This window comes from Argiope bruennichi, chromosome 5 (assembly GCF_947563725.1).
Source record: "Argiope bruennichi chromosome 5, qqArgBrue1.1, whole genome shotgun sequence".
Lineage (NCBI taxonomy): Eukaryota > Metazoa > Arthropoda > Arachnida > Araneae > Araneidae > Argiope > Argiope bruennichi.
Genome location: NC_079155.1, coordinates 107,689,684 through 107,752,940, shown reverse-complemented (window position 1 = coordinate 107,752,940; position 63,257 = coordinate 107,689,684). Strand labels below are relative to the sequence as shown.

Sequence of the window (63,257 nt, the reverse complement as noted above, 5' to 3'; positions counted from 1 at the left end):
AAAATATTTCTACTTTGTTAGAAAATGATTTTGATAGCAAAGACTATATTGAAGTTTCTGAAAATAGATAACTCGGGACAGATTATTGAATAGAAATCAAATTTGATAGAAAATAAAATTATTTCCATTCCAAAATTCGACCAACTTTTAGGCCCAACACATAATTTACAAATATCGGAAAGTATGTAAAAATAATAAATTAAAAAAACAAGTGAATTAAAATGCTTATTGTTTCAGAAAACTGTGTTTAAAATAGTATTAAGTATTTTTCGAGGCTCAATCTTCTCCCTGCCAGTTCTTGAAGCAGTTTTAATTATAAAATAACAAATTAAATATTCCTTCCTTAAAGAATTTTGTAAATCATTTGAAAATTGGCTGATATTATATCTTTTGTGCATTGCTTAAATCAACGAACATAATTTTAAAAAAATGCTAGCAAACGTTCTCTTCTAACTATTATTGTGGGTATGCAGAATCGTTTGGAAGTGAAATAAGAGGTTTTGATTTGGATAATTTTGAGAGGATACCTGCAAATTTTAATTGGTATATATCGACCAAAAAAAATAATATTTTTTTCCATAAAATATTATTTACCCTGTGTTACTATTCTATCATTTTAAATGAATAAATTTAGTAATTTTTTAAAATTTACATTGTTAATGAAGTTATTTCTTAGATTTGAATCTACATATATCTTAATAAGTTTTCAACATTAGAATATTATTCTCTTTATATTCTAATAAATAAATGCAAGCAATTGCTTTGGGAATTAAGTAATACAAAATTAAAATTTATAAGAATTAAGTACTTACAGTAAGTTATTTATATCAATAACTTTTAAAATAAACAGGGAAAAAAAAGACGAAAAAAAAAACACCTCTCGAATGATTCAATTTTCTGATGCAGCAATGATTTTAATAAATATGGAAATATACTATTTCAATGTTATATTTTAACATCAAACGCGTCTTTCCGTAATTAATAAATTATAATCAAACACAGCGATAAAAAAAATGGAACGTCTGGAAAATCTTTAGGTAAAACTATAAAGTATTATTAAATTTTGTATGAAATTTCTCTTCTTATATAAAGTCTTGTCCTGATCGATGCTTAGCATAAAGCCATTGAAATTAGGATCATGAAATTTGGGAAGTTATTTTTTGCACGTTAGAGGCATACTAAAAACGGATTTCTCAAACTTTTAATTCAAAATTTACTTTAAAAAATAGAATTTTAATGTGTTTTTATCAAAACATCAAAGCATATTATCGCATAAAAATTATTTTAACACCGTTTTAAAGGTTAAAAAAGAGTCGCATTTGAATAATAAAAATTTTGTTTGGTTGAATGTAATTTTTTAAAAATAATTTCTGAGAAATAAGTGGACACAGTTTATAACAAATACTTTTATTATAATGAAATTCAAAATGATATTTCTTCTTCGAATCATTGAATCGTATTATTTTGCTGCTGTTAAAATAATTATAAAAGAAGAAAAAGGCTTTTATTCTTATTGCTATTTGGTTAAAATTGCTTTTATGTTATACGCAAAAGCACTGTGAGCTAGATGGATGAAATTTGGTATGCGGTCTTCACACCAAACTTGTAGATTTCGATCAAATTTTCTGCAACATCTGTGTATAGGAAATCTGTCTATCTGACTGTTTCAAATATAAGTTAGCATGGTAACTACAAAACGAAGAGAGCTAGATAGTTTGGTACACAGATTTAGTATCTATTGTATAAACATCTGTCAAATTTTATGCCAAAACCAACAAGGGATTCACCGTATGTCGGTCTGTACTTTCAGATATATGTAAACGCGATAACTCAACAATAACTAATTTGAACTAAAATAATCAAATTTGGTATGTAATTTTGTGACTATAAGTGTAGTTTTGAGTAAAAATTTTGTTTTAATCATTTCTATTAAAAAGGATTTTAAAAACTTATTTAGAACTTGGCATTTTCCTATAATCAATTTCATGGCAGTAGTTTCAACTAAAGTTTAGTTTAAACTTAGTTTCAACTAAAACTAAAGGTAAGCTTTAGTTTTTAGCTTTATAAGATTGCAAATAAAATTACTTAATTGAACGAGCACTACTTACTTAATAGAATGAGTAAGAATGATTATTTAATACTCTTTCTATCCCAGCCATGTTTGATCATAATAGTTGTTGCTTCTATAAAAATCACACACAAAATTTGTGGTCATATTGAAAATGCATCATTTGTGGTCATTTGTGCTTCTACGTCACTATTGGCATTTTCAGAAATGTTTATGTATATTTTAATTTTAAGAAATGTTGGAAAAGCTCATAAATCTTTATTGTTAATCTTATAAAAGTTTACTTAAATTTTTTGGTATTAATATTTTTTTCATTTGTATAATTATTTCTATGTTTTTGTCAAATCCAAAAAAGCATAATTTTACAATAGAAAATATTGTGCAAATAGAAAAATAAATATTAAAATTTAATAATAAGATTTTTTCAGTAAAAACTATATATTGTTATAAAATTAAAAAAAAAATTCTATGATTAGAAAATATGCAGTTTACATATACATACTTATACAAAGGGGCTTAAAAGTACTTTACTTTTGCAGCAGATTGTCACTACGCACCCTGTAAGGCAAGAACAATCTTTTACTTATCATATTATAAATTATTAAATGATAATTTAAGATATATTTTTCTACTAAAGAGTGAACATAAAAGATGCAAGTAACCATATATAAGAATAAATGTAATAGTATAGCTCTTAAACAATAAAAATCTAATGAAATTTGTGCAAGTATAAAACAATTGGAATATCAAAATTCTAAAAGCTCGAGTTCTAAGCGAACCCTGCCCTTAATTACGTAGACACGACTATTGGCATATATTCCAGGAAGTAAAAATAAATAAATAAAATTTAAAAATAAAAATAAAAGCTGAATAAATAAATATATAACTAAATGATGATTTATAATGTTACTTTAAAATTTATTGAGCAATATTAAAATGATGTAATATCTCGTAAAACGAAATACTTTTATACTTAGTAAACAGAGCTTAATTTTTTTTATGGAATTATCTAAACGTAATAGGAAACTCAGTACTGCCAAAATAACCAATCATGAAAGATATTTCATAATTAAATAAAAAGTAAAAAACGAAAAAAAAAACGCCTTTAAAAAACCATTAATTAACACTGTAATCTCAGGCAGTAGAATAACTGAGAAATGATCAAAATTACAAAGCCTGTTCCTTCATTCCCACCTGCGAGAGGGGAAAAAAATCATTAGACTCTATGAATTCCCCCATTCTCTGCTTCTCAGAACGAACTGCACATGGCAAAATAACAGCGCATGCGCCGAGAAGTAAACACTTACAGTAGAAGTCACCTTTCTTTACGAGACTCAATACAACCGGAAATTTCCGGTTTGGCCAGTGACGCAATGAGTGAAAAGCAACAAAGTCGTTCGTTCTCGAACGAAAGAGCCTAGTTCATTCGTTCCCGAACGAAAGAGCCTAATTCATTCGTTCTCGAACGAAAGAACCTAGTTCCTTCGTTCTCGAACGAAAGAGCTAATTCATTCGTTCGCGAACGAAAGAGTCTAACTCATTCGTTCGAAGAGTCGAAATCGTTCGCGAACGACCTGAAACGAACGGGTCAAATTGGTGAACGAACGATTTTGAGCCGAATCTTTCAAATGAACGAGATTTCCCATCACTATTCTCTCGGCACCGTCTCTCCCCCGGTTCTACTCCTCCACACTCTTCCCTTCAGTTCGTTTTCTGATTCTAATCATCAGCAGCGCCCTCACAATGGCGTTTTTGGAATTATTGCGTGTACATGTTTTTTATAATACACGCTGACAAACTGTTCAACCTCTCATTTTCTCAAACTTTGATAGGCATCTACACTTCAGAGGTTAAAAATATGTACCAAATTTTATCCATCTATCTCTCTTCGTTTTCTAGTTATCCTGTTAACCACAAACGAAGTATTCGAGCAACCGGATAGACATATTTCCTCTGAACAATGCATATCACCTTGTTTTTAACATCATATCAAATACCTTGTCTTTAAAAGAGAGTTTTGTTTTTGATACAATATAATTTATTTGTTTATTTATTGCAGAAGACGTGGTATAAAAGTTCCGTTTTATAATGAAATTCAAAATTATCAGAATCCATCAGTCTTTTAAAATTGTATGAAGGAATGTGCCTAGTCTATTATCGATTTCTTCTTTTTTTCTTCATGAATCATCTCGATTAGAAAAGCGTCGTAACATCTGAAGCCTTATGTTAAAGCTATTTAAAACCTAAAGAATCATTTTCTTTCTAACAAACTTTAATCATTTTTCGCAAAGCCTATTTAGTTCTGTGCAGTGCCTTGTAAAAAACTATCTTCAGTCTTGAACCCACGACCTTCAAAAATACTAATCAACTCTAATGACATTTAAATTTGAGAACATTTATGATCACAGTAGTTATTAAGATAGGTAACTAAATTTAAAAAAAAAAATCGTTTTTTTTTTTTTTTTTTTTTTTTTGCGAAATTATGAATTTGTTTTTATTTAATATTCTTAATGTTTGAACAGGTTTCTTTATAAAATCGTTAGAATTTTATTTCTAAGTCTATTCGGGGGGAAATTATATTGAATTTTATATTTACATTTACGTACGTTTTAATGCTATTTTATGTCTTTAGATGATATTTTCTCAAATATAGAATATGATAGAATTTTCTTACACAAAACTTCATAAATTAAAAATCTAATGCAATTTTTTTTTCCAAATTTGGTATAATAATTTCTTAATATGGTCTGCAGTTCCTGAATTAGAAAATATTTAATCTATTCATTTAGAAATACTTTATAGTTGTTTTAGTGCTTCAAACTGTGAAAAAAAAAAATTGAAATTTTCGTGTCGTTTATTAATAGAATGCCAATGGATAAAGATAAAAATACAACTTAAAGAGTGGATCAAAATACAACTTATTTTTTAGTTCAGGAACTAGATAATATATTCCTTACGTTATCTGCAAAATTGTTAGCAAATTTCTTGTAAAACATCTAAACTAGGAGATTTTTACTTTATAACTCTTTTTTGCCAAAAAAAAAAAAAAAAAAAAAAAGACTTTTAACTGGCATACTTTGGTTTCATAGATGTTTTATTCTGTCCTTTTCATACAAATATTCAAAAATATAAGTTTTCGAACGTTTTAACCTTAGAACAAACTCGGAAGGTAAAAATTCCTGCCTTGTCATGCCTTGATCTGACCATCAAAATTGTGAATATTTGAAAATCTTGTTTTTCAAAAGATTATATTTTTCATTTAAAGAAATATATCAAACTGTAAATATTAATATAAATAGCATTCGACTTATAAAGTAAATTAGTTCTTAGAAAACGCAGAAAAAATTGCTATCATGTAATCCAAATGCATACTTCATTTTAAAAATAACTGGTAGTTAATTCGACAAATCGATAGGATATAAATAAGTATAAAAGGAAAATTCGAAAGCATACATATTAGAAAAATATTCATAAAAGTTATATGCATTAGTATAATTGATAAATATTGAAAAAAATGTGAATTAATTTTATTTGTTAACTAGTTGCCTTTGGCGACCAGCTAGTTCACCGGAAATATTAGTTATATTTATTTCCAATTAAATCCTTGTTGTTTTTAATTGTCTTACATATGTTCTCTTCATTTTGGATATGAACCTTTCCAATGGATATATATTATAATTAAATTATTTACAAAACGTACATATGTGATTTATCTATTTTTTAACATTCACAGTGCTGCAACTTTGCTTTTTTATTCGTTATGTAAACTACCTTTATTAAACACAAGCCTTCTTTTTTAGTTTTTAACAACTGAAAAAAATACCGCGGTTAAATGTTTTAAACAATGGAAATGGTTTGAATTTCAAGGCAACAATGTAATTTATTGTTAAAAATTAGGCAAAATAATAATAAAAATTTTTAAAAATCACCAAAATTTGGTGGAAATTTACACTCATTAATTTGATATCATAAAAAAGAAAAATTAAAAATTTTTCCGAAAGCCAATTTTGGTGTCCATGATATTTTAGGAAACTATCGGAAAAAGAGAAAAAAAAAAAAACAAAAAAAAAACACTGAAATTTCGCTTATTTTTTTTAATTATTAAAATTAAAAAGTGCTCAGAGCTACACATTCCAACCTTTTCAAGCATATTTGCACTACATTTGGTATCTCTGAATGAGACGGTTTATCCTGTAAAGCGCGAGCACTCACACATGCACACTTCTTTCTTATTAATAGAAAAGCACATTATAGATTCGAAAGGAGCATGGTCCTGCTGATTATTCTCCAATACAAAGTATAAGAAAATTTTTTTATTATGATCTAAACATACTATTTCGAGAATGTGTTGAATAGCTTTTTTTCTTGGACATCTTCAATTAAAAACAATTGAAGTTTATTTCGAAATTATGTTTGTGTATCTGTGTGTCTATCTGAATGCATGAGAACAAAATTCCTCTACACATATATGTAAACACGATAAAAAAAACGCAACAAACTGTTTAAATGTGGAAATGTAACAAACTAGCCGCCAATGTCGACCAGCTTGCCCGCCTAGAATATTAACTTTTTATATTATTAAATTTTAATGTGGAATGTATATACATTTTTTTAATTTCATACTGTTATTTGATAAAACCAAAAAATATAAATTAATTGAATAGGTCAAAACAAATCAAATGCAAATTAAAAGATGTATATACTTCAAAATAAAAGCTGTAGTGAAAATCCTACTTCGCAATGAATGCCCAAAGAAAGCATTTTTTTAAATCTTAATTTTAACATTAGTAAAAGAATGCGATTGAATATTTGGATGGGTTTGAATTTCATAAACATCAAAAATTGTTACAAATTTAGCTAAAGATTAATAAAAATAATCAAAACATACCAAATTTGATATATTTAAATCATTACGTTTTGAATCCTTGCATTTACATGTTTCTGAAATTGCAACCCCTTTTTGGATTTAGCTCAAAATTTGACAAGTGTCTACTTTATAAATATTAAATCTACGTACAGAATCTTATCTATCTAACTCTCTTCGTTTTGTAGTTATCGTGAACAAACTATTCGTTTTGTAGTTATTAACAGCCGTTAAACTTCGTTTTGTAGTTATTTGAACAGTCGGACAAACGAGCTTCTTCTCAATAGATTTTACTCAATGTTTGGTAGATATCTGCAAATTTGTTGCAAAGGCCGTATATCAAATTACAACCATCTAGCTCAAAGCGTTTTTAAGTTATTTTTGTCACAGACAGACAGGCGTTTTCCAAAAATGTGTTTTTCGAACTCAGAGAAGTCTAAAACGTGGACATTCGACAAAATCTTGAGTTCGAATTTTTTGACGATTACTATACTTTCTCTATACTACGTATACGAAAAGGTAAAAATAACCTTCCTCCTTTTAAATTTAGAAGCTCTCGATTTGCAGAAAAACTAGATACGGCTTGGAACGAAACTAATTGATTCCTATTTTTCCTGCCTTTAATTTCATCTTTAATCCACCAAGACTTTTTGTTTGTTGGTTTTCTTATTGGCTATTGTTACGAAATTTCCGGGGTTCGTTTGGATAGTGGGAGTTATATGGTGTGGAGAACACTCAATCAGCAGGCGGCAGTAGAAAATGAAACAACGACGTTTATTTACACGAAGACAACAACTATATACAGAACACAATTATCTTCAGCCGAGACGTGCAGACAACAGCACACAATAGACTCTAATGCAGACCGTAGCGCACAACTTAATTCAGCACTCACTTGACTCCGTCGCTGCTCCGCTAATCTCTGGAAGGCCAGTTCTTGCTGTCGATTCCGACTACTCTGCCCTAGCAGCTGTGGTCTTCTCCTTTTATAGGTCCCAGGAGGCGGGGCTTAGAAGCCTCTCAACCAATCAGGAACGTTCGAGGCGTACCTTGGTTCCTACTGGACGGATCGGGAAAATTCTCGATGTTTCGGATATAATCTATTTTGGCGCCAAAGTCACCAAATTTGTCGCCAAGTGGTCGCCAAATTTTTCGCCAAGCTCCGGGAACATCCGACGCGACACCGGACTTCGTCCAATACCGATGACTGTAAAACATTCTTTCCGATGGTGGAACCAACTACGCTGGGAAGCAGCATTACAGATTCGTAACACTATTTATGAATTTGGGATCAAATTCTTGTTGTCTGGATAGAAATATATCTGGCTTATTGAAGATTCATTTTCTTTTGCTAGAGATCACTTTTCGAAGAAAAGGTAGGTGGGTAATTTTCTAAAATGTTATTTAAATGGAAAATTTTTATGATGGATCAATTTTATACATAAAAAACGATGAAAATTGCAAATTAATTATTGTAAATCTTATATGATATTCATTTTTATACAAGCATTATCGGGCAGATTGGTCGAAGATGAGAATGATTTGAGGAGAGGAGTTCTAATACTTCTATCCGCTGAATTATCATTTCAAGATTAATATAAATTTCTAGTGATGAAACAAAGAATTTAACCCCTTACCTGCCGAGGATAACTAGCGAGATTCGGTTCCCAGTGTCACACACACACACACACACACACACACACACACACACACACACACACACATATATATATATATATATATATATATAGTTGCGGGACGTATATATACGCCTGGGGCAGTTAGCACATTGACTAAGGAGACGTATATATACGCCTGGGGCAGTTAACACATTGACTTAAGGAGACGTATATATACGCCTGGGGCAGTTAACACATTGACTTAAGGAGACGTATATATACGTCCGCGGCAGGAAAGGGGTTAATATGTTTGAAATGAAAGAAACTTCATATTTGACTCTCGAATTAAAAATTTAAATCTATTTAAAGATAAAGTCGTTTTTTTTTTTTTAACTTATAATCTCATGATAAATGTTTTTTGCAACAATGCTAATTTCAGATCTGATGAGCCACCGCTGGCTAGAGAGTATGCAACTTTATTTAGGAATATAATTAATTTAATAGCGATTTCATTAATTTTCATAGAAGCATAATTCACATGTCTAATTAATTTTGAAAAAAAAATTGGAATAAAAAAATACTTAAATAAAAGGACATCTCAGAAATAATCTGAAATGACATTAGCTCATACCTCTTTACAAAAAAAGGAAAATAAATTCGAAAAGAAGTGGATGAAAAACGCCATAGAATGAACGCCATTCGAATGAAAAACGCCATAAATCTCTGCATTGGAATCTTTTGTTAAAAGAAAAAAATATTTCATTCATTATATTTAACAGCTAATTTTTTTAGTGTTGTTGTTTCACTATATGGTAAATATTTATATGTACAAATACAAGTGTCTATTTTATTGTTATACAAGTTGATCATAAAAAATTTATCAGATTTGTGAATACCTAGCGGCCTCTCTGTTTCATTCAATCGAAAGAAAAAATTTCAGATATTGAGGATATGCGCTTGTAGGGAATAGCTTATAAGCTAGTTAACAGCTACACTACCCGAGCAATTGCTTTTGTATCGTGGTTATGTTACTGGGCTGCGAACCAGAAGGTCCCAGGTTCTATTCTCGCTCATTTCAATCCGCTACACGCTCGAGGTCGTGTTGATTTAAAACAATAAAGCTGTCACAATTAAGTTACAGTGAAAAAATGTCGAAGTTTCCCAACAATATCCATCATTTTTTTCCCTGAGCAAATTGGTAAAGACATTGAAAGATTATAAATGGCGTTGGAATGATACACGTAGGACGAAAATTGTCGGCGTAAAATATTTGTAATGGATTAGAGATAACACAAAATAGAAGTGCATTGACGCATTTTGCGTAATTCATAGAGATAGATGATAGAATCACCATTCACAGAACACAGTGTGTAAAACAGAGCTTGTGGAAATTTCTTAATAAACAATATGCGAGAATTGTTTCTTCAATCGGATTTCGAATGTGCCAAAAAGATGACACTTACAAGGTAAATACATAAAGCAGTTTTATTTGAATGGAGATAAATAACGTGTAGTTTTCCGCGAAAACTACACGTTATTTGATGTTGTTGTTGTTTCTTGTGGCACTTGCCATGGACAAGCCCGCTGTTCAAGGACAGCCGATTTAAACCTAAGGGGAAACGCCTCTTGTTTTTATCGTAGAGCCAACGTGGGCCAAGAGTACGACTTGACTACTCACGCATCACTCATTCGCTTGCACAACCCCTTTTTACAGGAGGGCACATTCACACATCTCACAAATACAACAAGAAAAACAACCATGCCTAAACCGGTACTCGAACCCGGGAGGCCCAGATAACGGGGAAGATGCGCTACCCCTATGCCAGGACGCCGGCACGTTATATGATGTTGATATTATAGCCATATTCCGTGAAAACTCTAAATTATTAGATTTAAAAAAAATTATAAAAACTGGATGAGCATGTAATAAGCCGCCATCCGGATGATCATCTATCCCTGTTGAAGTTGCTGCGGAAATGAATATTCCGGTTATTACAAGTGTGTTACATATTACAAGAAGTATTACACGCAGTCTGAGTGTACCGAGAAGCACAGTTCATTAGCTTCTGCGCTTTGTTCTGCAGATGATCCGTATCAATTTCAGCGCGCCCAGATATTGCAACTTGAAAATGAGAACAACATTTTGACTTTGCGAATTTTTTTTTTCTTTCCTCAAATGTGATGAAGATAGCAGATGGCCATTGCGGATAGTATGGACGAATGAGGAACATGTACATCTATGTAGCAAAGCATCCGGCAGATTGTGCCGGATGATGCCCCTGCCTTCAAGGCAGTCACTTCGCAAGGACAAGGTCAGAGTTCAGTTCTTCGCAGCATTTTTTTCATTTCTTTCCTTTTAATTTTATTTATCAAAAATATTCAAATTAAATTAACAATTTATTAAACAAACAAATTATATCAATTAATTATTAACATTTTACTCATAATCTAATTTTTAAAAGAAAAATAATTACAAATATAAATGCGTTTTTTACAAGAAATTTCCAAATTATCTCAATTAATTTAGCGTCTTAATAAATATATTACTCATTTTTTAAAGTAAAGTATTACTCTTTTTTTAATTTAAGTATTATAAAAATAAGTATTTTTATAATAGTTAATTTATAATCTAACTTTAAAAAAATAATTATAAATATATATGCACATTTTTTAAGCTCAGATTTTTTTTAAATTAAGTTAACAACTTGCATGTAATTTAAATTTTTATGCTACTCCTTTTTTTATGCAAAAAATAAGTGTTCATTCACCTAATATTTGAATTATAATTTATTTTTGAATAAAGAATAATTATAAGCATAAAATAATGGTATTAATTATTTATATAATTATTCGTATCATAAAAATCAGTATTTCTAAAAATTTATTTTGTATTTATTGATTTTCAATAAGAATAATATTTGTAATTATCGTAAAAATAATCAAAACAAAATATTTTTTTGACATCTTCCACAATTGATAAATCATAATTGCTTCCAAGAACAATGTGTCTTTAAGAAATCTTCTTAATATACTTCATATACATTTAAAAATATTTATCTTTTAACCAAAAGTTGGAACTTTCAACAGAAAGAATACGAAGTGTATCTATCACCTTATAAAAATTCTAAAACACCTGTATTGTGCGTTAAGTAACTTAACACCTGTTTTCTAGTAATTCTTTTCGATTATTAATATAGGGATTGTTTGATTACATATTTTAAAAATTATCAGATTAAAATTAATTAATTAAATATTATAATAAATATATTAAAGCTTGCGATATAAACACGGTTTCGTTGAATTAGAAGAAATAATGTATATTATTAAACTACAAAAACCTTAAGCTTTTAATTTGTTAAGATGATAAAAATAACTTAAATTCTTTATAGCCATTTGTAAATTGGTAATTTAATTTGAATAATTTTAATAAAAATTGAAGCTGAGAAAAAAAAAGATAAAACGCACTCAAGCAGCGGAATCTGGCCTCCGATTTACAGAATGATTGCTTTGACCACCACGCTATTCTGCTCTTAAGAGAGGAGGTTTAATGATTAATTATTAGTATATAAGAGAAGCAGAAAATTTGAAGGCTGTTTTTTCGGAATTGGATGGCTATTGTGCTTTAATGTTTTTGCTGAATATATATATCCTAAATGTAAACAACCGTGATGCTTAATATTTTCTCGAACTCAATTTTCCTACGTGTCCTCCCTGTATAAGGCTCAACTAAATATCCAACAAAGAAAAAGATGAGTTATTTTGTTGTATGGAGTGGCAATACTAAAGAACGTTTCTCATATTGGCTTGGGTTCGTAATTGTTTGTTTCGTTTTTAAATCTGATGCGTAAATTTCATCATCGTATTCAAAGCGCGCCGATTTTTCAGTGAAATATGATTATTTGTATTTCATAATTTATCATCGATTTGATATTACATTTGTACTGTTTCAACAATAAAGAAATAGTCACTACATATAAGTTATTGTGTGCATATTTTGCTATACATATAATGGATCCGAGCGATCACAATCCACCTGATGAAATTGAAAGAAAGTCGGTAAGTCATTTTGTATGTTAAATAGAGCAGCTGTATTCAAATTCTTTAACAATATATCATTCTTATCTGTTTTTATGCAACTTAAATTCAAGATGTTGTATTACATTTTTTTTAGTAGAGCAGAGAAATGTAATATAAAATAAAGATAGTGGATTTTAATGCTTGAATTATATTAGCTTAACTTCGAAGCATTTTATCATGTCTCAATATTACAGTTTTATTATAATTTCAAATAAAAATAAACTAAATATAAAATGCAAAATATCCATTGCCTTTTTTACAAGTAATTAAATTGTTATATAGCTGTAATATGTGTTAATAGGCTTGGACCTTGATCTTTTTATAGATATTTCCATTTGATTTGGTGTTATAATTTAATGTAATAGCCAAATTATGGTCTATATTTTCTTCCATTTAAAGATTAAAGGGCAATTATCTAAATAAGTAGCCATTTAAATAGATATTAAATCATCTAATTTAATGATTTATCCTTTTTAAAATCAACCCATTTGCTTTTAGCCTAAATAAATATGGTTAACATGATTGAACTTTGTTGACTTAATTGAATAGTTTAAGGAGAGTATTATTAACTGTTTGTCAGCAACAATTATTTAAATTAAATTGATTTTTGTTATTTTCATATAATTATGAGCGCTAAATCTCCATACTTCATAAGTTATTTATTTGCTCTTCTTGATAATATTAAATCAAAGGCTACCATACTATTCATTATAAGATTACCTTTCAAAAGCAGTATTAGCCTGTACGATTACAATTAAATTTTATGCTATAAGAATCAGGGTCATTTCAGGTAATAACAGTATCATTTTAAAACAAATTTGCCTTGCCATCTCAGATTTCAATGAAATTTGGCTCAGGTATACTATGTATGTATGTAGATTAGGTAAACTATCCAACTTTATCAATGTATGTCATCTTGGTTTTGAATTGCTGTAAGAGCTCTTCTAATTGAGCTATAAAACTGAGAAATGTTTTTTGCAGCATTTTTCTTGTTTTTACTTGTGATGTATGTAAAATCATATAGATTAATAAAGAAAAAAAATTTCAAAATATGCACATGAAGTAATTAATATTGTTGTAAATTTTCTAACAAAATATAAATTTGGAATGATGATGATGGATTGTTTGTTTTCAAAAATAAAACTGAAGCTTGATTTTTCATTAAATTGTTTGTATTTAGCTGTAAAGAAAATCTACACTTACATGAAAATAAATAAGAATTTTAGTTTGAAGAAAGTTTATAGTAATGTGTCTAAAACAAATTGGTGACTTGCATCTAACCTGGAAAATGACATCTTTCAGTTTGAAACATGTGGGTAGGGTAGATGAAATAAATTCCAGATTACAAAATGTGCCAAATAAAAAAAAATTTAAAAAAGGACTTCGAGAATATATATTAACATTTGTACCAATAAATCATACAGACTTATAATCTGCTTGCAATGAATATTGGCTCAGATTTAAAAAAAATCTTCACATAATGCAAAGTTGAAATGCTCATGCTTTCTTTTATTAAAGTTTATAAAAAATATTAATGAAATTTTAACATCTAAAAATGTTACAACAAATACATTAGTAAAATGTATGCATATAGTGCTGATGCATTACATGCATATAAAAATCAAATTCAAACAACTTTTTTTAATGGGCAATTGAAAATATTACCAATGTAGATGTTGCCCTTTTTTTTTCTCTCTTTTTTCCCCAGCAGCCTGAGAAGAATATGACAAATCAGATTATTCTTGAAAGGTCATTTTTATCAAGCATTGACTATCCAAGGAATACTATGTGTTCATTTCTGAAACTACATCAAAATTATTTTGAATACTTTTTGAATGTTTTGCTAAGTTGAGAAGAGGAAGTGTAAATAAAACTGATAAACTTAAATTAAAAAGTATATCATGGCTATTTTTAAAGAAGACTGATGGCTTCATTATGTTTTACTGAGAAATGAATATTATTTTTCTTTATCCATTATATATTATTCTGATGACTAAGAAATGCTTATGTTCTGTAAGTGTTGTGAACATTTTGACAAAGGTGAATCTTGTGACTCTCACTGGAAAGATGTTATTTTTAAAAGAATGTCGTATGTCAAACAAATGTTGCCTTTTCAAGAAATAATGATAATCGTATCCTACAACTAAATGAAAAGTTTTACTTTAGATTCCTGTAATCTTTCTTCAGGTTTGTGTTTAATTTTTTTTTCCCACAAAAGTATAAAAATTAGTAATCTTGTGTTATTAAGTTGAATACAGAGTATTAATGAAAAATGAAGGTTTAAAAAAACAACCATCATCATCCCAAATTTGTACTTTGCTAGATACTTTATAGCAATACTGATTATTCATGGAGTTAATTTTATATTGTACTCTTTTTTTAAAAAAAATTGTAGTTTACATTTAGATTTTGGCAAAAAAAAAAAAAAAAAAAAGTATATTTGCTGACAGTGAGTGCATTATGTATTAGAAGAAAGAACATAAAAAAATGCTATTACATTACACCTCTCCTAATCCTAATCTCAATTAAAAAAAGCTCCTAGAGCTATTCGAAAAAATTCCATTGACAATTTTTGGATAAAATTTACATAACTAAATCAAAATGTATTTTATAGAAATTTGGCATTTTTCTAAATATATATAAATAGTACACTTATGCTAAATGCTGTGACAATCTGAAGTGTTGAGGTTTTTAGAAAGTGTTAAGGAGCTGATCTGGATCAAACCATCGTATAAAAGCATATTATCATATCTTGGGGAAGCCATAAAAAATTATTGGTGTTTTGGCCTTTTATTTCTTTCAGATTAGAGAACATAATATTGTGTTATTACCAAGTCGAAAATAATTGGCAGTTGTTTGATTTTAACCATGTTTAAATTAATATCAAATTTGGTTAAGTATAATGAAAAAAAGAAATCAAGTTTAGTGTTGGTATCCTGTTCTTAAGTCAAACTTAACTTTCTTTTAAAAACATTATTCATAACTCTGTTGCACTTCATCGCAGAAGCAAATTGAAACTATTTCTTATGAATATAAAAGTCCTTGAATCCTCTGTTAAATGAAAGTTTTATCCTCTTGAGAAGAAACCCTTTACCAGAGCTATTACTTGCAAGGGGAGGGCACAAAGTTGAAAACTGAGTTCAGGGTGAGATTTAATATAACGGTGGTATACATTTAAAATGCTCAACGCCAGTATCTTATGCATTATACTATTTGCGCCTCGGCAACAGTGACACATTTTTAGTACATAAGTTAAGCTGAAAATTTGAGGGCTATTTTCCCGAAATTGACTGGCTATTGTGCTTTAATATTTTCGTGAATGAAATATTCTATATGTATAGTACCATTAAACCAAATCTCATCAATTTTCAACCACGTGCCCTCCCTTTGTTAGATATCTTCTTAAAATGAACGCTCTGTTCGCAGTTCGAATACTTTGGTGGTGGTGGGAGTTATTAGATGAATGTTCTTCCCTTTGAACAATTCATCGAGTACTAATATTTAGCTTTCCTTATTCAGGATGACTAGCCGACTGGAAAACCGGGAGTGGTCAAGGAATTTTGAGATCGGGAAAGCCACGGAAATTTACTCGGAAATTAGAATATCTTTTTTAAAGAAAAAGTCATTCTTACCTGATTTGATAATTCGATAATCTTTTTTCACAAATTATATGAAACAACATTGGCAACAATGTAAGTCATTATTCGCTGATGAGGAAATACAAGGGTATATCACCCAATAAAAAATTCTTCTCACAGCTGTTTTTAATAAAAGCAAAAAGTACGGGAAGTGGTTTCGGCCCACATGCTTTCACGTTGAAAGGTATATTTATTAGAAAAACCTTCATCACCTTCTAATTTCTTATTTTTATTGAAGCATTCTCGGATATTGAAAGATTTCGTCGTTTTCTATATAATTTCAAGCCTCCGGTTATTAAGATAAAACGTTTTTTCTAAGCAATAAAAACAACTTTCATCTGTATATATTGTAAGACCCAGCGTTTTTTTTTATATATATATATACAATAAGTTATTCTTCTATTAAAAGTAGCAAATTTAAATTAAAATAATCACTGTTGAATGAATGAATAGTGTAGATTGTTCCGCGCAATATGGCTACAGGTGCGCAATATTATTCCGTGTATATATATATATATATATATATATATATATATATATATATATTTACTTAATAGATACTTTGTTTATTTTATAAAAGCCTTGAAATTATTCACAAAGTCAGATATCTGAAAGGGAGGTTCAATTAAAAGCTATTGAGATGAGCTGCTGCTACAGGAAGGTAAAAAAAATCAGGAAAAGGACTTCTGGAAAATCACTTTAGGAGGAAGTTCGGTTTTCTCAATTTCCCATGAACATGAAATTGCATAACATGCTTTATAGCTAACCAAACTTTTTTTTTTTTTTTCTGAATATTTGAAAGTTGGCGTGTAGTTTTGCCGAACATAACCAACCGTAGATGATTTCACTCAAGGGACAAAAGTAGCCGGTTTGGATTAGTTGACATTTTTTAAACACATTTTGTCCACGACATTAAAAAAGAAAAAAAAATGATAAGGATAAATCTTAGTTAAGAGAGCGATAAAAAGTAATTAAAATAACATAAGCAATTTTTGAAAAACTTAATTTTACAGCAATTTAATTAAAAAAAAAAAAACCATTCTACAGTAGAGACTAAACCAAATTACAAGATGAAAACGCTTCCGAAAATATTGTGTTAAAGAGGAATGCAACAGGTACTCGCCTTAATACTCTGAGAAAATATTATAATTCTATAGTGGTTTGTGCTTTCAATGCTACAGGAAGCAAAATTTTGAAAATTACAAAGATGGCAATGAGTTTAATTACTCAGTTTGCTCTGTTGTTTCATAAAAGTTATTGTGAGGATGAAAGTTTTGCGAATTTTATCTTATTTATCTTAAATTCGTTCAATAACATTCGTTATTTTGATAATTAATTTTTAGGCTTAGTAAAGCATGCGAATGTCAGATCAAATTGGATTAATAATTACATTCATGTAAGATTTCATAAGAAACGGTGATTTTACTCCTGTTTCACAATATTTTAGCTCTAACTTAATCCCCCGGAAAACTCCCACGCAATGCGCGTACTTACCCGCCGTTATCTTCTAAATTTATTTAATAGAAAATTGATTTTAAAAAAAATAAACTGGATGGACAAAAAAGAACTATTCTCATTTTACACCTTCATGCACTTAACTAAATTTGCATTTAATGAATATGGAAATTTAGTCAGGAAAAAATCACGACAAAATTTATTATTTCAAAATTCTCTTATGTGCGCAGAATTCCCCCTCTCTCCCTGATCAAAACAGAGGCCCTCCGCGTTTCTGCGCACTCCCCAGACGAGAAGAGGCTTCAATTTACGGGGACCGAAATTTCAGCCATATAGAATTAATCAGCGCCATATTGAGTAAGTTCTTTTGATGTGTCTAATTTGTGATGGATGCTTCATATAGTTGTCATGCTATTTTTTATCAACTAACTAGTTCACCACTTATCTTACTTTAGTATTCTATCCATTTATTCTTCTAAAAAATTTATTTCTTCGACGCGATTCCTTTGATAATGTATATTACCTTGAAAATCCAATGGCGCTATTATTAATTCATCATTTTTGGATTGAGTGGAGTTTAAGGCTCTGTTTAGAATATCTGTGTTCCTAATTAAAATAATTAAGAAATTGTGAAGTAGGTATATTAATATTAAGAATTGCAGTGGAGAATACTGGTTAATCAACATATCTAATTTAATGTTAGTATAATTTTTTGGAAAGTTTTCGTTTACCTCCCCCCCCCCCCCCCCCCGGACCTCAAGTTGGTCGATATAATTCGTAAAAATAAGGTTGATCTTGCAATCTGTGAAAAAGGCAGCGTAAAACGAAGGTCCGATTCCCATTACAATTATGATGTCAATCTTTAATTATCTTTTTTGTTCAAAAAGAAAAAAAAAAAAAATTAGATTTTTTTTCATTTACTTAATCGAATTTCGATATTATGTGTAACTAAAATGAAATATGGATTTTGTGTTGCGGATATTCAAACATCTTTTAATAATTAATTTTGCATTAAAATAGTTACAAAAATTGGCCTTGTATTATAATCCAGAAGGGATTTTAATACTGTGATTTTTAAATTTGGTTTACTTAATTTTTATTGGAAGGGATTTTAATAATTTAACAAAAGAAAATTGTCACTTTTCTTTTGTAAAATTACTGCATATGCTATTGCTAATATTTCAACATATTTTATCCTTTGTATTTCCAAAATTTCCCTTATGCTAAACAAAATACTTCTAAATTTTAAAATACTAAACACATTAAATTTGTGATTTGATATATTATAAATATGTATTTTTCATGCAATTTTCCAGAAATAAAGAAATGTTACATTGTTGATTATACGTTTTGATGTATATAAAATTGATGTGATAAAAATTGGCAAGATTTATTCATGCTGTCCCTTTGTTTTAAAGCTTTCTAAAACATTGCCTTTTCTGTGCATTTAAAAAAAAATAGTAGTAAGGAATCAATCCTTTACTTTTCTTTGTAAGATAGGTATGAGTTAAGCATTCTTTTAATGTGTTGATGATTTTTTCCCCTTATGGACAGTAAGCTAAAAGTTCATGCAATTTTGTTATCACTGAATAATTTCTTTTATTTTGATTAACAGCCCTTTTAGTTTAAGAATGCATGGTAATATTGCGAACATTTTCTTGTGGTCATTTTGTGTTTGTAAATTCCCCCCCCCCCCTGCTTGTAGAATTGTTTAGTTTTCATTCATGTGTGGGTAAAAAGTAAGAATAGGGAAGATCCGTGGATGATTCCATTTTTAAACTCAATGTCAATTTGTATGTAATTTCACACTACATCTTTTATGTGTAAATTTCTTATTTATAATTTTGAGAATAATTAGCAATCAGAAAGCTCATCCACATATGTTTTTCTGTTGTTTATATTTGTTAGTATATTTGCAAAAAAAATAGGTAAACATTTATAGCAATGAAACCTATCTGAAAGTTTTCAATTGAAAATTAATAACTTTCAAATAAATTTCAATAATAATTTTGTTTTCTTCCTGAGAATTAAATTTTGTTTATTTTACATTGATTTTAAAAGAAAATAAGAGAACTATTTAGTAGAAAGTAGAACTTATTTAGTTAAGTAGCATTTAGAGTAGAATTTATTTAATCGCATAGAAAGAGGAAAATTATTTTTTCCATACTGCTTACTGTGCAATAAATAAAGTGGGAGGGGGGGGGGAGAGAGAAGAAATGAGACCTTTCTGAAGATTTTAGATACATCCGAAAAAAAAAAAGTAGGAAAATTTAGAACATTTTTTATATAACCTAGAAAAATCTGGGAAGATTAAGCATCATGTGTTGCTAGAATGAGATCTAATGTTTATACATGGTCTTTCTTTATACATTGGATGAAGGAGAGAAATTATTGATGAAATACTATTTTGGATTTATTTATAGTGGTATGGATTGCATATTAATTGCCCTATTCCAATTTAATTTATAAATCATTTACACGTTTTGCATGAGAGAAAGAAACAACACCAATGGAAAAGAAATATAACACAATGCAAAATAATTTGCATTTAAATTTGCAATACAATTTGAATTTACTCATTTATAATATTTTGATCTGACATTTGTACTTACTTACCTCTCAGTAAGGATGTGCTGTTCTAGTACAGAATTTATACTGTTAACTGGAGGAGAGAAAAAAAAAAAATGTAGACGAGCCTTTGATGTTATAAATTTGATTTGCTTGACAGATTTTTTAAAAACTTAACTTTAAAATGTTTTTTATTAAAAATATTAATTACAGAATATTTACATTATTAGAAAAAACTTCTGTTCTTTTAAAAACACAATTCTCTTTCTTCAAAGCATTTTAAATATATTATTACAATCAAGCATCAATTATTTAAATATTTTCATTAAAAAACTGAGGATTAAAGAATGTGGCTTCCTAACATTTTTTAAAGTATCAGTGTAATACATTTTTAACTGTATAAAATTCTTATTCATTGTTATTATGTGTAATATAGAATGAAGCTTATCAGAAAGTGATTGGCCATCTGATGAATAATGCTTTGGTTTTGAATAACGAGTTTCAACAGTAAGTACTTTTTTTATTATAAAATAAATTAGAATTGCTTTATTTTGTGATTGAATTTACAACAGATTGACTTCCTCAGCTTATTACTTACCAATACTTTTTATGAAATTCTAGTTAATTTTATAATTGTCTGAGAGTTTGAAAGCTGTAGTATATCAATTCACAAAGTGTTAATTTATGTTCTTTTCACACTGTTCACATAATGTATAACTTTTGCATATATGTACACTCTCTACTTTTCTATTACGAAATCTTTTCTTTCAAATAATTTATGAATTGAACAAGGTATTTTAGTCCAGTTTGGTTTGGTTTTGGTTATATTAACGTCCCGTTTGAAGCAACACTATGGCTATTTTGGGACGGACCTCGTAATTTTGAACCGCAGTCAGATGACGAGGACGACACCTGAGCTGGCACCCCCCTCTCCACACCACACCAGCGGGAGGACGTTTGGTCATGACCCCCTTATACGACGGTTCTTCGATGGAATCGGGTCATGAACCTGAAACCCTCCGGTTCCGAAGCCTTACCACCAGGCCACCGCAGCCCAGTTATATTTTTAAAATAAATATTTCTAAAGTAAATATTCATTGATTTAATAAATTCTGTATGTATAGTATTAAAGATTTTAAAATTTCCATTTTGTTTCATTATTTGTTAGAGATACAGAGAGCTAAATAAAATACTGCACAGTTTTGCTGAAAAAAAAGTCACTCTTATAAAGCAATGATAATTGCTGTATAAGTGTAATAGTAATAACTCTAGAATATTGATTTTAAAAATTTTAATTGTGGTTATTTTGTTTTAGGAGAAACGAAAATGCTCGAAATGGACATCAAGCACATATCCTTTTTTGTAATAGATTTTGTATGAATTTGTTTAATTTAATTATTTTTCCCATTATTCATTTCAGAAGTTATTTTTATCATCATTAAATTTCTATGCTATTTCTTTCTGTTATTTGATGATTGTTGTTTCTATGATTTCTTTCTGAATTATTTTGATGTTCCTTGATTTATATTTGTTCTTGAATTATTTTCGATATAAAAACCATGTTCAAATAAGTTTAAATTTTAATATTTGTCACAATAAGGAACAGAAAGTAAAATTAGTTTATATTTTTTCAAATAAGATGCATTTTCCTTAATTATTTTTTACTGCTTTTAAAAATATCTAAATCGAATGAGAAGCTCAAACGGGCCAACAGACGTTTAAAGAAGAAGGTCATTCTTCGACAGAAGTAATTTATTTTTTATAACTTTACAGATGAAATCAGAATTATATTATTGCTCCTCTTTCACTGCAAGAGGTCAATTTATATAGCTTAGTAACTAAGAACTTTATTTCCTTCTCCTATTTGTTATTTTTTATCATAAATATTTCATTTGAATAAATAATTCATGAAGTTTATCAAAATTTGCATTGCTAATAATTTTTTTTCTTAAAGCAATAACCATTACTATTAAACCATAAACTTTTTGTATTTATGTGGAAATTCGATTTCTACTTCGCTGTAATTTTTTAAATTTTAGAATATCTCGCATTTCAGTCTCAATTTTTATTTTAAACAATAAACACATTGTCAGTGTTTATTGTTCCAACACATTGTTCGAATATTTTTGCTTCTAAAGGCTTAATAATTGTACAAAAGCTGATTAAAGCAGAGAATGTTATATCTCAATTGAATATCTAAATTAATTTTCCTCAATTACAGCATTTTGCAAAGTAATTCATGAATTAAAGTTAGATATTGGAATTCTACTCTTATTGTTTCTAAAATAATCATTTCTTTTATCTAAATTTTATGAAATTTTATTTTTTATATACTTTTATAGTTTTCTTATCTCTATAGTTTTGTGTCAATTTTCACTAAATATGAATTAATTAGATTAATGTGTCTTTCAGATTGTTGGCAAATTACGAACTAAGACTTGCTAAATCCATGGCTGATCTATTTGCTTTGAGAAAAGTAATTAAAATTTTTGAAAATTATATTTTACTTTATTAAAGAAATTAATTGTTGATAATATAAAAGGGTGTTACTGAACCTTTTAGAACATCATTTCTCTGCAATGCCACTTTATTTCTGTTATAAACAATTATGATGGTCAGTTCTTTTATTTATGGAATCCACTATATATATATATATATCCAAATTTTTACTTTTAATTTTGTTCTTGGGTTATCTCTTTGTCATTGATAGATTTCCAAATATATAAAATATGACTGAAAAGATTAAAGTATAAGCATTTGCAAAGGATTCCGTTAATTTACATTCCACTTTGTCTTAGTTTTGATGATTGTCTGAATGATATATGTAATACTGTAATAAACTTGATAAAAAAGATTTTCCAAATAAATTTGTGATGACTCATGATAGGGGGAGATTTTCTCTCCCCTAATTAGTTAATATATTTTTAAATTCATTAAGAAACAAATTTGATTATAAATATTTCTGTTTTCCCATATGTATCTGAACGTGTACTGGTCATAAAAACATTTCACTGCTGGAAAGTTTTATGTGATATAATTTTTTTTTTCCTTCTAAATAATATATAGATATGACAGATTTCTGTGGAAATGCTGAATTCAGCATTTTTGGAATTAAATTTTATCATTTTTTTTTCAGATGAATGAATTTTATGTAATAATTTACAAAATTTTTAATATCTGAAGAATTTTTGTATTCATTTATTCATTTTACAGTTAAATGAATCATACTGGTTCACAGACCATAATCCACAAATCTTTCTCTTAAGAAATTCAGCTTTTCTAGTTCCGCCATGTCTGAACACATAATTCATCTTTTATTGTAATTTTATCTTTGATCAAAGAATTTTTTTAATTAATAGCTAATTTAAAAAAAGTTAAAAAATTGAAATATTTGAAAGAAAATTTGATTAAAAAATTATCTGTCTCTCAAAATATCATCATTATCTAACAATAGCTACTAAAAATGATCTTAGAGTAACAAGACAGATAATGATTAAAATATGATTTAACTGTTTTAAGTAAAAGCAACATAAAATTAATGTTTTTTATTGATTGATTTAATCCTTCCTTTCTGGTCATAAAATTAAATCGCTTTCTATATCTAATGAATGGTTAATCTAAATGAGGAATGTTTATTATATCTGGAAAGTGCAAAAAAATGCTTGTTTTTCAATACATTGTCTAATTTTATCCTTCTGATTTTAACTGTCCTTTTTTAATTTTTGCAAAAGTATGAGTGAATAAATTTTAACTAATAATAAATGAATATAAGAGACTTGTTTGATAATCCTTGGTTTGCCACACAGTGTAGAAAAGGTATGTGTTTTCATACAGGTATGTGCTAAGTGTTTCTGAGGCTCTTAAAATTTTTGTTATCCAAAAAGAAAATAACTTTTTCTTTATTTTTTGTATCTAGAATGTGTCATGGAATGAAATTTTTGTTATAGCTGTTTCAGAATGAAAGTTTTTTTTAATTTTTTTTTATGCTTAATTTTTTTTCCCTAGGAGTTGGCAAAATTGAAAGAAGTAAAAGAATCTGATAATGCAAGGATTGAAAATTTGGTGGGAAATGTAAAGCGACTTAAGGTTAGTATTTTTGAAATATTTTAGAACGCATAGTATTAATCTTCCAAAATCTTAATTTTGATGTGATTTTTTTTTGTCAAGTTTTTGATGTTGTATATTAATTAGCTCCGAAATCTCTAAGCCTTTCTTGTTTATATAATTATTAATATTGTGTTAATCTATCAGACTAATCAAGGCTTACTGAATTATGTATTCTGACTTCTCGTATGATGGCACAGAAAAGTTATGAAATTGCAAAACTTTTGATTATCAATGCATATGACCTATTGTTTATTTGATTTACACTTAAGCAAATTTAATTATATAAATATCTTTCATTCAAGTTATTTCAGTAACATTTATAATTGTGACTGGATTTAATTTAATTATTTTTATTTTTAATTACAACCATTTCTTTTATATATATATATGTATATATATATATAGAGAGAGAGAAACATATTGGAATCTAAAGTATTTCTTTAAGCCAAAGAAAAAAAAAATCCTATTAAAAAAATGGGAAATATTAGATTATGCAAGGTATGTTAAAAATTTTAGGGCTAATTTATTTGATCCAAATGTTTACCATATCAATGTACTCTTTTTAATATAGAATTTTCATGTCCTATTATTGAGCAATTTCTTTTGGAAGAATTCTTATATTTTGTTCATACCAGCATGATTTTATAAAGGAATTTTACATTATCTGCACACATAATTCTAATGGGAGTTTAATGTAGAAATAATTATCTTGTTATATTGAACTATTCAATTGCATTAGAAAGCATTTAAAAACAGTAAATTATATATTTAATCAAGTTTTTAGACTAAAAATAAGATGACAGGTTGGTAGTACATTTTTCTCTTCAATCTGCCTTGATTAGCATACTGCAATAGTAGTTAATCTTTTTATTCACTTAATCAGTAATCAGTATTATTTGTGTTAATTCATATTTCATTAACATTATTGCTGTAAAAAAAATTTAATTCTGTACTTTTCATTCTTGCTTGTTTTTCAGAATTATGTTAGGATATATGCTAATCATGAAAAAATTTGTAAAGAATCATGAAAAATTCTTCAATTTTTATTAACTGGAAAATGTTTTCTGGTGAGCGATCTCTTGTTAAAAAAAAGTGCCAATTTGTCAGGAACTATGAAGTATCCCTTTGATCTTTATGTAGACCATTTTAGCTAGTAAAAAAAAAAAAAAAAAAAAAAAAAAAAAACATTAAATTAAATACTGGTATTGCCACCAAAATTTTGAAGCATTTTCTGAACTGCACTTCAGTATGCATCTTTTTTCTGTAAATGATAGAGTTAATTAATATTGTGTAACTTTTTAATGCTTTTAAGGGGAAGGTGATTTCAACATAAGATAATTATATTACATGCAATGAAAGTGATGAATACCTCTTATGCTGATTGTAGCTGTAATATTAATAACTATCTCAAAATTACATTATGATTTTGAAAGTTGTAAATTTTAAGTTGTAGAAAGGTTGAAAAACAAAATCATGAAAGTTTTAATGAAATTGTGCATTTTAAATTTAGTCCAACCAGCACTTTTAATACATTTATCTTAAGTTTTTTGGAATATGAAAGGGAAACATAAGAAGGAAAACATAATTTTTTATATTCATAAATTAAATTCATAACGCAGTCTAATAATATTACTTGTTTTGAAATAATGTAATATTCTTTTTTATATTTAAAAGGAGGAAATATTTACTAATTAAAAAAAATATTTTTGGTTTATTTTGTTTATCTTGCTTAATGGAAAAATATTGCGATTACGATTTTGATAAACCTCCCCAAGTTAAAAAGAAATATTTTTAGAATTATGTTTGTTAGTCAGTTGGTTTTTGAACTCATTGATTCAATAAGACAGCTAGCTAAACAGTGGGAATTATGTATATAGTCTTTACATTAAATTTTTGGCATTTTTAGATAAAGCTTATAAATAAGACATACGTCTGTATGCATTGCAACATAATCAGCTTGATATGTGTATATATATAGATATAATTTTGCAAATTAGACTAATATTGTCTATGTATATAAAATTTTTGATTCTGTCTATTGGAAAATTGATAGTTTATCATTGTACTTATTTATATTTAAGTAAATTTAATAACTCAAAACTGTAACAACTTAGGGAAATGAATTTATCATATCTATTTGCCTTATTTATTTACTGAAATTATAGTTTTTAACTAATTTGTTAAAGAGAAGTGGTATAAAATTTTATTTGATTCATTTCACTTTAAGACAAAGCTAAATACAAAATATACAGTATTCTGTAAGTCTATTTGAAAATAGTTTTTTTCTTCTTCATTTTATTGTTGTTACTATAAAATGATGCTAAATATTTTTTTTAACCTCGAACCTTAAATGTCATTTTATGAAAAGTGAAGTCTTACTTCTTTAATTTACATTAGTTAGGTATAAAGACAGATTTTTTTTAAGTAAGAAAATTATAGTTTTAAAAGTTTGTAATGTAATGTGAATTTGCCAGTTGATTCATTTGAACATTTAATGTAATTTAAAAAAATCTGTGTAATTTTATCAGTTGTTCATACTATTATTGAAAACAAGGAATGTTTTCTGTATCCTCTGTATGTTTATTGATTTTACTAATTAATGTATTTCATAAAGATATTGAAAATTATGTAAAGAAACATTCTGTTCTAAACATATGCTATTCTTTATCCATAATTGTAATGCTTTTTAAAGGATATATTATGAGTTACAAGTTTTTTCAAGTACAGATTTGGGGTTGCCACGGCACCAGGAAAATACAGGGAATTTGAAAATCGTCTAAAAAAACAAAGAAAATGCAGGAAAATTCAAAAATTTCCTTAAAAACTGGGAAAATACGGGGATTTTTAAGTTTCTTAATTCCTTTTTTATTCCATTAAAAAAAAAAAAGATGATTTGTGAACATTGCAAGAATAAAAGATTATAACCATAGCACAAAAAAAGGATAATTGTGGAAACTTGCCCTTTTTCTACTCACCCCCCCCCCACACACACTTTTTGTATGGATCAGTCAAATTCCGATTTCAAAGACAGTCGTTCTCTTTTTATGAGATTCCCGGATTGTATCTATTGAAGATGTGGGAGACTGCTATAACTGTATGAGAGAATAAAATACATTTCTCTGGTGGGAGTAGCAAAATTTAATCTGCGGAGGCATCGCGCTGATGTTTAATCTCTCACATGTATTGAAAGGTTTTTTAATTATTTGAGAATTTGGGAGCTTAATCAGATTATATGGAACTTTTTTAATAATGGGCTGCTTAAAATCTGCATTTAATACAGAATTGTGTGATTAAAATTAGAATCCTGACTTCATTGAATTGGTTGGAGAAATTCCACAAAATACTTTGTTGCATACTGCTCACTTTGTAAGAAGCTTATAAACTTAGTAATAAGGGGAAAACAAGCATTTACTAGTCATACTAAAGGAGGAAAGAAAGCAAAATTGTATGCCAGTTAAAAACATTGATATTGGATTAAAAGGAATACAGGAGAAGATGACATGTTAAGTTTAAAACCCTTGAATTTGAAATTAAGCTGACTTCAAATTTTTTAGTTCAACATTAATAATTGAAAACAAAACTATTGTGGGCAGTAAAATTTGTTACTCCACATTCATCCTTTAAGGAGACAATGGACTTTGAAATAAGCAAAAATGGATAAAAAAATGACTTCTTATCATTTCATCACTAAAATATATTTTTAATTTCAACTGAAATAGTATCATAAAATGTATTGTTCAATAAAATGAATATTTTAAAGGCCTAGGAAAGAAAGTACATTTTATTGACTTTTCTCAAAATGATATTGTAGTTAGATTTAAATATCTTTGAAATGCTCCTGGTGTCTTAATTTTTGAGGAAATTTAATAAAATTGATAATAAAGATACCGGTAAAACATAAAAAAAAAAAAATATTGTATGCATTCTTACGAAAGTTCAGTAAGTGTGCATAAAAAATATTTCTAAAAAATTGTTTAATTAGAGTTGCAAAATCATACACAGTTATGTTCCAAATAAATTTATATTGTGTAATAAGGAAAAAATTTAAAATTAAGTCACCTGAAATATTTTGAAATTAAATATATATATATATATATATATATATATATATATATATATATATATAATATATATAAGTGTTTTTAAAGAAATGTGATGTATTTCTATCTTAACACATGCATAAAAAGTTTCATACCCCTAAATGAATAATATGCAAAACTGTCTAATGGAGTTCCACCTAATGCTTGCAATGATATATCGGAAATATTTTCACATATGTTCACAGATAGTGAAATAGACAAAAAGTATACTTCAGATAGTACAAAAAATGGTGTACATTATGTGTTGCAGATTTTTTCAGATGTGTATTGCAAATTTTTTTCAGCATTCTAGTTGAACAGTAATGAAAAATGCTGTCAAAAGAAACATATCAAAGTAGTAAAAATATTAGATAGCTTTTGATAGAGCTTGACAATCCTAAAAATATAAGGCTGAGAAAAATTGATACTGGAATAATGACTACAAGTTACTTGATTACTAATGAAGCTCCTGAAATTGGGGGGGGGGATGCTTTTTTACTTGAGTGTTTTATATTTGGGAAGAATTATATAAAAAAATATTTGAACTGTTTTTGAAACTGCATCTTGTTCAAATCCATATTTATTGAAGAATCTTGTTTTTTCTACTCATTAAAACTATGTAGTATTGTTTATTCCATTATTACTAGCACATGCGTGCTGTTCGCGCATTTCTTATTTTATTGATTATGCTTACAGAGAAATCTTTTTTCAGATTTGAGTGACAACCCCTGAGATTTTATCTATTACTGCTGTGTTTCAGTATTTTGCATCCTTCATAGAAATCAAATTTCTATTTATGTATTATTTTGAAATATGGAAAGTTATTCATTTGAGTTATACAGTAGAGTGGTTGTATTTATGCATTATTATTTTTTTTTTCTTCATCTTTTTAGCGCAAACTCTTGCATCTCCAAAGAATGGATATGGAGTGGAATCATGATGAATTCAGTATAAAAGTCAGAGAATTGAAACAAGAAATGTATGATTACAATCTAAAGTTTATTTTAGCACTATTTGTATTGTGTTATTATTTATTCAACATTAATATCAAGTGAATAATTAAATGCTGAAATTCTCCAACTTAAGTTTGTTCTGATAATTTTTTTTTTCTTTCCTTCTTTTTACTGCAGCTATAAAGTGGGAAAAATCCATGGTTTAAAAGGTAAATCTGCATAAAAACTTCTGCAAAAATATTATCATAAATTCTCCAATATGTATTAATTAATGAATCTGCTGTAAAAAATGGAATTTCTGCTTTTAATTTTTGAATGAATTTTTCTTTTATGAATTTTAGGAATGCATTTTGTAAAAGATATAAATGAGCGCAAGGAGTTAGAAAAGGAAAAAACTGAGCTAAAACAGATTGAAGAAGAGAATGAAAAGTTTCAGGTTGGTTTTCTTTTTCTTTATTTAAGACATATTTTATCATTTTTACATGGACATATTTTTATTTATGAATCAATTATTTTTTTACCTTTTCAGCAATCGATAAAAAACATCGAAAATAGGCTTGCAGAAATTGGTGAGTAACTTTTTTTTCCAAATAATAAATAATAATTCTTTTGATTTATTCTTAAAAATAATAATTCTTTTGATTTATTCTTAATGTTAATTCTTTATTTTATTACCAGTCGACTTTGGCGACCAGCCGGTTCACCAATCTTAATGCTCGCTAAAATTTTAATAATTAAATATTTTATGTAATTCCTACTTTAATAGCATCTTCATCAAAATATTTTAGAACTTCAAATTTTGATAGTCATATAATTCACTCATAATATTATAAAGGCCTTCAGTCATAACGTAATATGTATCTCTCTAATTTTCTGTTAGCTCCCGTAGAATTTATGCTTTAAATTAAAGTGGAAATGATTAATCTGCAATTAATATAATACCGGGTGCGGCATAAATTCGTGCAAACTTCAAAAAATCATTATAAAAAAAATAATGCTCGAAAAAAATTGCGGTTTCCGGGAGTATGTTCAAAGAACCTTTGGATTTTGTTATTTCCATTAAAAAAGGTGCATTTAGAAAATGACCGATAGATGGCGATCACACGTCATACCGATACGTTTTATGCAAATCAGCATAGCTCTAAAACACAAGGCTGGAAATGGATCTGTCATTCGACGCTAGTAGCATGCTATCGCTACCGGATCGAGCATTAGTGGTTAAACTGCTCTATAAGAACGGTGAATCCGCGACTAAAGCATTGCGACAGTTACGGACGGTGAAAGGAATTAATGCGAAAAAAAACCCAATTTCATTGAATGGGATATTGAATTCATTCAGTTCGCCGTTTTGAGGAAACGGGAAGGTTAGCTGCCCGCGTCCCTGTTATCCAAAGGGTCATGAGAAATGTGGCAGCCGAGACTTCAACGGGGAGTTGGAGTGCAGGTGAAGCAGGTAAAGTAACAGGAATTACGGAAAGGTCGATCCGACGCATTCTGCACGAAATCTTGAAACTGCATCCGTACAAGATAGAGGCATTTCACCAGTTGTTGCCAGCAGATTGCGAGAAAAGACAAGCCTTTGCAACATAAGTGCTCGTATAAATGGAACGTGACCCAGAATGGTTACTGAACATCATGTGGACAGATGAATCCCACTTTTCATTGCATGGTGACGTCAATACGCAAAATAGGCGTATCTGGGCGACATCAAACCCTCGTGCGTACACGACCAAACCACTACATTCTCCATGTGTGACTGTTTCGTGTGGTTTCACTGCGTCCTTCATTCTACGCCCTTTCTTTTTTGAAGAGTGTTGTCCGGTATCCTGTTGGAAAACCTGTTCCGTCACTGCAGAACGCTATCTTAAGCTTTTGCGTGACCACATTATGCCTGCTTTGCAGCAAAGACGTGCATTATCTTCCGTAACCTTCATGCAGGATGGTGCCCCGCCCCACGTTGCTAGTTCCGTTAAGACGTTCTTCCTAAACACATTCGCTGAGGATGTAAGAATGAGTGGCCATCACGATCGCCAGATCTTGCTCCGACCTTTTGGTTGTGGGGATACCTAAAATCTCGTGTCTACCGGAGCTCTCTTGCCACTTTGATGGAACTGAATGCTGTCATTCATTTGGTCGTTGGTGCATCGATGTCGATATCTTACAAGCGTCACTTGCTTAATATCGTGTGGTGACGATCATGTGGAGCATATTTTGCTTTAAAATAAAATGTACTATAATGTCACTGTGGTCTGTTTTGCATAAATCGTTTCTGTATGACGTGTGAGCGCCATCTATCGGCCATTTTCTAAATGCACTTTTTTTAATGGAAATAACAAAATCCAAAGGCTCTCTGAACATATTCCCGCAAACCGCATTTTTTTTTTCGAGCATTACTTTTTTTACTATGATTTTTGGAAATTTACATGAATGTATGCCACACCCGGTATTTTTTACTGAAATAAAACATTTTTTTATAATATGATTATTGAAAACAGATTCACTGAGTATTTAAACCTTACAGGCACTAAATATCTTAATTTATGTAATATCACAAGAATTTGCCAACAAAATTTTCTCAGATTCATCATGAGCAGATTGATTAATTAACAATGTTTAATTTTAAATGTATCAAACACTAAGAAAATAAACAGAATCGTTTAAAATAATCGGTTGAAAAGAAGTTAAAAAAAACTACTTAAAAAACGATGTACTTAAAACTATAAGCATATGCAAAAAAAATAGTAACTAACATAAATACAATTTAATTACAAAAGCTTACAACTAACCTAAAAATAATTTAAATCAAATCCGCATCTGTTGAAAATAGTTGTCAACAATCAGAACACAATGCGCATAAGTACTTCAGAATGAATCTGAAAGATAGATTAATTGACAATGTTTAATTTTAAATGCATCAAACATTAAGAAAATAAAATAGAACCGTTTGAAATTATCGGTCGAAAATGTTAAGCCTAGCCTCATTAGCGTGGGAGGGGGAACTGAAGCCTTACTCATTTGGCGATAGGGGAATGAAGATTTTTTGGCGGGAAAGTTAGTTTTTAATTAATAATTAAAATTCTAATTAAAAATTCAAAAAATGGACCCCAGGAGCACATTTCCGACGTCCGAGGTATACATGTACCAAATTTGGTAGCTGTGGGTCAAACGGATTGGCCTGTAGATCGCCAACATGCACACACACATTGAGTTTTATTATAAGTATAGATATAGACAACACAGATTGAAAGATAATATTTTATAGTATCTTTTATAGTTCATGTTAATTAAACAGTTGAATTATTCTTAATATTTTTTTTTCTTTAATTGTATATTTAATAAGTATTTTAACATTTTGTATAGTGCCAGTGAATGCAAATTTTGAGATGGATTTTATGGAAACGGAACACTTTTTGTCTGAACCATCTAAAACCAGTGGTAAAATATAATTTATTCTTATGCGGAAGTAATATATATTCAAAAGCGATCTCTTATAATTTTAAATATTTCTGAGGCTTTCAAAATTCATTTTAATTTTTTTCATTTTGATTTTTGCTTGCAGTTTTTTTATGAATATATTTGTTAACATGCTTCTTCTGAGGATTACAAACAAGAATAAAACCAAATATTAAAAGAAATTTAATATTTTATTCTTTCATATAAAAAAATTGTTTATTATAGAGCTGCTACTTAAAAAAATTTAATGTATACATTTACATTGGAAACTATTTTTTATATATATATATTCATTTCTATAAAATTATAATATTTAAATGTTTCACCATAAACCATATAAATTTTGCAAATAAATATTAGAAACACTAAATTTTTTTTTAGAAATTAAATATTAAACTATATTATGTAATAATTGACTTTTTAATTGAAATATCTTGAATATTTTATCATGATTTTTTTTTGTAGTCAGTAGATAGATTTATGAGATATAAATTAATTAAAGACAACAACAACAAAAAAGATAATAAATACTAAATGTACGAATCACTATACAGTATAGGAATAAGCTATTTGAGATACAAAATTGCACACATAGAATTCTATGTGAACAAGTTTAGCATGCTTCATATGTTACAATTTTTAGATAATATTTTAATTAATTTGAAAATGAAATAAAGAAATTCTTTCTTAAAAATCCATCTGTTGGATTATAATTATTATCTGTTCATAAATTAAGAGTTGCTTAATTTCTTTCTTAATGTGCTCTGTACTTCAGATAAACTTTATTGGTATGGAAATAGCTTCTATGCCATATTATTTTGCTTTGCCAAAATTAATTACAAAATGAATTTTAAATGTTTTTTTTTTTTTTCAAAATATTTATAAATACTATTTATGAAAGGCGAGAAAGAAACTTTCATGGTAAAAATTTTTCAAAATGTTTTAATAAAAGCATGTATTTAATTGTAATTTTGTTTTAAGAAACTAATTTCTTTTTATTTGAAAAAATGAGTGTAGCTGTATAAAAATTGCAGTAAATCTTTAAAAAATTTTGATATTTGATGATTTTTTTTATACTTTTGAAGCAATATCTTTATTCCCTAAATGTTTTTTTTTTTAAATAATCTTCTTAAAAGTTACCAAAAAATCTTCAATTAGAAAAAAATTCAAAACACAATGACTCTAAATTCCTACTTACTTGAAATATTTATCCCTTTTACTATTATTCATTAAGCTATTTTCTAGGTAATGAACTTCTTGAGTGGTGGTGTAAAAGCAAAATTGCTTTTTTTTTTATAATTAACAGTTTTGTTTTTAACTAATCAGAATTTTTAATATTAATAATCTGAATTGCATTTTACAAAATGCATATCTTTTTCAGTTGTTAGTATCTAAGAAAAACCAATGGCAGTGATCTGCTTGACATTTCCTTGCATACTCCCTAATAATGGTATTTTGCCCTCCTCCTGCACATGGAAATTGCAGACCTTTGACTAGACCATGAGTGCTCAGATTTTCATTTTTAGAGTTCTTAGATAGAGATATATATGAGAGTTTCTGCTTCTCAGAAAACAGAGTATACATCTTGGATGCAGAATAAAAACCGAGTATACATCTTGGATACAGAAAGAAAGCAGAGTAATGTGTCTTTAACTGATTGAATGAGTTATTATGTTTATGTGTCTTTGAATGATTGAAAGAGTTATTATGTTTACCTATATACAAATGTTCTAAACATTAAACCTGATGCAATAACCCCTTGATGAGTTTAATTAAAAATTTGATACTTATTTAGTGGCAGTTCTTAGATAGAGATATATATGAGAGTTTCTGCTTCTCAGAAAACAGAGTATACATCTTGGATGCAGAATAAAAACCGAGTATACATCTTGGATACAGAAAGAAAGCAGAGTAATGTGTCTTTAACTGATTGAATGAGTTATTATGTTGATGTGTCTTTGAATGATTGAAAGAGTTATTATGTTTACCTATATACAAATGTTCTAAACATTAAACCTGATGCAATAACCCCTTGATGAGTTTAATTAAAAATTTGATACTTATTTAGTGGCAGTTCTTAGATAGAGATATATATGAGAGTTTCTGCTTCTCAGAAAACAGAGTATACATCTTGGATGCAGAATAAAAACCGAGTATACATCTTGGATACAGAAAGAAAGCAGAGTAATGTGTCTTTAACTGATTGAATGAGTTATTATGTTTATGTGTCTTTGAATGATTGAAAGAGTTATTATGTTTACCTATATACAAATGTTCTAAACATTAAACCTGATGCAATAACCCCTTGATGAGTTTAATTAAAAATTTGATACTTATTTAGTGGCAGTGGAAATGGATCAATAGACGCTGGTCTATACTTTAGGTGTTTAAACTATACTAAAATTTCATTCACCAACTTTTTACATTTATTCTTATTATTTTTACTTATATACAAACATATATAGTTCCTGAGAATGGATTCTATTCAAGATTTAATAGAAGTCTACAATTAATACTAAGTCACTATACCAAATTTCATGCATCTAGCCATGTTTTTGAATAGATATGTTCACAGAATCATTGATGGACATAAACCAAAAAGGGAGGATTGAAACATAAGAGATTCCTCAAAAATCTTAATGAGAATGATAATTGCATCTTGGATGGATGTTGGGGGAAAAAAATGTTTGTTGCCAAATTTAAAACTGTAGCTGCTAAAATTCAAGCTAAAGAGCGAATTGACTCTTTCAGAATCTTTGGCATGCAGTCCTATCCTGTGTGCTACTATGAACTATATATATCTCATATATATATATATATAGAGAGAGAGAGAGAGAGAGCGAGCTTTAGTGTGCATTTTTTTTTTATCCAGTTGCTTATATTTTTCTTTTATTATAAAAAAATTATTTCACTAGCTAAATCTGCTTGATTATAAGCTGTATTTTCTTTTCAATGTTTAATGGATTTAATGAATCCGATGATCAGTGTAAAAGGTTTTATCTTAGTTTAGGGACATACTTTTGGAATGAGGAAAATATAACCTTTTCATTTACTTGATGATTCTTTCACCTCCTTTTGCTTGTTTAAATAAGGGGGAAAATCCTATCTTTTTAGAAATAATTTTATGTATTCAAATTATATCTCTAACAAAAACTTCACTTAATCCTTAATTTTCTGCATGCAGTTACTTGTTTGTAGAGCATTTTTTAGTTATATTTTTACAACACAACTTAGTGACTTTCCATCAGTGAATTATTTTATTTCAATTTTTTGTGAAAAAGTGTAGAACTTCTTAACAATGTACTGGAAAATGTGTATTTGATTCATTATGGATTTTTAAAAGTGAAGGATTCAAGGCTTCCAAAAATAAAAATAAAGCAAAATGCTCATGATGCTCAAATTTACTTGTAGGGTATTTGTTACTCTTCAAAAAGATGCCAAAAATAAATTAATGCACCAATTATTATTTATTTATTTATTTTTACTTTTTTGCATACAAACTATTCAAAAAGAAAGAATTGTAGTCGCCAAAAAAATTCAAATTTAAGATTTTGCTATATCTCTATATGATTCAAACCTCTAATTAGCTTATTTTTGGTATTATATCTATCTGTAAACAAAATAATTTGAAAAATGCTTTGAGCTGAAATTTCTTGCCATTAAATTTGCAGATTTCAATCAAATTATGAACAAATTCTAGTCCAGTACAAGTGAACAAGATAATTTCAAAACGCTAAATGCTGCATCAATTAAATATGGCACATAGTTGCATATAAATTATAGATCTATATCAAAATTTTGAACCAATCCGTCAGCAAGTATTCGTATGCCTGTAAACTCTAACAAAAACACCACTTAGATAAATGAAATTTACCAAATTATTTTGTTTCTAAAATTGTAGTTCTGTCATAAATTTTCGCTGCCCAAAAAGTTTTGGAGCATACATGATTTTTTCTTTCTTTCTGTTCTGGGACTATGTACTTGTGACATTTACAGCCTTGCTTAAGGTCTTTAATTTTATAGCAGAACTAGGAGTGATAACCTTTATTAGGAAGTATGCAAAGAAGCAGCGGTGAAACATTCTCAACTTGTTTCACTTATATTTATAGCAGAGTGCATTTGTTCAAATACATATGTGGTGATCCGTTTTTGACTTTTTATTTATATATGCAAGATAGTAAAACAACAATTGTGCTTTTTAAAGTTTTGAAAGAAAATTTCTCAATGGAAATTAATTCTTCAGTAAATTGCCATTGCCGGTATGATTTTTCTAACAATGTATCTTGATCTGCAAGTGATGAAGTGAGTGCAGGCATAAGAAGGAATAAATTATTCCACAAAAGCAATATCTGATAACATTATATGCATTTCAAGTATGAATAATCAGTAGCTTGTTTTAAAAATGTCAGAATGCTTAATGAATTGAGTAAATTTTGCATCAGTAAGAAATGTTATGGTAGAGAACAAGTAAGCGTGAAAAACGAACTGTGAAAAAAATATCTATTTTAATAGATTTTTTTTTTGAATTTTCATTTTTTTTAAATTTAAATTTTATAAAAACAATTTTTTGTATTAAATATCTACTGATAGGGTTTTTAGTAATTGTATTCATAAAGTGATTTCGATTAGGGAGAATACCAGGACATTAACTAACAGCAGTAAGTCAAGAAAATATTGCAAGTTCAGTTAAGGAAATTCATTTTGCAATTTTTGTGGTCACCCAATTAAAGGAATACCTCATTTTTATCACTAATTTTTTTAAAAAATTGGCAGAAGTTGCTACCATTCTGGAATTGTCAATTCATAAAAACAGTAGATGCTCCTTGGTACATGTGATGAAAAATCATTATAAATAACCTTAAACCAAAATTTGCATTGAACTACATGAAAATCTGTCTATTTCCTCCCCCCCCCTCCACACACCTGGAAAAAAAAAGTATTTCGAATGTGTTATGAATTTTTGGAACTTGCACCTTATTTTGATTCGGAGTTCTAGAAAAGACCTCAAAACAATGCTGAAGATTGTATTGTAAATGTTCTGTCTCTGAAAAAAAAAAAAAAAAAAACGAGTTAAAGATATTGGATTTTTACCTTGTAATTGATCAAAATTGTATTCATTTAGACTTAAATAAGCTATTGCATTTTTACCAAGAACTTTATTGCATCAATAATAATATATTTTAATCTTTATCTGATCATTAATTCTACTAACTTCCTAAAAAAATCCTGAACATTCAAATCTAGATTTGAACTATCTATAAAATCAAGATAGTTCAAACTTCAAATTATCCTGTAAGCTTTAAATATCTAAAAATCTTGATTCATTAGCAATTAGAGTAACTAGATAGTACTTTTAGAAAGACAGTTCAAAAATAGCCTGAAACACCATTAACATATATCTGTTTACATAAGCAGAAAGGAAATGTTTTCCTTTTTTAAAATTTTATTTAAAAAAAATAAATCAAATACAAAATAATGTTTTACATTTTTTGTATTACTATTGGAAAAAAAGCATGTAACTTTTTTTCCCACTGAATTGTAGATTTTTGTATTTGGTAATAAAACAAATTTTCTTTTCTTTTATAGAATAGTAGTATCGAGAAGAATCGGAAGTCTTGATATGCTGGATATCGATGGACAGCATGCACTCTCCCAATATTCATTCCAGAAATGATACAAAAAGCTATGGCTTTTGACTCTTTGACTATTAATGAGACAAATATGCCCCACTCACATTTTAAATTTCAATAAAAATAAAATTTTCTTTGGAGCTCATTGTAATAAATCCACTTGTAGATAAAGGATACTCATAAATCTTTCATTATTATTTAATTACCAAAATATGGTATCTGTTTTCTTGCCAGTGCCATTATTTATCGACATCCTTTATATTTTACATGCGATTTTGCTAGTTTTGATCTCTTGGTCAGCATTGTGCACATATTTGCATTAAACATTGATTATAAATTGTAAATATATAAATACTGCTATTTAACTAATAATGTTTGAGATAGTACTCGACTTTATTCAGAGGAAAAAACAATTTTTCAGTTATGGGACCATCATGTGCCTAACCAAGAAAATGTAGAACTTTAAAGTAAAAAAAATAAATAAATCTGGCTTTGGATTATAAATTACTGAGGGGAAAAAAGTCAGAGAATTCATTTGTCTTATTTAGAGCCTTTTGTCTATTCATTTTCAAAAATAATAATAATAATTGAAAAAAAAAATTGCAAACTTTTTTAAAAATCTGTAGTCAAAGAGTTAAACCTGGCTCTAATATTGTTGTTGTAACCTATCCAAAGTGTGAAACCACATGGACCCTGTAGATTGTAGCTCTCATCTTATAAAAGGCAAACTGTATTTGATTTCTAAAGATTGGTTTTTCCATTATTATTTTTTTTTCTATGTGTTGCTTTTTTTTTTTGTGGAATGCTTGTCATGAATGGGAAACCAAGATACATGAAGACTGGTTTACCTTTCAGCCACATAAATTTATAAAAAGAAGCCAATTATATCAATGTTACAAGGCCTTTAATATGTCTTTATGTAATTTAAGGTATCCAACTAGGTTCAAAGACAAAACAATGCATAAAGATTTTTTATAATGCCAAGTAATTAAAATAGCATTAAAAGGTTACAGTTAAAAGAAAAAAGTTTATATTGCCATTGGTTTTTGGAAAAATAATTATAGTAAAGTATGAAATTATAGTAAAATTATAGGTATTAGAAACATGGTGTTGATTAGAAAATAAATGGAAATATTTTATTTTTATTTCAATAAATATTTTATTACATTTGAAGCTCTCTTTAATGTTCTTTTGGTAAAATTTCTCTGTTTTGAAATGAAAATGTCTGTAAAATCTGACTAAATATAATCATCTTAAAACTTGCACTCTATTGTGCTTTTCAAGGCACATTTGATAAGCATATCAAATTTCTTGAAATTTGGTTGAATTGTTTTTGAAATATCATGTTTTCTATGAATCGGTCATAGTGAAATATTCATTCTTCAGAAAATGCATTTAAAAAATATATACTTGCAGATTAGTTCTTCTAAATAACTTAAAAGCAAATTACATTTTCCAACTTTTTTAGCAGAATTGTCTGAAGTAAACCTATTGTGACTAGGTAGACAGAGTTAATATAAGCATTTCAAATAATATTTGCTGCAAAATTTTCATTAATAATAATTTTCAAGGAAAAAAAAATCATTCTCTTCCAGTTGAAGACTTTATTATTTCTGGTTTAATTTTTATCTTTTGTGTATTACTGAGTATTATTGAAGCAGGTGTATCTGTAATTCTATCTTGCATATGTTAAAAACAAAGATTGTTTCAAGATTTGCTAAATTTATGCTTTATTTTTAGATTATTAAAAAAAATCGAATTTTACAGAAAAAAACCAGTTTACATCCTAGTTAGATATCTTAAATAGCACTTTCTGAAAACTGGATAAACACATACCTGATAAAATAAAGCAATCTAACTAATTAATTTGTGGAAGATAGATGGTCAGAAATGGTGGAAGTCATAATTTAGTTTCATTTCCTCTTCTTTTTTAATCATACTTAACATATTTTTGTTGCTTATCTGGATTAGTATAAGATTGGTTCTAGTTTATTTCAATAAATGTTGGTTCTTGTTTTTATGAATATTTTGTGCTACTTTGTGGTTGTTTTAATGGAAATATTTCTTTTATCAACTTGATTGCCTGAGAGACTCATATTTATCTATCACTTGATGTATTTAAATGTTGTTAATGTGCAGACATTTCGCTGTTTCTTTCTCATTTTACATTCTTGCTATGTATTCATTGAAAATTACAATAAAATACTCTTTTGTCTGCCATTTCTTTTGTCTTATTCACAATATGCTGACACCAAATCAAAGAAAAATCTTCTCTTTTCTTTCTTGGATTCAAGTTTAGTTAATCATAAACTTTAATTAAATCTAAATCTAACAAAGATCTACCACCACTTCCTTAAGAGAGATGCCACTAAGTGCAAGACTCTTCTCTTCATGTCCAGACAAATATCTAAGTTCTTTAATTGTGAAGCACTTAAAAAAAAGCCTACTAAACGTTGTTTTCATTGTAATTAGGTATCGGAGAAGTAACAGCAGAGCCCAGATGAAAGAATAGTAAATGAAGATTTGATGAGACCCAACTCTAGAGAGGAGTTGCTAGTTTAGAGAGAGAGATGTTTTTATTCCTACTTAACTGGACTCGAGTGAAAGTAACTATATTTTGAAGAGATGGTTAAAATAAAACTTGAGGTGGTCTCCCCATAACTTCTCTCATACTTTCTATAAAAGGTGAAGGACATAATACTATACTTTCTATGTATTATGAAACTTTCTATGAAAGGACATAGTACTGTTACGGATCTACTTCTAATACTTAGTCTGTAAATTCACCGGGTTCGCTTGTAGTGGGTGTATGGAGTGAAAACACAATCAGCAGGCCTCGGTTGAAAACAACAATGAAGCTTATTGAACACAAAGACACAGACGACAACTATATACAGCCGAGACGGACACACAGAGCAGCAAACAGTAGCCCACAAGTAGTAATCGACCACAGCACACAAAGCGACCAGACAGAATTCAGCAGGAGAGGGGATCCTCGTTGCTCCGTTCTACGGTCTTTCCAAACGGCTGAAATTCCACACTGTCTTCTCGCTTTCGCTGTATCCAACTGCCGACTCACTACCACACTACTGGCTATTCCATAATCAACTTGATGATTCTTCCACAATAGACAGCAGGACACGGCACACAGCTCAGTTCAGTACTAGCTTGGGTTCCACACAACCGTGGCACTCCGCCGTTGCTTCGCTGTCCTCTCGAAGACTCGTTACTTGTCTACGACTCCAACTGCGATTCATTGCAGTTTGAGAATGCCGGCCTTTTATAATTCCCGGGAGGCGGGCCTAGAACCTTCTGGGTCAATCAGACGTATCTCACTTCTTATTGGATGGATCTTTAAAATTCTCGAAGTTTCCAGCATTATTCATTTTCTCGCCAAAGGGACTCCAAACTTTGGGATTACTGGCTCGGCACCCGAGCAGCATCTAATACAGATGATTGTAAATCAGTCTTTCCTGTGATAGAACTAACTGTGCTGGGAAGCAGCATTACTTGTTTGTAACAATACTTGCTGGTTTGACGAACAATATTTCCGAGATATCGATTTAGCTTTTTCACTAAATCTAATGTGTCACATTTAGAAATTATTTTTGGGAGTTTAATTGTTGACATGTGATTGATATATATATATAAAAAACATGTATTTTGGGCATTTTCCCGCACTGAACGATACAAAAATTTCACACAGAACTGCAATTGGGCGCAAAATTACGTGGCAAATTTCATATGTTTAAGTCATTGCCTTTTTGTGTTTCCACGTGTAAATGCTTTCGAAAATACAGATCAAGAGACGATCGACCTTTTGAGATTTCACTTGTTCAAAGACAAAAATCTAAAGATGTGAATTTGTCTCTTCAGGTAGTCTGAAATGTGGAGATTCATCATTTAAAATCTCGAATTCGGATTTTTCTTGATAACTACGATACTTTCTCAGTACGCTTCATTTACGTGAGTTTTTTTACCTTTGTCAGAAATTTTCAAGTATTTATCGTTAACCCTTATGTTCATTTTGTATAGTATACCATACATACAACTTTATAAAAATATATTACCACTATAAAATAATATTTTATAAAACTCCGAACAGCAATGAATAAATTCCATATTTGTCATAACTAGTGACCATCGACAGCTTAAGTTCAATAAAAAAAGACAGCAGCTCTTTAATCTGTTTAACTACTTCCCACATCCTAACTGAACATTTATTACTTCCCTACTTTGTACTTGGTTGCTTCTTTGCATCCCACTTAGTTTGTGATCGAAAGCATATCACATCCTAAATGGGGTCTTACAAGCAATATTTGGCATTCTTTCTCTGCACATGAATTTATAATTCGACACCAGATTGGATCAATGCATTGATTTGGATTTCCTCTTGCCTTTAACATATTGTCTATCCAACTGCATGCCCTGGGGAGGACAACAGCCAATTCGTCTACCATACTTAAGAGCATCTCCATCGCAATAAAATCTCGCTAGAAGAAATGATTAAGCATTAACCTAAAAAACATCATGGATGGCTGGAAACAAAATGAATTTCGAGTTCTCAGCCTTGACCAATGGCATCTGAACCTACCAATGGACTGTTAAGCACAACAGCAATATTACTTTTTTAAGCTGAAATTATCGCATTTACGAAGTAGTAAAATATGTATCTCTAGTCCCAAACAATAATTCCTTTAAAATGAATATCGACAACAGAGAGAATATCATGGTATCCTCCAGTTCGAAGAATATAATCCAAACAGAAAAAAAAAATTGTTTTTACAAATCAAGAATAAAACCATCGATGTTGAAAACCCAGGAAGGTAACCTAGACAATGAGAAAGAAAACCAATTAGGAAAAGATATAATGCGACGTGGACATTTCTACCGATTAACCAAGTTGTCTAAACCGTACATAATTGCAAAAGTAGAAATCCTTGAGGAGGAAAACTTTTTGAAGCTATGGTGACAGACACACCTACACACACAAAAAAAGACGATAGTATAATTTCCTCAAGCAGTCTTTGTTCATTCAACTAAATCAATTTTTTTTCTTTCTGAATTTAATCTTTTCTTTGTTATACTCACCTTTTGATAATTATAAACGACACTGTGTTTGGATAAGTACGACATCAGGGACATGAAGACACCAGAAAAAAAAACCCAAACTAGACTGATGGTAAAGACTAACTGACCAAAAAATTTATAGACTAGTATAATTTATAGGTGAAATCAAAGATTTGTCCCCACTTTTTGGTTTTTAATTTTTGTACCTCTTTAGAACGTAACTATTCCAACAACCTCACAAATACCTTTCGTTCAACTTACCAAACAAATTGTTCTAATTAACGTCTGAATTTTATAATATTTTAAAAGTATAATTAATATTATGTATTGTCATAATAAATATAAATTATTCATAATACTTCTTTTTGTTATTATTTCTTTCACAATTACTTAAAAAATTAATTGATCTCTAATTTGTAAATGAAGATACAATTATCATCATCTAAGGTGAAGTCTCTTGAAAGCGTCTGTATGTTGAAACCCGAAAAACTCGAGAAGTACGGAACTAATTTTGGAGATATTTGTACCATTTTGAAGGACGTTTATTGAGGAAGGTTTTGGCATATTGAAGTCTTATCAAAATGAAAAAGAAGTTTCATAATTGCGATTTTAATTATTTTCTTACTACGATTCGCTCATGCTTAAAGCAGCAGTATCTGTGCTTTGCACTTATCCGCGCGAGAGCAGAAATCTCAAACTTCGCATGTGCAAATAGCAAGGGCTGTGGTATTTATATGCGATACATTTCTTTGTTTACGTCTGATTTTAAACAGCTATTCAAATCTCATTAACCCCAAAAGAAGGAAATTCAACCTTGGCCAGAGCACATTAAATGCAAAAACGCTTCGTTTGTTGCGCGATAATAAAAATGTAAAGGAAAGAAACGTTAGGTTAGTGAATATCAGAGAAAGAATATCCACACTTTCTTCAAACGTCTCAGTAGGAAAGTCTTCTACTGAGTGAAGTAACCATCTCTTTTTAAATCGCACTGCAATTGAATTACAGAGACAGAATGAATCTCGTCTGCCTGCTGACAAAAAAAGACATTTAAATTTGAGACACAGGTGAAGTTGTGAAAGAACAAACGTTCCTGATATTTGGTCCGAAAAGGAGTACTCTGCTCTGAATTTCGATCCATGCGTAGATTACAGAAATGATGCCTCGGTTTCAATAGGAAGAATGTCTATAATCTGTCCATATTTTTGAGATTTAAGAAAAGCTTTGATATACAGTCATTTTCGCAAAAAATAATTTATCGCCAAATTTTAGTGAAATGGCCGAATGTGGTGAGAACGGCAACAATAGGGTAACGGTAGCAAAAGCGCCACGGAAAAATTGCCAGTCTCGCAAGGCGCAAAATGACTATATCAAAGCTTAGCCCAGCTTTAAAATGAAAAGTCGAAAAGGGTCACGTGTTGTTTACAAGGGAATATTGAAACCATTTTAACAGTTTAAATATGGAACAGCATTGATATACAGTCATTTTCACCCAAGAAAATAGTTTATCGCTAAATTTTAGGGAAATGGCTGAATGTGACGCGAGCGGCAGTAATAGCGTTTCCAATCTTAAAGTTCTGAGGAACATTGCAGCAAATTAAGGGAAATATAGAAAAAAAAGTCAATAAATGCAGTAAAATAAAATGCAAAAAAAAAAAAAATTAATCAGAAATAATAAAAGTAAGTAGGAAAAAGCTAGAACAGAAACAGAAAAGATCGAAATGCAGTAACATAAAAAAATGGCGGCCATGTAACCCCAAACAAAGCCCCACCTAGAAATTGCCAACCTTGCAAGGCGCCAAATGACTGTATATCAAAGCTTAGCCCTAAGTATTTCTGAATATGTGCTATAAAAATTGTTTTGTACTTATTTTTGATGATTTCTAAATATCTTTTTGATCCCGTATGACATTCCCATGTCATATCGGATGGAGGCTAGACTTAAGTCTAAAGCTAATTTTTCCTCTTAAATGTTATGCCACGGGCAATGCTGTGCGGGTTCTGCTAGTTATATCTATGTTAGTATTTTTTGTAAATGCTGCTGTCTGCGATTATTTTGCTTTAAGTAAAATTCCTAAGTCATATCCATCGAACTATTCAATGACGGTAAACTTCAGGCGTGCGAATTTATGAGACATTGTTCTCTTCCGTAGCCTTAAAACTTTGAATTAACATAGCTCCAACTAATATTTTTTTTAACCAGTGGGAGTGATGTCACCAAACTTTTCTCCCATAAGTTACACAATATGAACTTTAGGCATGAATTAAGTATTTTTACTGAATCTATCGTATCATCCTTGGCAAGAGTTTTGGCGATTAATCCCTGACATGCCGTTAATAGTATCCGTAAAACGAATTTGTGCCTCAGACAAGATTTTCTCAATCGATTGAAACAAAGATTTGACACAAAATTTCACTTGCAGTCACAAACCCCATATCTAATTTTATATAATTAAGTCTTTGCATTTTTGAATTATCGCGTTTGCATAGTTCTGAAAGTACAAATCTACAGACAGTCGACCTGTTGACTCAAAATTTCACAGGTGTTTACTCTACAGATATTAAATCTGTGTACCGAATCTTACCATTCTAGCTCTCTTCGTTTTATAGTTATCATACTAACTTGTATATTTGGATAAACGGACTTCCTATGAGCAGATTTTTACTTAAAATTTGATAGAAATCTACAAATTTGATGTAAGACCGTATGCAAATTTTAGCTCATAGCGGTTTTGAGTTATTTTCGTCACAAAGAGACAGACAGACATAATGCCAAAAATGTGTTTTTCGGATTCAGGAAGGTCTAAAACGTAGGGATGCGTCAAGATCTGGGGTTCATTTGACGATTATTATATACTTTCTTTATAATACGTAAACGAGAAAGTAAAAATTTCGTAGATGACATATCAAAAGAGGTTTTAATATTGGCGGCCTTTACTGCTACAGCCACTTCACCATAATAAAAAATTTGAGTCCAAAGCCCTATTTGTAGGTAAGAACATCACCAACTTACGTTTTGGATGCCTGGATGGCACCAAAAAGGTCATTCGAGGCTTCGAAACCAGAGTTTCAGGTATCGATTTTACAGAATATCAGCCTTGCGTCTGATGGCATGTATGTTAAATATGCTGAAATGGAGGGTGGATACCATTTCAAATGTCTTTCATATCTTTCAAAGCTTCGAAATTGAAAAATATGTTCCAGGGAAGCTAGGCATGTGAGGGAATTTCTTTCCAAGATTACTATTATCACCAATCGGTGGCTGATTTTCTTTGTTACGAATCGTGGACTTCTTGCTCATCTTTTTAGATTAAAAAAAACTAAAGTCACAGAATAGCTTCTATGGGATATTTGGTGATGCAGACCATTTCGTTTTTCACTGTGATTTTAGAAAAGATTTCCCTCTCCTCTCCTCTATTTAGCAACAAATCTAAATGACTGGAAATTCCCAGCGAAAATCTATTTTTGTTGGTAAACTGTCCAAAATAATAAAGATTTTTTTTTTTTTCAAATTTGTGATTCTCTGAAATTTGAAAAAATAATTTGTACTGACTTATTTAGCTTTCAACGGGGCACTCTCGTTTTTGGTTTTAACATTTTTAGCATTTTTTTTTTTTTTGTCATTAGCAACAGATAGTTTCTTTCATAATTTTAGAATACTTTGTTTAATGTATCACAATACGCATTGTATTGTCTTGTCTTGTATTTTGTTTGTTTCAGTGTAATATTTTGTAAATGTAACGACTTTACACTGAGAGCTCTTGAAAGTGGAATGAGAATCTCTCCCCTCCCCTACTTCACTTGTCCGATTCGCTAATAACTCAACAGCTTGGACAAACTTTGTAACAGAATATATAGATTGAATTTTAAAAAATTATAAATATTTTAGTGTTTTGTTCGAACTTACTTTTACATTTTTTACACGTGAAACAATGGAAGTCATTTCTTTGAAAAGTGATCTGCAATCAGGAATTTTATTATTTAAGTTTTCATATTATGTTATTTTTAAGCACTGTTTATACATTATGTCCCAAAAAGTGAAACAACTTTTATTTCTTTAAATATTGTTTTCCTAAATCTATCAGAAAGTTATATTACAGTGGTGTGTTGTGGTTTTCTAAAGAAATGCCCGATTTTAAATACACTATTTTTAATTTCCACAGACACAGCTACACTACAAAATTTACAAAACACACATAGAAAACTAGGCTAAAGAAAACAGCATGGTGGAGGGATCCCACCGTTTCCAGCCGAAAGCATTCGGCGTTAGCACAAGAGTTGCGCATGGCAAAATGTTGATCTCAGGGTGCAGGTCTGCCGTTAACTGCTTGTCATCTGTAACACGTCACAAGGAGGCGCTCTCTGCTACAGGCACCTCAATCTCAGGGGACACCCGAGCACAAGTCAAACCTCATTGGTTCGTTCGATCACATGACTTCAAACTATACGTCATGGGAAATAGGGATGACGAATATTTTCAGAGCGGTTATTAAGTAACCAATATCAAAAAGTCACAAATACAAGTGATCAATACTTTTCAAAGAGGGGTATGATTCAAATCCTTGATACGATCTTACTGATGATATTTCGATTACAGGTTTTGGATCACGATAGAAAGTAACAATCGATGCGATATCACTGAAATTTGCCGGAGCGGTGACTTTACTGGAAAGTAACAATCGATACGATCTGTCCAATGGAAGCTCTCGAAAGAAATCTGTGATTGGATTGAAAAGTGAACGGACCGGTTATTGGAATTATCGTATCGTATCATTGAATTGCATATCACTGAAATTTATCGGAGCAGTGATTTCACCAGAAAGTGCGAATTCACCTCTCCACTTTACGGGAGTGACTGATATTCGTATTTGATGATGCACTATTCCACACAGATCATTTTTAATTGCTCGTGACATGATCGACTTTGATTACATGTACTCTGTTTACTACTGGCGCCATCTATTGGTAGAATATAGGACTAAAGTAAACATTTTAAAGAAATGACATATATTTTTAACTCATCTTTTCCAGAAAATGGTTCACTCTAATAAATAAATTAAATAAATAGTTTTGAGAAAAAAAATAATATTTAAGAAGTAAGCTGAAACAGATAAATGAATTCAATCACACGTTACTTAAATTAGTAAATTAAGTATTAATTACAATTAATAAATTTTATATTTAATATTAAGTAATAATTTTTAATTAATAATATGATTGAAATAACAGATATTTGGAACGCATATTTAAAAATAACAATAGCAATATTATTTGTTATTCAAAAAATCGTGGATTATGCATCTCTAATGGGAAATCTTCTGTTGGCTATTTATCTTTCCTTTTGGCAATTAGATGCGTACTTTGGATTTTGATATCAGTATTGCAGTATTTTGTTTTGTAATTCAGTTGATTAAAATTTTACACTCGCATCTGTTTTATAATAAGGCTGATATAGAAGAGATCAGGGTCTGCTATATTTTTTATGTGTGCTCTTATTTCTATATTTGAAAAGAAAATATTATTACATAGGTTTATTAGGTTTATAAATGTTGTCTTTCAATAAAAATGAAATGCACAGATCTACAAAACTCTCACTGGATCCATTTTAACATGTGTTCGGAACTTAAGGCAATAACTTCAGAGGGAGAAATTCTTATTTCTATATTTGAAAAGAAAATATTATAAACTGTTTTTTTACAAAATGCGTTTAAAATAACTGCGGTTTTTATAAAATTCAGCGCCGCATAACGCACATTTGAATTCCATGTTTATTGCTTATTCTTGCAATACGGAACAATGCTTACCGCTTCTCAGATAAAAATTGGTTACAGTAAAATTGGCGGGAAACGAATTTGGCGGTTTTCAATTCACTGATCTGACAAACCAATTAGGTTTGACTTGTGCTCGGGTGTCTCCTGAGATTGATTCGCCTGTCTCTCTGCTCAAGGGGGAAAAGAGGTGCTACAATATTAGGTAAGATGAGAAGTTGTAAGAAATCATTGTAGCTTCTGTAGAGGCTAACAGTAAAAAATTTAAAAATTTAAATTTTTATATATCTCCTTCAATGTAAAAGTATCAATTAGTAAAATGTTTTCTTAAATTTTTCTACGCCCATAAATCTTCATATTTCCATCAACAAAATTTACAGCAATATGCTTATTTTTAAATTTAATTGGTCACAAATTTAAATGAAAACATTTATTTCAGAAATGCAAATTTATTCAATGCAGAGAAATTGTAATTTGTAAATATTTTCCTTGTAGTACATCGTCTAATCATCATGACCGTATAAAAATTTAATTTTTTTACTTTTTACTAATTCCTACAGAATACAAAGTATTTTCATACGCTTGGTTATCTTATTTAAGGAAACTTTGCAGTTTGATGTACCGGGTGCGGCATAAATTCGTGCAAACTTCAAAAAATCATAATAAAAAAAGTAATGCTCGAGAAAAATTACGGTCTGCGGGAATATATTCAGAGAGCCTTTTGATTTTGTTATTTCCATTAAAAAATGTATTTAAAACTGACCGATAGATGGCGCTCACACGTCATACCGAGACGGTTTATGCAAATCAGCATAGTTATAATACACAAGGCTGGAAATGGATCTGTCATTCGACGCCAGTAGCATGCTATCGCTACCGGATTGAACAATAGTGGTTAAACTGTTCTATAAGAACGGTGAATCTGCGACTAAAGCATTGCGACAGTTATAGACGGTTAAGGGAATTAAGGCGATGAAAAACCCAATTTCATTGAATGGGATATTGAATTCATTCAGTTCGCCGTTTTGAGGAAAAGGGAAGATTAGCTGCCCGCGTCCCTGTTATCCAAAGGGTCATGAGAAATGTGGCAGCCGAGACTTCAACGGGGAGTTGCAGTGCAGGTGAAGCAGGTAAAGTAACAGGAATTACGGAAAGGTCGATCCGACGCATTCTGCACAAAATCTTGAAACTGCGTCCGTACAAGGTAGAGGCATTTCACCAGTTGTTGCCAGCAGATTGTGAGAAAAAACAAGCCTTTGCAACATGGGTGCTAGCACAAATGGAACGTGACCCAGAATGGTTACTGAACATCATGCAGACGGATGAATCCCACTTTACATTGCATGGTGACATCAATATGCAAAACAGTCGTATCTGGGGGACATCAAACCCTCATGCGTACACGACCAAAGCACTACATTCTCCACATGTGTCTATTTCGTGCGGTTTGACTGAGTCCTTCGTTCTACGCCCTTTCTTTTTTGAAGAACGTTGTCCTGTATCCGGTTGGAAAACGTGTTCCGTCACTGCAGAACGCTATCTTAAGCTTTTGCGTGACCACATTATGCCTGCTTTGCAGCAAAGACGTGCATTATCTTCCGTCACCTTCATGCAGGATGGTGCCCAACCCCACGTTGCTAGTTCCGTTAAGACGTTCTTCCTAAACACATTCACTGAGGACAGAGTGATAAGCCGAGGATGTAAGTATGAGTGACCCTCACAATCGCGAGATCTTGTTCCAGCGGACTTTTGGTTGTGAGGATACCTAAATTCTTGTGTCTACCGGAGCTCTCCTGGCATTTTGAAGGAACTGAAAGATGCCATTCAAATGGTCGTTGGTAGCATCGATGCCGACATCTTACAAGCCTCACTTGCTTAATATCTTGTAGTGGCGGTCATGTTGAGCATCTTTTGCTTTAAAATAAAATGTATTATAATGTTACTGTGCTCTGTTTTCCTGATTTGCATAAACCGTCTCGGTATGACGTTTGAGTGCCATCTACCGATCATTTTCCAAATACACTTTTTTTAATGGAAATAACAAAATCCAAAGGCTCTCTGAACTTATTCCCGCAAACCGCAATTTTTTCCGAGCATTACTTTTTTTATGATTTTTGGAAGTTTGCACGAATTTATGCCGCACCCGGTATATGTCTAATTACAATAATTAAGAAAATTGACGCATGTCCCACTTCTTTGAGACATCATGCATAAAGTCTGCAGTGAATCCATCTGTCAGTGAAAGCGGTTTCCCAAATCTTTCTCGCCTACTCTCTAACAAAGGTGTTATCCCCACCCCTCTCCATAAAACGGAGGACCTTGTACTGTCTGTCCACGACAAGAACACTGCTAGACAATCGTCTATGTTTACGGCGGGCGTTATAGAAACAGGTTACTGTAGGAAGAGTTCATTACGCAGAGGTAGAAATTAATTCAAGTTTCTTACGTTGGCACATTTAGAGCCAAATTGGAGATATTTGGTATTATTGCATTTAATTCTTGAAAACAAATTAAAAAAATAACTCACTAAGCTGAAAATCATAAGCTGAATATTGAAAATATCTGATATTCCTGTCATATGTATACAAAGAACAAAAAAAATCAAATAGAAAAACTGAATAATTATTTGTATGTCTAACGATTGCACAAGAAGAAAAAAAAATAATTAAGAAGTAATCAAATCCTCCGCAACAAACGCGAGGTAATCTGTCTAATTTAACATAAAAACTATAACATAATTAATCGTAATTATTTCATAAAAAAGTTGCTTTTATTCTGTTATAAAGTAAAATGTTCATTTTTAAATATGCTTGAAATCTTTCCAAATTTATATTTATTTATTTTTCTGATGTATATACTATTTCCCGAAACACAAAATTAACGATTGCCATACTATCAATTTTCAGATTTTTAAAAATCAAATTTTGATTTGTAACTTATTTTCAATTTGCACAAGCTTTTTACAGCATAATTAATTTTGCAAAGTTTATATGTTCAGAATACATATAAATTCTCAAAATTTATATGTATTCTGAATTTGAAGATAATTCAAGTGTTCATTCATGCACGTGCCAGATGTCCCAGACTTAAAGGAACCCAACTAAATAAGCCCAACATCGCTTTACATTATTCTACGAAAAAAGGATGTCAAAATTTAAGAGACAAAAAAATATTAAATAATGAAATACAGTTAATATTAACCAAAGAAAAGATTAATAAAATATAAAAGAAGTAAGCTAAGTGAATATAAAGATACGTGCAACTGCGACTAAAGCGAGAAGACGAATGAGCAACAGGTTTTCTTTTATCGCTTCACATTGACGCCAAGAAAAAGAATACCCCCCCCCCCCCCAGACTTCTGTCCGATTCCACCCATTCAAAATGGATCGTCCCTACTGAAACATGTTTCTATAACACTCGCCGTAAACAGAGAAGATGTCTAGTAGTGTTCTTGTAGTGGACAGACAGTACTAATAGTAGTAGCCATGAATGCTTTGTATAACACTGACGAACAACAGTTACAAAATAAAATATTTGCATAAATTTAACATTTTTACTGGATCAGCATATGATACTTGGTGATTAATTCAACGGCGGTCCAAGTAGGGATGCAGGGGGGGGGGTAATTGCTTCCCCATGGACAACTGTCTGCCTCCCCGTCGACAAGAAAATTAAATTCCGTTGGCAAAAGTCTCCACCACTTTGGAAAGGTTGCGGAGAACTGAGTATTAACAAATATGATATATTGAAAACCATTTCAAAATCAATATGTTATAAACAATCAAAATATCCAAATAACCGTTTAAGTTGGCAGAATGACTACGTTTGGCAAAAAATAGCTGACAGAGTGGCAAGTTCCATAAACTGCCGGATTTTGCTAATGCATTTTATCGATCGTCTAAGAAATCAATGGAATGGATGTCGACGACGTTAATTCAGCAGAGTTTCATCTATTCAAATGCCGGTCATTTGGCTTACAAATTGCACTACTTTTGACAACGCAGCCGACAAATCGTCTAAGAAATCAATGGAACGGATGTCGACGACGTTAATTCAGCAGAGTTTCATCCATTCAAATGCTACATCCATTCAAAAATTACATAGCCGATAAGGTGATAGATGAAAAAGAAGCCGTATTTTGCTGACTATTTTTGGCCAGCCGACTGAAAACTCAATGCGCGGTTGTCGATGACATTATCAGATGAACAGATGTCGATGACGTTATCGGATGAATAGATGTCGACGACGACAAATTTTTCAGGCAATTGATTCAGATGGCTTTCATTCGGTTTATAATTTGAATTACTTTTGGCAGAATAACCGACGAAATCTAAGTTAATAAGAAATCGCATTTTTGTCAATTATTCTTCGTCTTTCGAATAATATATCATCATGATATTTTTATTTTCATCCCCTATTTCGATTACAATTCAATGGAAATATTATGAAAGTTGAAGCATTTATATTATACAGGAATAAGGCGATAAAATTGTTTTCTTTGATTCAGAATTCACTGAATATTTCAGAAAAGGATCGCCATTTTATTTATTTTCGGAAATGAATTTTTAAGTGTTTTTAATCTATTGTGCTAAATTTATTATGATTATTTTCTAACTAAATTCTCATTAATAATTTAAGTAAATTTAATAAAATATTCAACACCTTTAACAACGCTCTTTTGCAGTATGTCTCCTAGTTTCTTTGCTATAACCGGATTGTGTGAATTCACTATAAATTATTAGTTAAAATTAATTGTACATTCTAAATTAGGTTTTTTTAACAATAAAATATCTATTTTTGCAATCTAAATTATTAAGTAATAATTATTTCACTAATGAAATATTAATGACTGCAATTGATAAGAAAAAATAAATTCATGTGATATTGGAACCCGAGGGTAGAAATCTGTCTTCTAGCTCATATGAAGATGACACACACTCGCTCACACAACCCTTTTTACAGCTTGGGGGGGGGCGGGCTTTCATACACCTCACAGATAGAACACAGGAGAAGAACAAGCAAGCCCAGATCACGGGGAAGACACGCTACCCGTAAGCCAGGACGCCGTCATTGAAACTTTTTAATTATACTAAAAGAGTTTACCCAAGTATGCGCTCATCATCATCATCACTTTTTCAATATTATAACCATGCAATCAAAGAATGCGTTTTTTTTCTTTTGATTTTTTTTCAATTACTCTTTACGACAAAAAAAAAAAAAAAAAAAAAAAAAAAAAAAAAAAAAACCTGTAGGATTTTATGGCTGGATCGGCAGGATGTGCCATTGTATTCTTCTGGTCTCCTGTTCGAATCTCGAGAGCGACAAATAATTTTGTAATTTTTCTTTTTTTTAATAAATTTTATCTATATTTCTCCATTAATCATAGAGTTACTATGAATCAATCCAAATCATTTATTTGAAAACTCTATTTTAATTTCAAAATATTTCTATATTTAATCGGAATTTCTAGAGTCAAGTTCGCGCACATGAGCAGAATCTACTCGTATTCTTAGCATTGTGCTTTTAAAACCAGATTTACACTGTACTTAAAATTTTTTGCCGAGTCGTAATGAGATTTTTAGACCCTAAAGACGCTCTCGAGGTACGAGACTTGATGGCTAGATCGGCAGGATGTGCCATTGTATTTTTCTGGTCTCCTGCTCGAAACTCGAGTGCGACGAATAATTTTGTAATTTTTCTTTTTTTAAAATAAATTTTATCTATATTTCTCAATCATTCATGCAGTTATGATGAATTATTCCAAATCATATATTTGAAAACTCTATTTTAATTTCAAAATATTTCTATATTTAATCGGAATTTCTAGAGTCAAGTTCGCGCACATGCGCAGAATCTACTCGTATTCTTAGCATTGTGCTTTTAAAACCAGGTTTACACTGTACTTAAAATTTTTTGCCGAGTCGTAATGAGGTTCTTAGACCCTTCAGACGCTCTCGAGGTACGAGACTTGGTGGCCAGATCGGCAAAATAAATTATGTGCCACTGTATTTTGCTGGTTTTCAGTTCGAATCTGGAGAGCGACAAATAATTTTGTAATTTTTATTTTTTTTAAATAAATTTTATCTATATTTCTCCATTAATCATAGAGTTACTATGAATCAATCCAAATCATATATTTCAAAACAATATTTTAATTTCAAAATATTTCTATATTTAATCGGAAATTCAAGAGTCAAGTTCGCGCACATGCGCAGAATCTACTCGTATTCTTAGCATTGTGCTTTTAAAACCAGATTTACACTGTAATTAAAATTTTTTGCCGAGTCGTAATGAGATTTTTAGACCCTTCAGACGCTCTCGAGGTACGAGCCTTGATGGTTGGATCGGCAGGATGTGCCATTGTATTTTTCTGGTCTCCTGTTCGAATCTCGAGAGCGACAATTAATTTTGTAAATTTTTTTCTTTTTTTAAAATAAATTTTATCTATATTTCTCAATTATTCATGCAGTTATGATGAATTATTCCAAATCATATATTTGAAAACTCTATTTTAATTTCAAAATATTTCTATATTTAATCGGAATTTCTACAGTCAAGTTTGCGCACATCAGCAGAATCTAGACCCTTCAGACGCTCTCGAGGTACGAGACTTGGTGGCCAGATCGGTAGGATGTGCCATTTTATTTTGCTGGTCTTCAGTTCGAATCTCGAGAGCAACAAATAATTTTGTAATTTTTATTTTTTTTAATAAATTTTATCTATATTTCTCCATTAATCATATAGTTACTATGAATCAATCCAAATCATATATTTCAAAACAATATTTTAATTTCAAAATATTTCTATATTTAATCGGAAATTCAAGAGTCAAGTTCGCGCACATGCGCAGAATCTACTCGTATTCTTAGCATTGTGCTTTTAAAACCAGATTTACACTGTACTTAAAATTTTTTGCCGAGTCGTAATGAGATTTTTAGACCCTTCATATGCTCTCGAGGTACGAGCCTTGATGGTTGGATCGGCAGGATGTGCCATTGTATTTTTCTGGTCTCCTGTTCGAATCTCGAGAGCGACAATTAATTTTGTAATTTTTTTTTCTTTTTTTTAAATAAATTTTATCTATATTTCTCAATTATTCATGCAGTTATGATGAATTATTCCAAATCATATATTTGAAAACTCTATTTTAATTTCAAAATATTTCTATATTTAATCGGAATTTCTACAGTCAAGTTTGCGCACATGCGCAGAATCTACTCGTATTTGTAGCAATGTGCTTTTAAAACCAGATTTACACTGTACTTAAAACTTAATGCCGAGTCGTAATGAGATTTTTAGACCCTTCAGACGCTCTCCAGGTACGAGACTTGATGGCTAGATCGGCAGGATGTGAAATTGTATTTTTCTGGTCTCCTGTTCGAACCTCGAGAGCGACAAATAATTTTGTAATTTTTCTTTTTTTTAAATAAATTTTATCTATATTTCTCAATTATTCATGCAGTTATGATGAATTATTCCAAATCATATATTTGAAAACTCTATTTTAATTTCAAAATATTTCTATATTTAATCGGAATTTCTAGAGTCAAGTTCGCGCACATGCGCAGAATCTACTCGTATTCTTAGCAATGTGCTTTTAAAACCAGATTTACACTGTATTTAAAATTTTTTGCCCAGTCGTAATGAGGTTCTTAGACCCTTCAGTCGCTCTCGAATTACGAGACTTGGTGGCCAGATCGGTAGGATGTGCCAATTTATTTTGCTGGTTTTCATTTCGAATCTCGAGAGCGACAAATATATTTGTAATTTTTATTTTTTTAAAAATAAATTTTATCTATATTTCTCCATTAATCATATAGTTACTATGAATCAATCCAAATCATATATTTCAAAACAATATTTTAATTTGAAAATATTTCTATATTTAATCGGAAATTCAAGAGTCAAGTTCGCGCACATGCGCAGAATCTACTCGTATTCTTAGCATTGTGCTTTTAAAACCAGATTTACACTGTAATTAAAATTTTTTGCCGAGTCGTAATGAGATTTTTAGACCCTTCAGACGCTCTCGAGGTACGAGCCTTGATGGTTGGATCGGCAGGATGTGCCATTGTATTTTTCTGGTCTCCTGTTCGAATCTCGAGAGCGACAATTAATTTTGTAAATTTTTTTCTTTTTTTAAAATAAATTTTATCTATATTTCTCAATTATTCATGCAGTTATGATGAATTATTCCAAATCATATATTTGAAAACTCTATTTTAATTTCAAAATATTTCTATATTTAATCGGAATTTCTACAGTCAAGTTTGCGCACATCAGCAGAATCTAGACCCTTCAGACGCTCTCGAGGTACGAGACTTGGTGGCCAGATCGGTAGGATGTGCCATTTTATTTTGCTGGTCTTCAGTTCGAATCTCGAGAGCAACAAATAATTTTGTAATTTTTATTTTTTTTAATAAATTTTATCTATATTTCTCCATTAATCATATAGTTACTATGAATCAATCCAAATCATATATTTCAAAACAATATTTTAATTTCAAAATATTTCTATATTTAATCGGAAATTCAAGAGTCAAGTTCGCGCACATGCGCAGAATCTACTCGTATTCTTAGCATTGTGCTTTTAAAACCAGATTTACACTGTACTTAAAATTTTTTGCCGAGTCGTAATGAGATTTTTAGACCCTTCATATGCTCTCGAGGTACGAGCCTTGATGGTTGGATCGGCAGGATGTGCCATTGTATTTTTCTGGTCTCCTGTTCGAATCTCGAGAGCGACAATTAATTTTGTAATTTTTTTTTCTTTTTTTTAAATAAATTTTATCTATATTTCTCAATTATTCATGCAGTTATGATGAATTATTCCAAATCATATATTTGAAAACTCTATTTTAATTTCAAAATATTTCTATATTTAATCGGAATTTCTACAGTCAAGTTTGCGCACATGCGCAGAATCTACTCGTATTTGTAGCAATGTGCTTTTAAAACCAGATTTACACTGTACTTAAAACTTAATGCCGAGTCGTAATGAGATTTTTAGACCCTTCAGACGCTCTCCAGGTACGAGATATGGTGGCCAGATCGGTAGGATGTGCCATTATATTTTGCTGGTCTTCAGTTCGAATTTCGAGAGCAACAAATAATTTTGAAATTTTTATTTTTTTTAATAAATTTTATCTATATTTCTCAATCATTCATGCAGTTATGATGAATTATTCCAAATCATATATTTGAAAACTCTATTTTAATTTGAAAATATTTCTATATTTAATCGGAATTTCAAGAGTCAAGTTGGCACACATGCGCAGAATCTACTCTTATCTTAGCAATGTGCTTTTAAAACCAGATTTACACTGTACTTAAAATTTTTTGCCGAGTTGTAATGAGGTTCTTAGACCCTTCAGACGCTCTCGAGGTACGAAACTTGGTGGCCAGATCGGTAGGATGTGCCATTTTATTTTGCTGGTCTTCAGTTCGAATCTCGAGAGCAACAAATAATTTTGTAATTTTTATTTTTTTTAATAAATTTTATCTATATTTCTCAATCATTCATGCAGTTATGATGAATTATTCCAAATCATATATTTGAAAACTCTATTTTAATTTCAAAATATTTCTATATTTAATCGGAATTTCTAGAGTGAAGTTCTCGGACATGCTCAGAATCTACTCGTATTCTTAGCATTGTGCTTTTAAAACCAGATTTACACTGTACATAAAATTTTTTGCCGAGTCGTAATGAGGTTCTTAGACCATTCAGACGCTATCGAAGTACGAGACTTGGTGGCCAGATCGGTAGGATGTGCCATTTTATTTTGCTGGTCTTCAGTTCGAATCTTGAGAGCGACAAATAATTTTGTAATTTTTCTTTTTTTTAATAAATTTTATCTATATTTCTCAATTATTCATGGAGTTATGATGAATTATTCCAAATCATATATTTCAAAACAATATTTTAATTTCAAAATATTTCTATATTTAATCGGAATTTCAAGATTCAAGTTCGCGCACATGCGCAGAATCTACTCGTATTCTTAGCAATGTGCTTTTAAAACCAGATTTACACTGTACTTAAAATTTTTTGCCGAGTCGTAATGAGGTTCTTAGACCCTTCAGACGCTCTCGAGGTACGCGACTTGATGGCTGGATCGGCAGGATGTGCCATTGTATTTTTCTGGTCTCCTGTTCGAATCTCGAGAGCGCCAATTAATTTTGTAATTTTTTTTATTTTTTTTAAATAAATTTTATCTATATTTCTCAATTATTCATGCAGTTATGATGAATTATTCCAAATCATATATTTGAAAACTCTATTTTAATTTCAAAATATTTCTATATTTAATCGGAATTTCTAGAGTCAAGTTCGCGCACATGCGCAGAATCTACTCGTATTCTGCGAGCAATGTGCTTTTAAAACCAGATTTACACTATACTTAAAACTTATTGCCGAGTCGTAATGAGATTTTTAGACACTTCAGACGCTCTCGAGGTACGAGCCTTGATGGTTGGATCGGCAGGATGTGCCATTGTATTTTTCTGGTATCCTGCTCGAATCTGGAGTGCGACAAATAATTTTGCAATTTTTCTTTTTTTAAAATAAATTTTATCTATATTTCTCAATCATTCATGCAGTCATGATGAATTATTAAAAATCATATATTTAAAAACTTTATTTTAATTTCAAAATATTTCTATATTTAATCGGAATTTCTAGAGTCAAGTTCGCGCACATGCGCAGAATCTACTCGTATTCTTAGCAATGTGCTTTTAAAACCAGATTTACACTGTTCTTAAAATTTTTTGCCGAGTCGTAATGAGGTTCTTAGACCCTTCAGACGCTCTCGAGGTACGAGTCTTGGTGGCCAGATCGGTAGGATGTGCCACTTTATTTTGCTGGTTTTAAGTTCGAATCTCGAGAGCAACAAATAATTTTGTAATTTTTCTTTTTTTTAAATAAATTTTATCTATATTTCTCCATTAATCATAGAGTTACTATGAATCAATCCAAATCATATATTTCAAAACAATATTTTAATTTCAAATATTTCTATATTTAATCGGAAATTCAAGAGTCAAGTTCGCGCACATGCGCAGAATCTACTCGTATTCTTAGCATTATTTTTTAACCAGCTTTTAAAACCAGATTTACTCTGTACTTAAAAATTTTTGCCGAGTAGTAATGAGATTTTTAGACCCTTCAGACGCTCTCGAGGTACGAGCCTTGATGGCTGGATCGGCAGGATGTGCCATTTTATTTTTTTGGTCTCCTGTTCGAATCTCGAGAGCGACAAATAATTTTGTAATTTTTCTTTTTTTTTAATAAATTTTATCTATATTTCTCAATCATTCATGCAGTTATGATGAATTATTGTGAATCATATATTTGAAAACTCTATTTTAATTTCAAAATATTTCTATATATAATCGGAATTTCTAGAGTCAAGTTCGCGGACATGCGCAGAATCTACTCGTATTCTTAGCATTGTGCTTTTAAAACCAGATTTACACTGTACTTAAAATTTTTGCCGAGTCGTAATGAGGTTCTTAGACCCTTCAGACGCTCTCCAGGTACGAGACTTGATGGCTAGATCGGCAGGATGTGCCATTGTATTTTTCTGGTCTCCTGCTCGAATCTCGAGTGCGACAAATAATTTTGTAATTTTTCTTTTTTTTTAAACAAATTTTATCTATATTTCTCCATTAATCATAGAGTTACTATGAATCAATCCAAATCATATATTTCAAAACAATATTTTAATTTCAAAATATTTCTATATTTAATCGGAAATTCAAGAGTCAAGTTCGCGCACATGCGCAGAATCTACTCGTATTCTTAGCATTGTGCTTTTAAAACCAGATTTACACTGTAATTAAAATTTTTTGCCGAGTCGTAATGAGATTTTTAGACCCTTCAGACGCTCTCGAGGTACGAGTCTTGATGGTTGGATCGGCAGGATGTGCCATTGTATTTTTCTGGTCTCCTGTTCGAATCTCGAGAGCGACAATTAATTTTGTAATTTTTTTTCTTTTTTTTAAATAAATTTTATCTATATTTCTCAATTATTCATGCAGTTATGATGAATTATTCCAAATCATATATTTGAAAACTCTATTTTAATTTCAAAATATTTCTATATTTAATCGGAATTTCTAGAGTCAAGTTCGCGCACATGCGCAGAATCTACTCGTATTCTTAGCATTGTGCTTTTAAAACCAGATTTACACTGTATTTAAAATTTTTTGCCCAGTCGTAATGAGGTTCTTAGACCCTTCAGTCGCTCTCGAATTACGAGACTTGGTGGTCAGATCGGTAGGATGTGCCAATTTATTTTGCTGGTTTTCATTTCGAATCTCGAGAGCGACAAATATATTTGTAATTTTTATTTTTTTAAAAATAAATTTTATCTATATTTCTCCATTAATCATATAGTTACTATGAATCAATCCAAATCATATATTTCAAAACAATATTTTAATTTGAAAATATTTCTATATTTAATCGGAAATTCAAGAGTCAAGTTCGCGCACATGCGCAGAATCTACTCGTATTCTTAGCATTGTGCTTTTAAAACCAGATTTACACTGTACTTAAAATTTTTTGCCGAGTCGTAATGAGATTTTTAGACCCTTCAGACGCTCTCGAGGTACGAGCCTTGATGGTTGGATCGGCAGGATGTGGCATTGTATTTTTTTGGTCTCCTGTTCGAATCTCGAGAGCGAAAAATAATTTTGTAATTTTTATTTTTTTTAATAAATTTTATCTATATTTCTCCATTAATCATATAGTTACTATGAATCAATCCAAATCATATATTTCAAAACAATATTTTAATTTCAAAATATTTCTATATTTAATCGGAAATTCAAGAGTCAAGTTCGCGCACATGCGCAGAATCTACTCGTATTCTTAGCATTGTGCTTTTAAAACCAGATTTACACTGTACTTAAAATTTTTTGCCGAGTCGTAATGAGATTTTTAGACCCTTCATATGCTCTCGAGGTACGAGCCTTGATGGTTGGATCGGCAGGATGTGCCATTGTATTTTTCTGGTCTCCTGTTCGAATCTCGAGAGCGACAATTAATTTTGTAATTTTTTTTTCTTTTTTTTTAAATAAATTTTATCTATATTTCTCAATTATTCATGCAGTTATGATGAATTATTCCAAATCATATATTTGAAAACTCTATTTTAATTTCAAAATATTTCTATATTTAATCGGAATTTCTACAGTCAAGTTTGCGCACATGCGCAGAATCTACTCGTATTTGTAGCAATGTGCTTTTAAAACCAGATTTACACTGTACTTAAAACTTATTGCCGAGTCGTAATGAGATTTTTAGACCCTTCAGACGCTCTCCAGGTACGAGACTTGATGGCTAGATCGGCAGGATGTGAAATTGTATTTTTCTGGTCTCCTGTTCGAACCTCGAGAGCGACAAATAATTTTGTAATTTTTCTTTTTTTTAAATAAATTTTATCTATATTTCTCAATCATTCATGCAGTTATGATGAATTATTAAATAATCATATATTTGAAAAATCTATTTTAATTTCAAAATATTTCTATATTTAATCGGAATTTCTAGAGTGAAGTTCGCGGACATGCGCAGAATCTACTCATATTCTTAGCATTGTGCTTTTAAAACCAGATTTACACTGTACTTAAAATTTTTTGCCGAGTCGTAATGAGGTTCTTAGACCCTTCAGACGCTATCGAAGTACGAGACTTGGTGGCCAGATCGGTAGGATTTGCCATTTTACTTTGCTGGTCTTCAGTTCGAATCTTGAGAGCGACAAATAATTTTGTAATTTTTCTTTTTTTTAATAAATTTTATCTATATTTCTCAATTATTCATGGAGTTATGATGAATTATTCCAAATCATATATTTCAAAACAATATTTTAATTTCAAAATATTTCTATATTTAATCGGAATTTC

At 30.0% G+C, this 63,257-nt stretch overlaps 1 protein-coding gene across 2 annotated transcripts; it reads left to right on the top strand.

Annotated features, from left to right (window-relative positions):
- Nucleotides 1–12,333: 12,333 nt before the first annotated feature.
- LOC129968626 (uncharacterized) lies at nucleotides 12,334–38,992 on the top strand. 2 transcript variants are annotated; one of them, XM_056082717.1, is made up of 12 exons: nucleotides 12,334–12,607; nucleotides 20,726–20,796; nucleotides 21,605–21,639; nucleotides 21,955–22,036; nucleotides 22,702–22,765; nucleotides 24,295–24,375; nucleotides 29,369–29,454; nucleotides 29,606–29,637; nucleotides 29,770–29,864; nucleotides 29,958–29,997; nucleotides 32,789–32,863; nucleotides 38,468–38,992. In XM_056082717.1, exons 1-12 carry the CDS (start codon nucleotides 12,560–12,562, stop codon nucleotides 38,470–38,472), a joined length of 714 nt encoding a protein of 237 aa, XP_055938692.1. In that variant the 5' UTR covers nucleotides 12,334–12,559; the 3' UTR covers nucleotides 38,473–38,992. The 2 variants fall into 2 exon arrangements, with proteins under 2 accessions (XP_055938692.1, XP_055938693.1); XM_056082718.1 differs by lacking the exon at nucleotides 12,334–12,607 and adding an exon at nucleotides 17,981–18,078.
- Nucleotides 38,993–63,257: the final 24,265 nt, after the last annotated feature.

Bases quoted from the DNA above. Each gene is read 5' to 3' on its own strand.
- LOC129968626 (XM_056082717.1), top strand. From the start codon at position 12,560: ATGGATCCGAGCGATCACAATCCACCTGATGAAATTGAAAGAAAGTCG. The intron at 22,037-22,701 runs GTAATTTATTTT...TGTGTCTTTCAG, and splicing joins AAGGTCATTCTTCGACAGAA to ATTGTTGGCAAATTACGAAC. The intron at 24,376-29,368 runs GTTAGTATTTTT...TCATCTTTTTAG, and splicing joins GAAATGTAAAGCGACTTAAG to CGCAAACTCTTGCATCTCCA.